Below are 72,089 nucleotides of genomic sequence, written 5' to 3'. Positions count from 1 at the left end.
GAGGTGGGGAGCAGTCTTGGACTGAGGACTTTGCCTGTGAGATCTGATGCTATCTCCACATAGATAGAGTCAGAACTGACTTAAATTGTAAGACACTTATCTGGTGTCACAGAGAATTTGCCTGATATTGGGAAAACCTCCACATATTTAATGACCAGAAGTGTCAGAAGTAAATTGTTCTGTATGAATAATAAAGGAGACTCATAAAAGAGAAGCATATAATAGGGAAGAAATGGGTTTTTCATTACATAGGGGGAAGAAAACCTAAGGTTTTCCCTTTAGAGAGTACATACAAAATTGAGGAGACAGTTTTGTGGCCAACACTGGAAGGGGCAAACATCATCTTCACTCATTGTCCATAAATCGGTCACTTGGCCCCAATTAATGACAAAAGAGGCTGTGAAATGTAAGCTTCCTGTGTGCTTAGTAAAATGAAAAAGTATTGCTTAGCATGTAGTCACACTATGATAAAAAGAAAAAGCCCTGGACTTAGAGCAGTTATATTTGAATCCTGGCTCTTAGTTCTTTCTAAATGTTTCATCTTAGCCAAGTTAATTAATGTCTCTTAATCTTTGTTTCCCAATATGTAAACACTATTCAGGAAACATATCTTTAGGGGTGCTTGGGTGGTTCAGTCAGTTAAATGTCTGACTTCAGCTCAGGTCATGATCTTGAAGTTTGTGGTTTTGAGCCCTGCATTGGGCTCTGTGCTGACAGCTTGGAGCCTGGAGCCTGCTTGGGATTTTCCCTCTCTCTGTCTCTCTCTCTCTGCCCCTCCCCCATTCACACTGTCTCTCTCAGTCTCTCAAAAATAAATAAACGTTAAAAAAATTTAAAAAAGAAAACCTATCTTAATAAGGTCATAAGGATATGTAATTTGATTCTATATTTTATTGGTCAGGGTTATTAATACAAGTAACAGAAACTGACTCTAATTTAGGCAAAAAATAATTTATTGAAAGGATTTTATATAGCTAAGAGAATTGCCAGGAAAACTAGAGCACCACAATCTGAAAGGGGGAGAGTACAAAGGATACTAGGCAACAGACCACAAGTAAGACCAGGGACCTATGGGCCATGAGGATCCTATTCCCACCAGTGGTGAACCACCACCCACACAGCCACCCACCTCTTGGCACTGGATGCCATATGCCACACTGGCTCTACTTCTACCAATGCCATAGAACAGGATGCTGCTGCCAATGTCACAGTAGATTCTTCACCACTCCTGCCCTTTTGTGTCACTAGTTCCTGATGCAAAGTTGAGAGGATACAGCTAATTAGCTGAGCCCACAACATGCTCCTGTGCCATAGCTGAAAAGGAAGGTGGGATATAGAGCACGTGACTTTAGGGCTTCTGTCAAAGATGCATGTGGTGAATAATTCCCCAAGTATAAAAAGGGGATTTGCACTTGGGGCAAAGAGAACAACAAAAGACAAATATTTACTTAAGACACTTACTGAGCTATATCTGACAATTTCTGTGTTCAAGGGATAAAAGCCAATGAAATAGTTTCTGCCTCTAAAAAGCTGTATATGGAAGTATTTTATGAATTTGAAAGCTCTCAGAAATTGAAGATCCTGATGTTATTGTAATAATTTTAATATCAAGATTATACTAATAGATTCTGAAGATATTTTTAAAGATTTATGTTGACGTATCCATCTAATTTCAACATTACTTTATTCAAACATATAAGAGCCTCCAAAATTTGACTTCATATCTACAATACTATTTTTAACTAACAGATTTTTTTTCTTAAATATGGAACCCTTCACGAATTTGAATGTCATCCTTGCACAGGGGCCATGCTAATCTTCTCTGTATCATTTCAATTATAGTATATGTGCTGCTGAAGCGAACACTAATAGATTTTGATGAAGGTTAGCCAATAGCAACTCCAAAGTTACAAAAATACACTATGTGCATGAGTTCTATGACTTATTTCTCTTTAACCAGTGAAACTGTAATTCCTAATGTTATGCCCAGAATTCGTGATCCCCAAAGACCACCAGGGAGCCGAGTCTGATGCAAAAGCAAAGAGCCTTTATTCCAGCTAGCTCAAGCTCAATTCCCTACCTGCACTGAGGCAGTGGTGAGATGCCGGAGAGAGCCAGTGAGTTTCAAAAGCACAAAGGTTTTATAGGAGTCTAGGGGCAGTTGGTGAGGTAATGGCTGTGGCCTCAGCCGATTGGCTGGGGAAGGGTCGTGGCCTCAGGCAATTGGCTGGAGAAGGGTCGGAGTCCCATTACGCAGGTCGCAGGGCGTGTTTTGATCAGGAAGTTTGAACGGGTGAGCGGGAGGTTACTCAAGGGGAGGAGGTGTGGTCTGAGGTTTCTGCGATTTTCCCGGAAAGGGACCATGTCGGGGACATAGTCACTCAAGGTCGAGGACACAGAACAAGATCGAGTCGGCCGGCATAGGTCCGCTCTTTCACTAATGTAGCAAGAGAATTGCCTATATTTATATGGAGTTATATAAGTCATATGACTTACATGAGTCATATAAGTTATAAGTCAAACAACTTAAGGGAGAAAAGGTGAACGAAATAGAAAATAATGTTGCTTGTTTTCTATTGTAAATAGAAACTTTGGAATTCCAGATGTTTCATTAAAGAACATAGTACTTTTCCTACATTATGATATAAAAGAACTGTGGATCTCTGAAGAGTATTTCTTCCTACAGAGAGCAAAGGAAATGTTCCTCTCCCAGAGCAAAATTAGTAATTAACATTCAGTGAGTAGAAGAAGGAGCTTCTGAAAGTACTACCGGTTATTCTCAGTTACCTTGCCTATTATGGCAACGAACTAGGGAGTTTGTGACTTAGCCTGCCCCAGAAAGATGGATCAAAATGGGAGGTAGAACCAAGTCTCACAAATCCTACTTCTTTGGGAAACAAATCATAAGGAACAGCTAACAGCAATCAGCAACCAGAAGGCAAATGCTGAGAAAAATAAGCAGGAGCTTCTAGTTCCAGCATTATCAGATCTGAAAGGGTTAGCTTGTTCATCTGTCTTTGGGTCAAAATAATCATTTTTGCAATCGCAAGATCATTTTGAAATGCAATATGTATAAAAATTCACATGAAATAACCAGAAAAAAAATACACATAATTACAACGACACTAGGAAAGCAGCAGTAGCAGCAGCATTTACAGAGTGACTGCAAATCAATTCACAATACTAATCCGTTTCATTAGGTAATCTTTCTGAATCTATTCCTTCTTGATCCACCTAGTCAAAGAAATAACTAACCTAACCTTGTTCACTAGTTAGAAGGTGAAATAAACAGTTGACAGCTAAATTGTAATGATCATGAAGTGATATAATAAGCTTTTTCTTTCTCAAATGGTAATGTCTATATTTCCTCACCCCCCAAAACAAGCACATTCTTTTCTTTAAACTTTTGAAGCACTTTAATCTGCAGCCGAAGACATTCTTCAGATTCCCTCAGATGCAATTTGGCATTTTTCTCCGTGACAAACATTCACTATCCCATCAATTAAGGAGCAATCAGTGATATTAAAACACATTGAATATAGTTATACATTCTACATGGAAGCACAATATCCTCTTGATTTTTACATCCAACAGTTAAGAAAATGTTATTTCAGCTATTTCCTCTAATAGGCTGTGCTGTATATTCAATTGCCTTCTTTCTTTTATGATTGTTCAAAGGAAACAAGACAGTAAGAATACAGAGCACAGGGTAAGTGCAAGACAAATAATTTTGAGAGGCACTGAGCTCCAAAGAGAATCCTCATCCAAGGTCATTAATGATGATTAAAGAAAAATAAAATGATAGCTTCAACTTAAATAATTCTTAATGACAACACATTAAAGTCTGTTAATGCAGTTTAAGCCTCACTTATACCAATTAACAAGATAATTGCAAAGGAAATTCCTATTTTTTCCTATGGAAAAAAAATCACCATATTTGTCATGGTAAAAGGTAAGGACTTTGATGAATATAGAACATCATTTTCTTTTTTCTACATTTATGTTTACTAATATAGATGCATCAGTTAGGGTTTTATAGCTCGTCCCATTATTATCACTTGCCAAACGAAAACCACAATTAAAATGTAGCTACTGTGATATTTATTACCTTCCTCTAACCCTAGAAAGGATTTAAGAGCAGGGGATCATCAGAAGCTTAAGGATTAAATACGCTCATTTTCAACACTGATTTCCATATTCTCTCTCAAATGACCCTAGTCCTCATACCTCAGGTTCTACTATCAAGTTATTTTAGATTATCAAGTTCACAAAATGCAATTAATCACCCTCTCCATTTCACTGCACATTATCAGTATCTGTGCAATGCCTTTCTCTTCTTACTTGGCTACTTTTATTTTATTATTTTTTCCATTCATCTATCATCTTCATCTCTCTCCCACTCTTGTATATTTAATATGTGCTTACTAGTCTGTCATTTCTGCTTATTTAGATACAAGCATATCCTTAAAAATAAATATAGTATTGTTTTCTAGGTGTGTGCATTTGATCTCCTTGACAGATATTCTCTTATAAATCTCATAGTTTCCTTTTTCCCACTTGTCATGATATTTAAATATCCGCCTAGCTACATATTAATATAGAATACTAATTCTTAGTGCTGCATGTAACTTAATTATATGTCTATCTCTCACTTTACTTCCCATTTACTTCCTGATAGACATTAGACTCCCTCCATTCTTATTACCACAAACACTGCTATAAAAAGTATTCTTAGTGACAGTTGCAAAAGACCTAGCATATAACTACTACATCATAGAGAGTATGTAAGTATGGTTAATTTACCAAGTACTTCCAGGTTGCTCTCTGGAATGATTGCACCAGATAACTCTCCCTTAAGCTGTGTGGGAGGTTTCTTATTTCCCAACATCCTCACCGTGACGTAATATTATTAGACTTTCTAATTACTATTCTAATTTGCATTTTTTGATTAGTAGTATGGGCAAATAACTCTTCAGGTGCTTATTAGCCCTCTGGGTTTCTCTATTTATTTATGTGTTTTCTCTTTTGACAGTAGAATGCAAACTTTATCGGTGCTATTATTGACTTCATCTTCTTTCCTGTTTGGTTTTATTAGAAACTTATCTAATTAATCTTTTTAAAGAAAAACTAGCTCTGGATTTTTACAGCAATGCCTGGCACATGGATGTTCAATACATATTGAATGAATGATGAATAAGTGAACACATGACAAATGAATGTCTTTTGCTGCATAATAAACAGCTGCAGAACTCAATGGCCCAAGAACAAATGTTTATTCCTCTCATGGGTGTGCAGACTGGTCTGCTGTACATTGTGGCTCTGCTGAGATCTACTGGGCTCGGCTCCAGCCTGCAGTTTGGTTGAGGCCGGTGATGAGGAGAAACTCTCCTTTAGATTTTAAAAATAATGGGGGCACCTGGGTGTCTTGGTTGGTTAAGCGTCCGACTTCGGCTCAGGTCATGATCTCACGGTCTGTGAGTTCGAGCCCCGCGTCGGGCTCTGTGCTGACAGCTCAGAGCCTGGAGCCTGTTTCAGATTCTGTGTCTCCCTCTCTCTCTGCCCCTCCTCTGTTCATGCTCTGTCTCTCTCTGTCTCAAAAATAAATAAACGTTAAAAAAAAATTAAAAAAAATATGTTGCTTAATAGGTTCCATGTTTTAAATTGCCTTTCTTTAAAGTATAAGAAATAGTACAGAACATTTACAACCCAGGAAGCCTAACAAAAAACATTGCAGGCTTCCTTGTCAAGAAAATATCTTGAATAAGATCATAATTGATTTTTTTTATTAAAACTTAATATTCCCTACTTACATATTCTGACTTCCAATGTAAAGAAGACTCTCCAGGGGTGCCTGGGTGGTTCAGCCGGTTAAGCATCCAACTTCGGCTCAGGTTGTGATCTCACGGTGCGTGAGTTCGAGCCTCAGTGCTGACAGGTCAGACAGAGCCTGGAGCTTGCTTCAGATTCTGTGTCTCCTCCCTTGCTGCCCCTCCCCCACTCTCTCTCTCTTTCTCTTTCTCTCTCTCTCTCTCTCTCAAAAATAAATAAACATTAAAAAATTTTTTTAAGTAAAGAAGATTCTCCAATATGCCAAATTGTTTTACTACAGACTGTCTTAATCTCTAGGAATATAACATCCACCCAAGGTTTGTTATAAAAAGAGAAAACAAGTAAAGCATGTTTCAGGCATTTGTATGCAAGTCATCAAATGTGAAGGCATATCGCTATTCTGCCAGTATGCACGACCATACCAGTTGTTAACATTTTGACACAACTCCATTGGTAAATTGGCTCCACCCTGAGTCCCTCCCCACTGCCTCTCCACTGCCCCAGGCTGACCCAAATATACTCATAATCCCCAGGTGAAAAAGCACAGCCCCCTCCCAGGACGTGCTGCAGCACTTCGGCTGGTGTCTGCACTGATTGGTCAGTGCACTGTGCTATACTGTCTAAATATTATTTTATTTTTCAAATGTTTATTTATTTATTTTGAGAGAAAGAAAGAGAGAGGGTGGGGGGAGGGGCAAATAGAGAGGGAGAGCTGGAGAAGACTAAGCAGCATAGAGCCCAACATTGGGCTTGATCTCAAAACCCTGGGATCATGACCTGAGCCAAAATCAAGAGTCCAATGCTCAGGGTACCTGGGTGGCTCAGTCAGTAAAGCATCCAACTTCAGCTCAGGTCACGATCTCACAGTTTGTGAGTTGGAGCCCCACATCTGCTGTCAGCACAGAGCCTGCTTTGGATCCTCTATCTCCTCTCTCTGCCCCCCCCCCTCAAAAATAAACATTAAAAACAAAAAAAGTCTAGCTCTTCACCAACTGAGCCACCCAGGTGCCCCTACTTATTATATATTTTAAATATCACCTCTGATTGGTAGGATATAGTGCATATTCACATGTACAACTTGAATTGTAAATAAATTCATGGTAGGTGTTTTTGGCCTTTGTTCCTCCGATAAATACACACATATACATATGACAAGTATGACACGTATGCTTGCTCTCTGGAATCTCTGGGGTAAAGAAAACAGTCCAGTCTTGCTTTTCCCTAAAGTTGTTTGTATTAAAGATGCCTCTGGCAGTTTCTCTTCCAAACACAATGCAAAGCTCTGCTTCTTTCTTCCTTTCCACTCCTAGTTACCATCTGAATTCATTCCTTTTCTTGATCAAACACTTCCTCCTACCGTGTTTTCAAATAGTATCTTTGTGTGTCAGCCTTCTGAGGTCTTGTGTATCTTACAATAACTTATTCAGCCTTACATATAATTAATTGGATAAAAAGTTCTAGCTTCCAAGTTCTCTTATTTCAACACTTTCTCTGTGCTCTTTCTATCTACAAACTGATATTATTCTTTTTTCTTAATGTTTATTCTTTTTTTTTTTTTTTTTGAGAGACTGAGAGACAGAGCACAAGGGAGGGAGGGGCAGAGAGAGAGAGAGAGAGGGAGACACAGAATCCAAAGCAGGCTCCAGGCTCTGATCTCTCAGCACAAAGCCGGATGAGGGCTCCAACTCAGGAACCATGAGATCATGGCCGGAGTCGGAGTCGGACGCTTAACCTACTCAGCCCAAGTGCCCCTATTATTTTTTAATCTCTCAAAATTCTGTCACTATGTCCTTTTTAATTATTATTATTTAGTTTATTTATGTATTTTGAGACAGACAGAGACAGTGTAAATGGGGGGAGGGACAGAGAGAGGGTGAGAGAGGCAATCCCAAGCAGGCTTCGTGCTGCCAGCACAGAGCCCCATGCAAGGCTCAGACTCACAAACTGTGAGATCATGACCTGAGTTGAAACCAAGGAGGACACTTAACTGACTGAGCCAAACAGGCACCCCTGTCACTGTCTTAACTTCTCTTAGTTTTTCAGTACAACTTTGTAACATCCTTTGTAATTTCCTTCTGGAAATTTTCATTGACCTGATCTCACTGCTTACTAATTTGTTTCAAGAACATTCAGTCTGATAAACAGTATCCACAAAACAGTAGCAAGGTATATCTGATAGTGCCTTTTCTGTATTATTTCATCTAGCAGATTTTTCATATTCAATATCTTCAATTGGTCCTTCATAATTGATTTTCCTGATTCATGTTTCTAATTTTTTCCTTTAGTTCTCTATTATTTATTATGCTTTTTAAAAATTCTTATTTGGTCTGATCCATTCATTTGGTTTCCTCTTTTAAAGATTTATCCATTTGCTTACTTTCTTTTCATAGTACTTTCATTCCTTCTACTTTGTTATTTTTTTCCTGTGTCCCTTAGGATCTGGAGTAATACCTAAATGATTTAATAACCAGATATCATGGACACTAATCTTAATAGAATATTGAACTTATTGGAAGAGATAGATGCCCACTGTAACTACCTGGTATAGTCTCAATGCTGAATGTTAGCCCAATGTGGGAATATCAGCTACCTTTGCTAGTTATATGTACCATCGTATGCTGATTAATATCTCCAGATTGCCAAGTTCTTGCATATACTGATTAATAGCTCCAGATTGCAAAGTTCTTGGTACTTAGATAAGTACCAAAACTCTCTGCCCAATGACCTAATTCTGATGTTGATTTGTCCTAAGTTGGTTGGTAGCATATTTTTGAAATCTTCTCCCTGCAATAATTAAAATTCTATTCACATTTTATTATGAAGAAGATTTTTTAAGATCATAAAACATTTAAGATGTTAAAACACTTTCAAGAAAAGCCTGCAGTTATGAATATTCTGTTTATTATCCGGCAAGGGTATTCTTTTTATTTCCAAATTAGATGACCTGACCCAATGTCAAAATTGTAATCATGGATTATTTCACATAGTGTGTTTGTTTGTTTGTTTGTTTTGTTGAGAGAGAGAGAAGGGGGGGAGAGAGGGGGAGAGGGGGAGAAGGGCAGAGGGAGAGAGAGAATCTTAAACCCCATGCAGAGCTTAATCCCATGACCCTGGGGTCATAACCTGAGCCAAAATCGAGTCAGAAGCTCAATGGACTGAGCCACCCAGGAGCCCCTAGAGTTTTTATTTATATCAAAATTTAACAAAACAGTGGTGAGCTTTATTTGACACTTACAACACTTACTGTTCTCTTTTAAAATATTTGGCTCTAACACTCAAGTGTCAGACTATTGCTTCTTAGGAACTTGCTTTCAATTAGCCTATCTTGCCACTAGATGGAGAATGATGACCTGTGTACAGTCTTGTGTAAATAGCCGGCCTTAAAGATAGCTATTTAGGGGTAATGCATATGTATGGGGTCTTGTTTCAATCTAGCAAAAAATTAATATTCTAGTTTCAAGGGTGGATTTAAAACAAGTTCTTTCCCCTCTAAATCACTACATATGAATAAAACAAGGCTTCTTTTTAATTCCTCCTCTAAATCACCCTATATTTATGTGGGAAGAAAAGGGAGAATTGTTAGCCCCAGGAATAGTAAGTAATCAATCAATTGATGGATCGATCAATCAATCTCTTAATATTTCAGTCTGGATGCTGTACATGCTGCCTGCTAGGAGAAAAAGATGTGTGAACGGTTGTCCTGACAGGCCAAGGGGTCCCCAGAATTGATCCAGCCACATTAATCAGGAAAGGATAGTGACTCCATCAGCCGATTCTAGCAGATGGAACGACAGCTGTCTGTTTGGACCTTTCAGACCTTCCTGAATCAAAGAGCTCTTCCTTACAAAACTTCTCTCCTTTCAGAACTCTTACTGTTAGTGGCAAGACATTCAGAGCCTGGACTCATGCACAAGTAAACCACAGACCTCATCAAATTATACTGATAGATATTCAGACACTTACCTTCAAGTCTAGCATTTCCACCCAAATTGAGGTGACTGCATCATAATCAAGTTACATACCCTTACTTTTAAGTTAAAGCCTATAGACTCAACGAAGTTTAATTTTAGAGACAGTAAAAGAAGAAACTTTCCTTAATACTTATTTGAAAGACAGACAAAGGATTGTCTACCTACCAATAACAGGGCTAAAGTAAGAGGTCACTAAATCTTAAAGTTACAATAAACATCCAAAATTTGTTTGGATGAGCAAAACAAATGTTACATTTCTCATTACTTCAGATAATGAATAAATGCATTGTTGAGAAATACTAGAGCAACAAGTGACTGTAATTCACTTATGGTGAGAATTAAAATGTTCAAACTCACTAGCAAAAGAAATTCTTAGTTAAGCTTTTTTTTTGTTTAACTCTATCCCCAATGTGGGACTTGCACATTCGACCCTGAGATTAAGAGTCACATGCTCCATTGAATGAACCAGCCAGGCACTTCTGAAATTCTTAGTTTTTAATTGATGTGTCATTTTTCTTTTTAAAAGTACAAACTCATTAATCATGATTGACAAAGTTGGCTGTAAAGAATATAAACTGATATAAGTTTCCAAGAGGGCAATTTTGCAATAATTATGGAAAACTTCAACAGAATTCACACTGTTTGACTTAGAAATTTCACTTCTAGGAATTTATTTTAATTATCATAAAATGATAAATATGTATCAATATTTAAATTGTATACAAAATTGAAAATATGTATCAATCTAAAATCAAAATTCAAAGAATGGTTGAATAATTTATGATTCAGTGCTCTACTTCATATGAACCTACTTCTAATCTTTCTGTGTCTTTGAGGTTGGAAGGTAAAAACTACACTTCCCAGATGCCTTCACTGTTATGGCTGTGGATGGGTTTGTGTTCCACCAGACAGGGACACTGGATCCACAGACACAGGACTCACAGCAGGGGCTGTTTTTGGTGCTGCAAACATAACAGGAGCCTGCATTATTCTGACTGTTTCTGCCTTTTAGTTTGATGACTTCCCGGTGTCAGTGCTGCCTCAGGAATCAGGAATTAGCGGGCAAGTGGAAGTTCTTATAAGAAGTTCACTTAGTTCCTGCCATTCCAAAGAGTTTAAGCCATCGCACACCCAGTAATAAATTTCTGCTTAACTTAGGTAGAACAGTCTGCAAGTGAACCATATCCAACAACTCATTATACGATGCAATTATGACACATCAATTTAAAAATCTCATTGTTGTGAGATTGTTGAGCACGATGGTCAAGAAAGAAATCTTTGGACATTTTGCAGTGCAACTTAGTAAATTTATTTAGCACGGGGCAGGACTTGTGGGTAGTGATGAAGTTTTGGGGTGGTGGGGGGTCCGGAGCCAAAGGCCAAGAAAGAATTCTTGAAGACATTTTTGGTGCAAAAAGGCGATTTTATTAAAGCACAGGGACAGGATCCATGGGCAGAAAAAGCTGCACTGCAAGTGTTGGGGGGGTAACCGTTTTAGGGAGTCGGGGGAGATAAAGTCTAGAGGGAGTTTCCAAAGAGACTTTCACATGCTAAAGACTTATCAGAGGCCTACCTACTTTCAAGCTAAGGTTGTTTTCCCCTCTAGCAAAGCATTAACATTAAGACAGTAGGGAGTTCCTGGACTTCAGACCACAGATGGGACTGCCTTTTTCTTGTAAACTGGTGGACATTCCTATAGTTTAACCTTTGTTTATTTGTCCTTTCCTGTTTTGGGGTAGCTGGGAGTGTCCAAGGAATATCATACATGTCCCACCTGGGCGGGGGTGCCTTTAGCCTGGACTTTGCCCTCTGCTTGCCTCACACTCCCTCATCAGGTAGAAAGAGCTGCACTTTTGCTGTATGTAGCTAGTGCTTATATGCTTAGTGTTCAAGGGGGAGGGGGGAGGGGATATGCAGGGAGTATTAGATCTTAAATGTCTTCTTCAAATTTCTACTCGTAAAACTACTTTCGGAAGATCTCTCTGGTGCTTATCATTCAGTTCCATATTAACTATCAATGAGATTACGTAAACAGTCATGAGACCCTTTAAGACTGTAGCAACCAGTACCTATTTGATCCTTATCGGATCTATGCAAGCTATAGGTCAGCCTTCTGGGCTAAAGGTGAACATTTTTCTGCTTCTATCCCTCATCAACATTGTCAAAATTAAGATTTAATGAGGTAGGAGTAAATGCCTAGCTTTTTTTTAACGGGCTCAATTTATTTTCCACTGATTTATCTATCATTACTTTCGCCAAAAACTGTTTTCTTAAAGGGCCTCTATGTCTTTAAGAGCAAACATTTAAATTTGTGTATTCAGTTCAACCTGGTTTTAGGGAAAATTACAAATGATTTACTAACTCAGGGCACTAAAAAGATTTCCCTTCTGCTGTTCACCTTAAGCCACTATTGCTATTCTAACCAATTTCCCTCCAAAGCATTTGTTTTTAGGAGTAATGCGGGTAATCATCTGAGGCAGCCTGTCCTTCAATCTTAAGACAGATTTGCTCAAACCCACAAAAACAGTGGAAGACCCGCATATCTCCTGCTTCCAATTGTTCAGTGAATTCTTGGGAAGAAATGGAAGGTGGGAGGGTGGCTTTGTTTTTTTTTTTTTTCATTTTTGTTAATCCTGAACAGTGAATCAAGTGGTCTTCTGCTTATTTCCATTCCTTAGAGGAGGATAAGGGAACAGTACAGAAATGCCTTTCCTTCTAATATAAATTACACTTGCCTGTGTCAAATGAATTAAACAAGAAGGCCATTAGACTGAGGTGGTTCTAAATGCCCTGTGGGCCCAGGTAAGCAAACTTAACCCTAAACTGGTAAATGCCTCAAGGTTACTAGGTCAAAAGCTAAGGACAACCAATCACAAACAGCTCATTAGGCTTGAAGCTACAGACAATCGATAATTTCCTTACATGCTTCCGCTTTTTCCCTATAAAATCTCTCCCCAGCTCCTATGGATGGAGCACCCTACCTACTTTTGGCTTGGCACTACCCAAATTGAATTGATTTTTGCTCAAATAAACTCAAAATGTTTACTCAAATGTATCCGTTCTACAAGATAATTCAGTCATCATATTTTCGTTTGAAAACTTTGTAAACCTGGGACCACACCAGTATGTTCTGAATATATTTGTAGACACCTTTGGGATAAAGACTATGCAATGTAGGGGCACCTGTGTGGCTCAGTCAGTTGAGCGTCTGACTTCTGCCCAGGTCATGATCCTGTGCTTCCTGGGTTCGAGCCAAGCATCCTGCTCTGTGCTGACAGCTCATATCCTAGAACCTGCATCGGATTCTGGGTCTCCCTCTCTCTCTGCCCCTCCCCGACTCACACACTGTCTCTCTCTCTCTCTCTCTCTCTCTCTCTCTCTCTAAAAAATAAATCAACCTTAAAAAAAAAAGACTATGCAATGTAGATCAAAGCCATTCATTCAGAGGATGGACTGCAAGGACTGCAAGGCAGTTTCTAAAAAATGTCACTTATTTTTTTTCTTCAACCTCTAGAAATGACTAGAGGTCATCCTGTAAGCCACTTTGTGGCCCTACCAGGTCTTTCCAGGCTGCCATGACTAGGAGACAGTTTGGTATGCAGGCTAACATGAGATTAAGACTGGTTAGTTCTGGATTCAAGTTTGAGTTCTACATACTTTTGTTTGGCCAAATAAGTTAACCTGTTTCAGTTTCTTCATCTTTAAAAATGAAATTATATGAATATCTTCCTCACATGGTTATTACAAGGATTCGGTGAAAAAATGCATGCAATTACATTTTAGCTTTTAAGAGTATAAGGTCCAGGGCACCTGGATGGCTCAGTCTGTTGAGCATCCAACTCTTGGTTTCGGGTCAGGTCATTCCAGGGTTGTGACATTGTGCTCCGTGTCAGGGTCCACACTGAGCATAGAGGCTACTTAAGATTCTCTCTCTCCCTCTGTCCCTCTCCCCTATTCATGCTCTCTCTCCCTCTCTTAAAAAAAGAAAAAAAAAGGGAATAAGGTCCTAGGTGTATGTAAGTGGTGAAGAATTTGGCCCAAATTGAATTTACATTGCTTACAATCCTGATTCTTCTTTTATAATCATTATCTCTGTTAATGACATCTTTTATTTGCTTGTCAAGAACAGATATTATTTCCTTCTCTGAGCTACATATAATTTTGGTTCTTTTAAAATAAGCAACAAGAGGGATGCCTGGGTGGCTCAGTCCTTAAAGCCTCTAACTTCGGCTCAGATCACGATCTCACAGTTCATGAATTCCAGCCCCGTGTCGGGCTCTGTGCCTGAAACCCACTTCAGGTACTGTGTCTCCCTCTCTGCCCCTCCACTGCTCATGCTCTGTCTCTGTCTCAAAAATAAATAAACACTAAAAAAAATTTTAAATAAACTAAAATAAGCAACAAGAAGAAAATTTCAGAGCAGCAATAATGGTAGGACATGTTACACAGGGATTTAATAAGTAAATACAAGGAAAGTTTAAAATAAAATCACTAGTAATAAAATAAATCTCCACTTTTTTTCTAGATAATAGAAGCAGTGTGAACTCTTTTCTCTTTCCACCCAAGGAAATATCTAGTTAGGCCCAAGAAGCCTGACCACTTATTGTGGGCAAACTTTATGTCCTACTCCTCTTCCCTCTAAAAAAACAAAGCCAGGGTAAAACTACCACCAATAATAACTGCAAGAACAACAACACCGATAATAAGAACAATAATGTCTGGTTTTTGAGCACTTGCTACAGTGTGCCGGATACCACACGTGCTCTACTTGTGACACTTGCACAGTAACTCTCTGAGCTGGGTGTTCTGATTCCCACATACCCTCAGAGATTAAGACACAGAGTGGAAACAGGTTCATTTGGTCAATAGCTCCTAAATGGCAGAGTCTAGATTACAATAGAGAGCCTGATTCCAGAGTCTTAAAGAGGTCAAAATTTGCAGAGTTGGGTTGCCCACAAACCAAATTACCAGATACACAGAAGCCAATAGACTTATTTTAAAATGTAAATCCGAACAATGCTGTTCTTTTGAATCACTTGAGATGCTAGCTAAAATGGCAGATTATCAGGCCTATGTCAAGCCCCTGAACATGATCTCTAAGATTAAGACTAGGAAGCTGCATTTTCAATAAATTTTCCTTATGGATCTTATGCACAGTACAAGATTTGACTTTGGAAACTCCACATCAAGAGGATCAAGTTCAGGGGCGCCTGGGTGGCGCAGTCGGTTAAGCGTCCGACTTCAGCTCAGGTCACGATCTCGCGGTCCGTGAGTTCGAGCCCCGCGTCGGGCTCTGGGCTGATGGCTCAGAGCCTGGAGCCTGCTTCCGATTCTGTGTCTCCTTCTCTCTCTGCCCCTACCCCCTTCATGCTCTGTCTCTCTCTGTCTCAAAAATAAACGTTAAAAAAAAAAAAATTAAAAAAAAAAAAAAAAAAAAAGAGGATCAAGTTCAAACTTTGTATTTTGGCACAAAAGCCAATGTCTTGAGCAGTGCCAGCCACAAAATGAACGTTCAATAAATACTTGTGAAAAAAATAAAAACAAAACAAGGAGGCAGAGAGAGGAGGAAGTGGAGAAGGTAGGACTGGCTGCTTAAACTTTAGATAAAATTAAGGCTAAGACAGAAATAAGGAGAATAGACTAGATACCCTATAGAAATTCTGCCTGCCCGTATTAATTCTAACCTTCATTTTGCCTTCCACCTTGTTTTTCTTTCTCCAAAAGGTAACATAGCCCTGGAAAAACAAATGCAATGATTAACTAAGTATCAATTTGACTATTTAGCTTTTATTTTATTTTACTTATTTTATTTCTTTTGGGAGAATGCAAGTGGGGGAGGGGCAGAGAGAGGGGGACCAAGGATCCTAAACTGGAAGGCTGACAGCAGTGAGCCCAATGTGGGGCTTGAACTCAGGCACCATGAGATCAAGACCTGAGCCGAAACCTGGCGCTCAGCCAACTAGCCACCCAGGCACCCCTAACTACTTAGGTTTTTAATGCTTTTTTTTCTTTCCTTCTCTTTATTATACCTTTCTCTGCCTACATTGGCATAAGAATGCTTGTTCTGGTCAAATCCCTTTAGATGGAAACATTAATTTACAGCTTGTGTTGAGGTCCTTCATAGGCATACACAGCCACACATGCACAAAAGTAGTGGCTGCGCATTCCAGTTAGCCCGCAAATTTTTTAAATGTTCCTGAAAATGTGGCCTGAATGCTACTTCAGAAGCCTGGCACAATTGAAATCCAAACTTACCCAAGTAAAAAGTCTCCTAATGATATTTTTAAGAGCAGTTTTAGACTCACAGTAAAATAGAGAGAAAGGTACAGAGATTTCCCATGTACCCCCTGCCTCCACACATGGGTAGCCTCCCTCATCAACATCCCCCACCAGAGTGGCACATTTGTTACAAGTGATGAATCTACATTGACACATTGTTATCACTCAGAGTCCATTGTTTACATCAGGGTTCACTTTTCACTACATTCTACAGGTTTGGACAAATGTATTTATCATTATAGTATCATGTGGAGTAGTTTCACTGCCTTAGAAATCCTCTGTGCTTCACCTATTCATCCTTCTCCCACCTCTACCCCCCGGCAACCACTGATTTTTTTACCGTCTTAATAGTTTTGCTTTTTACAGGTGTCATATATTTGGAATCATATAGTTTGTAGCCTCTTCAGATTGGATTCTTTCAGTCAGCAATATGCATTCAAGTTTCCTCCGTGTTTTTTCATGGTTTAATAGCTCATGTCTTTGTAGTGTCAACTGATATTCCATTGTTTGGACGTACCACAGTTTATTTATCCATTCAACTACTGAATGACATCTTGGTTGCTTCCAAATTTCGGCAATTATGAATAAAGCTGCTATAAACCTCTATGTGTAGGTTTTTGTCTGGACATAAGTTCTCAGCTCCTTTGGGTAAATACCAAGGAGCATGATTGCTGAATCATACAGTAAAAGTATGTTTTTAGTTTTGTAGGAAATCGCCAAACTACCTTTCAAAGTGGCTATACAACCTTGTGTTGTTACCAGTGTTAAAAAGATAAACTGAGGCATATTAAAAAATGTAAGAGTTTTTTGAGCAAAAATGAATTCAAAGAGGGCAGTGCCAAATCAGAAAGTGACTAAGAGACCTCCGCTGATAGAAGCTAGGGGAAAGACACGTAGAGAAAGTGTGGAAGCAAAGAAAGGAAGTTGTTTGATTGGCTATAGCTTAAAGACTAGTTGGTTGTTTGTGATTGGTTGTCCTAAGGTTTTGATTTGAAAGGCTTGAAGCGTTTACAGGCTTAGGTTTTGATTTGCTTATGAAAGCCACCATGGTGATTGCGGTGCCTCAGTTTAATAGCCTCCCTGTTTGATTAATTTAACAGAAGGTTCTCTATCCACGTCCAAGGGTAAAATGCAGCCAGGCCTCAGGAAGAACTCCAATTGAAAACTAGATTACTATAGGTCTAACAAGATGTGTGTTTTCCCATTTCTGCTTTTCTCTTTGCATTTGTTCTTTTTTTGTTGTTGTTTATTTATTTTGAGAGACAGAGAGGGATGCTGAGTAATATTCTATAATTGTATAATATAAATGTGTATATATAGAGATGGAGAGTAATATTTCATTATATATCTATATCATCTATATCTATATCTACCTATATCTGATATACCACCTCTTTATCCATTGATCGATCAGTGGACATTTGGGCTCTTTCTCTAGTTTGGCTATTGTTGATAACGCTGCTATAAAATTCAGGGTGCATGTATCCCTTCAGATCAGTATTTTTGTATCCTGTGGGTAAATGAGGGTAAATACCTAATAGAACAGTTGCTGGGTTGTAGGATAGTTCCACTTTTAACTTTTTGAGGAACCTCCATACTGCTTGCCAGAGTGGCTGCACCAGTTTGCATTCCCACGAATAGGGTAAGAGGGTTCCCTTTTCTCAGCATCCTCACCAACATCTGTTGTTTCCTGTGTTGTTAATGTTAGCATTCTGACAGGTGTGAGGTGATATCTCATTGTGGTTTTGATTTGCATTTCCCTGATGTTGAGTCATGTTGAGCATCTTTTCACGTGTCTTGGTCATTTGGATTTCTTCTTTGGAAAATGTCTATTCATGTCTTTGCCCATTTTTTAACTGGATTATTTGTTTTTTGGATGTTGAGTTTCCTAAGTTTTTAAGATATATTTTGGATACTAACCCTTTATTAGATATGTCGTTTGTAAATATCTTCTCCCATCTGAAAGATTGCCTTTTAGTTTTGCTCATTGTTTCCTTCACCGTGCAGAAGATTTTTATCTTGACGAAGTCCCAATAGTTCATTTTTGCTTTTGTTTCCTTTGCCTCCAGAGATGTATCTAGTAAGAAGTTGCTATAACCCATGTCAAAGAGGTTAGTGCCTGTGTTCTCCTGTAGGATTTTGATGGTTTCCTGTCTTACATTTAGGTCTTTCACCCATTTTAACTTTATTTTTGTGTATGGTGTAAGAAAGTGGTCCAGTTTCATTCTGTTGCATGTTGCTGTCCAGTTTTCCCAGCACAAGTTGCTGAAGAGATTTTCTTTTTTCCATTGGATATTCTTCTCTGCTTTGTTGAAGATTAGTTGACCATATAGCTGTGGGTCCATTTCTGGGTTTTCTCTTCTGTTCTATTGATCGATGTATCTGCTTTTGTGCCAGTACTATACTGTCTTGATAACTACAGCTTTGTAGTATAACTTGAAGTCCAGAATTGTGATGTGTCCAGCTTTGCTTTGCTTTTTCAAAATTGCTTTGGCTATTCAGTGTCTTTTGCGGTTCCATATAAATTTTAATATCGTTTGTTCCAGTTCTGTGAAAAATGCTGGGATTGCATTAAATGTGTAGAATCCTTTGGGTAGTATAGACATTTTAAGAATATTTGGTTTTCCAATCCATGAGCATGGGAAGTTTTTCTATTTCTTTGTGTCATCTTTCATAGGTTTCTATAAGTTTCTATGTCTTTCATAAGTTTTCTATAGTTTTCAGAGTACAGACCTTTTACCTCTTTGGTTAGGTTTATTCCTAGGTGTCTTATGGTTTCGGTGCAATTGTAAATGGGATCAATTCCTTGATTTCTTTTTCTGCTGCTTCATTATTGGTGTATAGAAATGCACCTGATTTCTGTACATTGATTTTGTATCCTGCAACTTTACTGAATTTGTGTATCAGTTCTAGCAATTTTTTGGTGGAGTCTTTTGGGTTTTCTACGTAGAGTATCATGTAATCTGCACATAGTAAAAGTTTGATCTCTTCCTTGCTGATTTAGATACCTTTTATTTCTTTTTGATGTCTGATTGTTGAGGCTAGGACTTCAAGTACTATGTTAAATAACAGCAGTGAAAGTGAACAACTCTGTCTTGTTCCTGACCATAGAGAAGAAGCTCAGTTTTCCTCCATTGAGGATGATATTAGCTGTGGGTCTTTCGTAAATGGCCTTTATGATGTTGAGCTATGTTCCTTCTATCCCTACTTTGTTGAGGGTTTTAATCAAGAATGGATGCTCTTCTTTGTCTTTGCTTTTTCTGCATCTATTGAGAGGATCATACGACTCTTATCCTTTCTTTTATTGATGTAGTGTATCATGTTGATTGACTTGTGAATATAGAACCACCCTTGTAAGTCAGGAATAAATCCCACATGATTGTGGTGACTAATTCTTTTAATGTACTGTTGGATTTGACTTGCTAGTATTTTGTCAAGAATTTTTGCATCCATGTTCATCAGGGATATTGGCCTGTAATTCTCTTTTTTAGTATGGTCCTTGTCTGGTTTTGGATTGAACGTAATGCTGCCCTTGTAGAATAAGTCTGGAAGTTTTCCTTCCGTTTCTATTTTTTGGAACAGTTTGAGGAAGAATAGGTATTAATTCTTATTTAAATGTTTGGTAGAATTCCCTTGGGAAGCCATCTGGCCTTGGACTTTTGTTTGTTGGGAGATTTTTGATTACTGATTCAATTTTTTTTTTGCTGGTTATTAGTCTATTCAAGTTTTCCATTTCTTCCTGTTTCAATTTTGTTAGTTGATATGCCTCTAGGAATTAATCCATTTCTTCCAGATTGCCCAGTTTGTTGGCATATAATTTTTCATAGTATTCTCTAATAATTGTTTGTATTTCTGTGGTGTTAGTTGTGATCCCTCCTCTTTCATTTGTGATTTCACTTATTTGTGTCCTTTCTCTTTTCTTTTGGATAAGTCTAGCTAGGGGTATATCAGTTTTATTAATTTTTTCAAAGAACCAGATCCTGGTTTCATTGATATGTTCTACTGGATTTTTGTTTGTTTGCTTCTATATCATTTATTTCATTTATTTCTGCTCTAATCTTTATTATTTCTCTTCTGCTGACATTAAGCTTCATTTGTTGCTCTTTTTCTAGCACGTTTAGGTGTAAGGTTAGGTTGTATGTTTGAGATTTTTCTTCCTTCTTGAGGTCAACCTATATTGCTATATACTTCCCTCTTATGATTGCTTTTGCTGTATCACAAAGGTTTTGGGACATAATGTTTTGGTCTTATCTGCTATTCAGTCCACATTATGGTCAAGAAATGTTTAGCTTTAAACATTCATGTTATAGCTTCAGTCACGCAGAGAAAATGATTCCCACTCTGATTCCTGAATTCCAAATCCTGAGAGAAGTGACTTTGGACTTGTTCCTATTCCTACTTCATTTTCCTTAGCTGTGGCCAAGAGGTAACTATAACATACAAAAATGGGTACCGAGAGTTGTTTATCTGAGGGGCAGTTAAGGGCAGTAGGGTGCTGGAGCTGTCTTGTAATTGTTAGATTTTTAGAATTCTCAGAAATTCTGCAAGCTGGTTGCTTAACACAGGGATTATTAAAAGTTAGATTATATAAAGGGATAGTTAAGTATATTATATTAAAAACAAAAGTAACAAATCCCAAAACTCACTATTTCCTAATTTTTCAATTAAAATTTAGTATTACCTATGTTCTTGAGGTTATTTATGCTTACAACCATTGCTTCTGCAGAGTGGAAATAATATATAATGGTATTACTGCATACTTCTCAACTATGTATTCAATGATGTGATGTCTCATTGGTAGCTTGAAATAGGTGATAGTGGAAGTATTTATGCCACAGAAGTTGGTAAACACTAGAAAGAAGGTTTCTGTTCTGGAGAGCCAGTTGTTAAATATTTGCCAGCTCACCTCTGGTTAAAGGAGTCAAGATCCCCCCTTACCTTACTGTCTACTACTTTTACTATACTAGAAGATAAATTCCTTCAAACTGGTATGACAGAATTGATTCCAATACAATAGTTTCTTCTATGAATTGTGATATTCATAGCATGATTAGAATTTTATTGTTGATGAAGCTTCAAAGACACTCACATACAAATATATTACTTATGGTAGAATTCGTTCTTCAAATGATTGACTTCCACCATTTTTCTAATCTTATTATCCGTGGCAATAAGGATAGAGGTGAAGTGCCCAGATCCTAGAATCAAAAGAGGCAGGTTCAGACTCTAGTTCTGGAATTTATTAGCTATGAACTTGTATCTAGTAATCTGTCAAATGAGAGTTAAATGCAAATGCACATAAAGCATTTTTTATAATGCTTTTATCATTACTCAGTAAATATTGAATAGCTACCTTGGGACATTATTGTCCAAGTATCAGTTGCCTTCATCTGTAGTTTCCCTAACTGTCCCAACACACATATATATGTATAAAACTCTCACCCATGTACAGCCTATAGCCTTGATATAACGGGCCTGTCCTCAATTTAGATTTTCAAGTTAGAATCTCAAATATATGCTGAAAAAAATAAGTATTTTTGATTTCATTTTCATGTTTATATTCAATAAATATTGGTTGAATAGCTCCTTGTTTAATACAATGGGAGGATAAAGCTATAGATAGGATAAGGACCAGACATTTCTAATTTTTCAAAAGATTTTAAAAATTGTTTATCATTTGTTTTCATAAACACTTTATAAACAATTGTACCATTTTGTCACTCAAATTGTATGCATTCCAATTGGGTTCAAAAAATTGGATGGCGGTTTTAAAGGTGAGTTACTGTTTACCAAGAGATGGCTATGAGTTTGGACACAAGGAAAACCCAAGTGTCATGGGACAACAGAACAGGCAGTGGTCACATGAGACAAACTGGGTGATATCTCAAAAAAAAATACATAAATAGTTTTCCTTTCTACAAATATACATACTTATAGAACACTGAGTAAAATTGAAGTCAATAAAAGAAAGGTAGAAAGAAGATGTCATGGTTAGGAGGCACGTTGGAATCCTTAGAAGGAGCAATGAGGTGCCCAACACACAGCCTTTTAGGCAAATGCCACAAACACAAAAAATAAACAACTGGAACATAATTTGGATATAAGAAATAGCTCTGATTGCTTCATAAGTGTCACTGACTTAATCAGTAGCAAATCAGTTACTGACTTAATCTCTAGCAAATATCTCTCAGAGGTGGAAATTTCTCGTTTCCTTCTCCTAGAATCAATCCATCATTATGGTGAGTTAGTGTTGATTCATTTTTTTTTTTTTTTTAACTTTGACTACTCTTTATGCCACTGACAGCACCTTTGTCTTCCATTCTTGACCCTGGAGATTTTTTTTTTTTTAATATTTATTTATTTTTGAGAGACAGAGTGAGACATAGTGAGAGGGGGAGAGGGGCAGAGAGAGAGGGAGACACAGGATGCGAAGCGGGCTCCAGGCTCCGAGCTGTCAGCACAGAGCCTGATGCGGGGCTCGAACCCACAGACCGTGAGATCGTGACCTGAGCCGAAGTCGGATGCTCAACCGACTGAGCCACCCAGGTGCCCCCCTGGAGATTTTTTTATTCATGGTCTTTGGCTTATCTATCACTTTTTCTGCGCTTCTGCATACTTTACTGTTTGGTTTTTTTTTTTTTTTTTTTTTTTTTTTGAGAGATAATTGACATATAACACTATATTCATTTTAGGTGTACAATCTAATGATTTGATATATGTATATACTGTGAAATTATAACCAGAATAAATTTAGTTAATGTCTATCACCACCCATAGTTACACACTTTTTTTTATTGTGATGAGAACTTTTAAGCTTTACTCTCTTGGCAATTTTTAAATATGCAATACAGTATTATTACATATAGTCACCATGATGTACATTACATCCTTAAGACTTTTTTGTCTTCCAACTGGACTGGAAGTTTGTACCTTTTGACCACCTGTCCTTATTTTTCCTACCCTCTCATTCCTTGCATCTGGTAACCATTAATCTGTGCTCTGTATTTATAAGTTCAGCTTTTTTTTTTAGATTCCACATATAAATGATATCATACAGTATTTGTCTTTCTTTGCCTGACTTATTTTATTTTATTTATTTTTTATTTTTTTCAATGTATATTTATTATTGAGAGACAGAGACAGAGTACGAGTTGGGGAGGGGCAGAGAAAGAGGGAGACACAGAATCTGAAGTAGGTTCCAGGCTCTGAGCTGTCAGCACAGAGCCTGACATGGTGCTCAAACTCACAAACTGTGAGATCATAACCTGAGCCGAAGTTGGACACTTAACTGACTGAGCCACCCAGTGGCCCGTATTTTATTTATTTTAATAGCATAGTGTCTCAAAGGTCCATCCATGTTGTTGTAAATAGTAGGATTTTCTTCTTTTTTTATATAGCTGAATAATATTCTATTGTGTACACACACATACTTATACCCCATATTTTATTTATCCATTCATTAATCCGTGGACCCTTTGATTGCTTCTCCATCTTGGCTTTTGTAAATAATGCTGCAGTGAACATGGAGGTGCAGATATCTTTTCAAGATAATGTTTTCATTTCCTTCAGTTAAATACCTAGAGGCAGAATTGCTGGATCATATGGTAGTATTATTTTTAATTTTTTGAGGAACCTCCATACTGTTTTCCATGGTAGCTGCACCAATTTACATTCCCACCAACAATGCATAAATGTTCCCTTTTCTCCATATCTACCCAACATTTGTTATTTCTTGTCTTTTTGATAATAACTATTCTAACAGGTGTGAGGGGAAACCTCATAGTGATTTTGATTTGCATTTCCCTAATGATCAGTGATGTCGAGCACTTTTCCATGTACCTGTTGGCTATTTCTTTTGGAGAAATGTTTTTTTCAGTTCCACTGTCCATTTTCAGTTGGACTGGTTTTTTTTTTCTGTTTTCTTCCTTTCTTCTTCTTCTTCTTCTTCTTCTGCTTCTGCTTCTGCTTCTGCTTCTGCTTCTGCTTCTCCTTCTATTGAATTGTATGCATTTTTTAAAATATATTTTTAATGTTAACTCCTTATGAGATATGATTTTCCCATTTCATTGGTTACCTTTTCATTTTGTTGATGATTTCCTTTACTGTACAGAAGATTTTTTAGTTTGGTGTAGTCCCACTCACTTATTTTTGTTTTTGTTGCTAAATCCAAAAAGTTATTGCCAAGACCAATGTCAAGGAGCTCACCCCTATGTTTTCTTCTAGGAGTTTTATGGTTCAGGTCTTACATTCAAGCCTTTAATCCATTCTGAGTTGATGTTTGTGTATGGTATAAGATAGGTGCCCAATTTCATTCTTTGGCAAGTGGACATCTAGCTTTCCTAGCAGCATATGTTAAAGAGACTACCCATTCCCTGCTTTTCTGTTTATCTGTTTTTTATTTTTTTTAATTTTTTTTTTAATGTTTATTTATTTTTGAGACAGAGAGAGACAGAGCATGAACGGGGGAGGGTCAGAGAGAGAGAGGGAGACACAGAATTGGAAACAGGCTCCAGGCTCTGAGCTGTCAGCACAGAGCCTGACACGGGGCTCGAACTCACCTACCGCGAGATCATGACCTGAGCCGAAGTCAGCCGCCGCTTAACCGACTGAACCACCCAGGTGCCCCGTTTATCTGTTTTTTAAAAGTAACAAATGTTTATTTAGAAATGGATAAGTAATACAAAGTCTCCTTCCTTATTGCTTCTTCCTCTCCTTTTGAGCAAAAGAGACACAGATGGGGAATGTAGGAGAGTGGTAGGTGGAGAGGGACATAAGGATTGGCTCCCCACATTCTCTTCCCTATTTCCCATGATGACATCCTGTTGGGCAGAGGAGAAAAAACAGGCTCCAGCCCCAGGTGTATCTTATGGCTATCCAGAGGACAATGTCCACACGGCCAGGCAGCTGCAGCTGGGCTCAATGAAACTCTGTAACGACGAAAGAAGCTGGCAAGGGAATAGGATGGGGCAGGGGAGGCTACATAATTACCATCCCTCCTTAAAACAGAGTCCAAGCAGTGATCCAGCTGTCCCCAGTACCTGAGTGACCAAGCACCACCTGTGGGTGCTGTCTCTGGCCAAGAGGGGGAAAGTGTAGGAGGAATGTCTTTCAGCTAAAGAGACCTAAATCTGTACCCATTCAAAGGGAAAGAAGGGGGGAAAAAGCAGCATTTTTAAAAAAGAACTGAAAAGTAGAACACCATCAGGTACAGTCCTTGAATTTCCCAGACCTGGGCAACCTCAGAGCTGGAGAACTGAGCTGGGCTCAAACCCTGGGTCTTTTCTGCTTCACAGATTTAATTCGGTGGAACCATGGGTTTCTAGGTTTTTCTTTTTCTCTGTGCTAGTCCAAGTGTGTCATGAGAGGCTCTTAGTACCTTAAGTCCCTTTTACTTTTAGTCTTGTGCCTTTCACAGCACTTGCTACTGGTTTTGTAGAACTCCCGAGTTCCAGCTCCCCAACTCGCTCCAGCTCTGTCAGCCTGGATTCCTGTTATAGCCCCCCAAAACAAGCAAAATACTGAGAATGAATGACACTGAAGCAGAGACACTGGTATTCAGGGGCTGTCCCTGGGTTCTATGGGCCCTATGTTCAAGTACACACGTTGGAGCATTTGAGCTTCAACATAGGAGTTTTGGGGAACACAATTCAGTCCATAGCATGACCCTACACTAGAATGAGCAAATTGAGGATGGGGTTACCAGAACCCAGATAGGATAGTATTGACTGCTAGGAATCGGGGCCGTGGATACAGGGACAGAGCTGACCTCTGGTAACCCTACAGGAAGGGAGTCATGAAAATCAACAGTTCATTTCTTACTTTCCTCCTATTTTCAGATCTCATGCTTGTGCCTTCCATTGTTTGAAATCAACCAAAACCAAGGAAGGGAACCAACTGGGCAGTCCATATGGATCAGCTTTCTAAGGTACAAAGTAGGGTGGAGAGTGTGAAAAATGGGTTAGGATAGCCAGAGATATACAGCACATCCCTGTACCAAGATGCTATGAAGAAAAGAGAAGGAAAAAAGGGAAAAAAGCAAAAACCCTAAAGACAAAACATTACTTAAAAGAAACTTACCTTCTCAGTAAAATAAAGAAAACAGTAATGCCTCTGGGGTTAGATGAATTGAGGTAAAATATAGCCAGCATTCAGAACTGACCAGCACAGAGTCAGTACTCAATAATGTGAGCTACCAATATTATTGAGAAGTAAGCAGAACAGTTTAGAAGCCCAGATTTCTTTAAACATCCAAGGAGTAGATAATTTTTTTTTTAAAGCTGTGCAAAACTCTGTTTTTTTTTTTAATACTTATATTTTGAAAATCTGTTTCCTATTGTGAGAATTAAATCGATATAATTTCTGTTAAAGGAGGTAAGGCTGCCTTCTGTGGGATGCATAAAAACTAAAAGAAACTTGATGTTGACATCTGGATGCAGGAAAAAGGGTTCAGGTACCTGTTCAAATCAGAAGATTAATACATTTCAAAATGTAAAATGCCCTCAATATTTAAATAGTATTCTTATTTTTATTGAGTTTTTTCTATTTAAAAATATAATTTTGCTGTTATTAAAAATGTTTATTGAATCTGATTCACAAGCTGGTTGTGAAGTTTAAATGACATAATACATGTGAAAGGTGAGTTCTAAGTAAATGCTAGTCAAGCGTTATTTTAAGATTCTATAATATGCTGGATTGTGCTGGTGAGAACTTAGTGCTACACCAAGAACTCTGCTTCATACATTCAATAGCTCAGCAGCATTTACTGTGGTATAGTTAAGGTGATCCTTTTTCATTCTTTGGCAGTTCCAGAAGAGCCTTCAAGCAATTCTTTACCAGAAAAGACCTAGTCTTACTAGGAACCAGATATGAATTCAGTCAAATTCTAGACGGGGGTGCAGAACACATATTCAAATATATTTAATGATTCCCATCAAGCTATCTTTGATTTTTTATACTACTACTTTGGATGGGTTCAGGACATTCCCTCTCTAAAGTTTTGCTTCTGATTCTCTTTTCTAGCTTTCTGCTCTCCTCCTGAGGATTTTCAAGTCCTTTGGCCTTTCCTTTTTCTGGTCAGGCCAGAGAGACCCATTTTCCCTTGAAAGGCTTTTTTTTTTTTTTTTTTTTTTTTTTAACTTTGTTTTTCCCCAGCTTTGTTGAAGTATAATTGACAAATAAAACTTGTATATACTTAAGGTGTACAATGGGATATACATATATATTATAAATGGTTGTCATAATCAAGTTAATATAGACACATCCATCACCTCACACAGTTATGCTCTGTTTGTTTGGGTGTGGTAAGAAAACTTAAGATCAAGTCTCTTAGCAAATTTCAAGTGTACAATAAAGTACTGTTTTTTAAAATATTTGTTGATTTTGAAAGAGAGTAAGAGAGTGCATGCTTATGAGTGGGGGGAGAGTGCATGCTTATGAGAGGGAGAGAGAGAATCCCAAGCAGGCACAGAGCCTGACTCGGGGCTCAAACTCACAAACCATGAGATCATGGCCTAAGCTGAAATCAAGAGAGTTGCTTAACTGACTGAGCCATCCAGGTGCCCCTGCAATAAAGTACTATTAACTATAATCACCATCCTGTATATTAGATTCCCTGAACTTATTCATCTTGTTACTGAATGTTTTTAGCTCTCCTGCTAATATTGTGTTCTGTTATGCTAAACTTCTTGATTGTGTTATTTTATAAAAAGACAAACTTACAAGGCGTAAGTGAAGATTATTTTCAATTACTATTTAGCTCTGATAGGATAATTATGGATTAGGGAAAATGGCATTTTGATATAACCTCAATTTTTTTGGCTGTTTCTCTTGCTCTTTCTTTAAAATTATTACAGAAAATCTCAAATATATTTTTTAAAAAGTAGAGAGGAGAGTATGTCTGTCCATCACCCATCTTCAGCCCATGAGCAGACTTGTTTTATATATGACCCCCATCTATAACCCCTGCTCTTATATAGTGTATTTTGTAGCAAATTCTAGATACCGTATCATTTCATCTGCAAATATTTTAGTATGTGTCATGAAATTGAAAGAAGTGTTTTTTCAACATAACTTATTATAGCTAAAAAAATTAACAGCAAGTTTTTAAAATTATAATTCAAAGTTTTCAAAGCTTGTTGATAGGTACATGTGAGTATATGTATGTGTGTGTACTCATGTATTCAAATTAGTCCCTAAATAAGGTCCAAGGTATTAGTTTCATAGAGCTGCTGTAATAAAGTATGAGAAACTGGGTGGCTTAAGACAATAGAAATTTATTCTCACAGATCTGGAGGCTAGAAGTCTGAATCCAGGAGTGGACAGGGTTATTTATGCTCCTTCTGAAACCTGTAGGGGAGAATCATTCTTTGGCTCATAGCTTCTGGTTTTTGCCTGTTACCCTTGAAGTTCCTTGGCTGCATCACCCAATCTCTGTCTCTGTTGTCACATGTTTCCTTGTGTGTCTCTATTACAGTGTCTCTTTTCCTTTTATATGAACACCAGTCATATTGGGTTAAGGGCACATTCCACTTTACTATTACCTTATTTTAATGAATTACATATGAAACAACCCTATATCAAAATAAGTTTGCATTCTGAGGTACTTCAGGTTAGATCTTCAAAATATTATTTTGGGGGACACAATTCAACCTATAACATTCATGAATTATAATTGTTTTATATTTTTAACATTTCTTATAATACTCCTGTAGAGTTTCTTTTTTTTTTTTTTAATTTTTTTTTTAACGCTTATTTATTTTTGATACAGAGAATGAACGGGGGAGGGTCAGAGAGAGGGAGACACAGAATCCGAAACAGGCTTCAGGCTCTGAGCTGTCAGCACAGAGCCGGACGCGGGGCTCAAACTCATGGATCCTGAGATCATGACCTGAGCCGAAGTCGGTCGCTCAACCAACTGAGCCACCCAGGCGCTCCACTCCTGTAGAGTTTCTTATTGCTAATGGTATTTGCATGGGATGGCTTAAAATATTCACCTGTGCTTTGCCTATTCTCTGGAGCATGATTTTTCAGCATGAGCACTATTGGCATTTGGGTAAGATAGTTCTTTGTTAGTGGGTAGGGGTGTGTGTGGGAGTTTTATAGGTTTGTGAGCCTTATAGGATGTTTAACAGCATCCTCGGCCTCTACCCATTACACACTAATAGCGTGTCACACCTCTGTTGTGACAACCATAATTTTTTCAAAAATTGCCAAATATCCCATGGGGGCAGAATCATCCCTGGTTGAAAAATGCTGACGGACATTCTCCTGGGTTTCGTTTTTTGGCAAGATTATTTCATAGATAATGTGTTTCCATCAAGAGGCACATAAGATCCGATTGTCTTTGTTACGTAAATTAGTATCCTTTAATAATCATTGCCTTGATCTGTACTTCATTAATGGTTGTAAAATTCTAACGTCCTAGTTCTGTGATTTTTCACTCTGGCCATGTATTAGCTGTAATTCTTCCACAGAGAAACTTTCCTTCGTCAATTATTTGATTGGTAACCCCAAGATACAGTTCTAATTGGAAACAAGATCTATGAAGATTTCTCTTTGTTTACCAGTTTTCAAAATAATGAACTTGTTCCCTAGCATTATCTGAAGAGGACTGAGGGGTTTTTTGGAACTATTAGGGAATTTATGGATTGAAACATATTTCAATGCAGTTTTATCTTTACCTATGCTCAAAATGGCTCATACTTGGCCATTGGCCTATTGGCCAGTGGGAGCCACTTTAGTTAGCAACTCTTCTGAGTCATTTTGACAGGATCCTAGAATTCTTTGATTACTGCTTTCTGGTATAGCAAGATGTCGCAGGTTCATATTGTACATTTGCCGTCTCTAGATCCATATTCTTTAAGACTTGGGACTGAGTCTCCATTACTCCTCACTCTATATAACCTACCCAGAGCAAAAGAATCAAACTGCCTCCATCCCCCTCCACCCCGCCCCTGAGTCCACACACTTGATACATAGACACTTCAATCAGTAATATTGGACAGGGGTAAGGCAACTGAGAGTGGTGGTGGAGGTCATGTCTAATTGAAAAGTGTCTGATTGAAAGCATTACACTTCAACAAAACCATACAAACACTGTGTTGGTTCAAGGAAAGTCTTAGATCAGCAAGCACCAATTTGTAACCTGCGTTATAGGACCTAGACTTGGCCTGATTTAATGTTGAATATTGTGAAAAATATGTCTCAGAGACCCTAGATTTTATGGTCTTCCTCTGAAAGTGTTGATCACTTTGAAATTGTGTATGTGTGGTTTTACATTTTGCAGGTGTGAATTTTTAGAAAGCCTGAGGTGTTTTCATTCCCACCCTCTCGTGGGCTCAACCTCGAAATTCTCTCTTCTCAAATCTTGTACTGCTTTTGTTTTAGGCTAGGTCCTGATTAGGCTTTTACTCCTAAGATGTGGCCTGTCCCTCAAACAATATCTCAGTCACTTGTCTTCTCGTTATCCATTATCTGGACTCCAGCTCATTGGTGTTTTCTTTGGATCCTTGACCATAACATGGCTTCTTTCTCCCTCAGAGCCTTTGTATGTGCTGTTCTCTGCCTGGAAGACCTCTTACCTCCACCTCTTACTAGGTATCAGTTTCAACTTCAACTCCTCACAATGGCCTTTCTAGTTTTTCTCATAGAAAGCTCTCCTCCCCAAGCTGGCTTCACCATAATAGCCTCTTACTTGTTTCTTGCATAGAATTCATCACGTTTTTTAATTTGTTTACTTATGCTTTGTCTCCCTAACTAGAATGTAGAGTTCAACTTCTTGAAGAGAGAAACAAGATTTTATACTAAATATATTTCTTAATCCCAGAGCCTGTAACAATATTTGGGACTGAGTAGCATTTTAATGAATACTAGTTGACTGAATTAATAATTGAGTAGGACATTATATTATTTATTTATTTATTTATTTATTTATTTATAAAGAGAGAGCACATGAGAATGGGGGAGGGACGGAGAGAGAGAGAGAGAGAGAGAGAGAGACAGACAGACAGACAGACAGAGAGAGACAGAAAGAGAGAGAGAGAGATTGGAGAGAAGAGAGAATCCCAAGCAGGCTCCGCACTGTCAGTGCAGAGCCTGATGCAGGGCTTGAATTCACAAACCACAAGATTATGACCTGAGCTGAAATCAAGAGTCCGATGCTTAACTGATGGAATCACACAGGCACCCCTATAACACTTTTCTTGATTCAGCCTTTTCTTACCTATTTAATATCAACCTGAACCAAACCATTGGTAGCTCTGTTACGCAGGACCTTTTTTTCCTGAAAAACATCCTTTTATCACCTTTGCCCTTTCTCTCCTCACCTAGACTATTAATAGTCTTTTAGTTTTCAAGTAGGCTTAATTCCTTCTCCAGGAAGCTTTCCTTGACTCTATTCTGCACCCCCACCAGTCTGAGTAACATGCCCCTGAAGGTTACAGTAACATTCTGAGTTTACTTGAGGGAGTATTATCAATTGGAGGGCTGGAGGTAAATCTCCTGAACTTGAGCCATATTAATTACTACTACTGGTGACCTTGGACACTTCAATTTCTTACTTCACTTTCCCTGTATGTAAAATAAGGTAATATAATCTAATTGGGGTTTTGGAAGATGAAATCAGATTGTGTAGGTCAAATTCTCAGAACAATACCTGGCGCACAGTAGGAACACACAGTTTTCAGCAATTATCGTTAGAGTGTAATTTCTTGCTAACTTATTTCTTCCATATATTATACTGAAAATTCCTTAAAGGCAGAAATACTGTCCTGTTTACCCTTGATTCCTATGCATCTGATGATACAGAGCTGAGTTTTATATTTACTGTTTTTCTTTCGTTTTTTTTCTACAAGCCCTCTTTAAATTCTTCCCATTGACTTTTCTCAATTTGTTACAATGGCCATCAAGAGCCAAGACTCTAGATTATTTGTCTTTGAACATTCTATTTGTTTTTATATAACAATGTCACTTTCTTTTCCCTGCCAAATTTCCTTCCCGCGTAAACTCAGTTACCGAGCAGTAAAGCAAAATGACATTTTCAGTCCTTTGGACCATGAACTTTATGCAAGTTTCCTTGCAGATTTTACCACATTATGTAGTTGAGTAATTTTTGGTCACTTCAGTAGTTTCAATTTCTCAATACTCTGTTTAAATCAACTGTGTACCCCAGCGCCTCAATAAATACCTAAATCAAATGTTATTACATGAATTACAAAGCTATACTAAAGTACAATAGAATTAATTTCCCCAATTAACAGCAACACTAGTAGGCTTTTGTGACAAGTGAGCGGGTTGCATCCTGCGCTGCCTTTGGCTAACCCTAGGGCACCAACTATGAAAGCCTATTTGGCACTAAGAGTACAAAGTGGCGGCGGCAAAGGGACCCGCCCAGATTTATCCTAAATCTCCGATTTCCAGAATTAGGAGATCCGCGTAACAATCAGAAGCATCTTTTGTCCTCGGGAAGGTCCGTCAGTAGGCTTTTCAGGTGAGAAAACAGCGCCACCAGGGTGTACGCATCGCTACGGGCTGCTCAATAAACCATAATTTCGGCGATCTAATCGCTGAAAAGACTCAATCCGTGGACATCCGGGCTGTGGGAGACGAAGCGACGTGCTTACGTTATCACGTTTCCCTTGCCCACCCCGCGTTTCTCCCGCCCCTCTCCGCACTGTGACGGTCCCAGGGAGGAACGAAGCGTAAACAGCGCAGGGCATTTCGGGAGCGGGATTGTTTCAAGCAGGAAGCAGGCTCCATTTTAGCGCCGCCCGCCGTCGCCATCTGTTTCCCTTCCCTCCCCCTACCCCCTCCCGTACCCAAGCCCCAACGGGAAGGCCGGGCCTAGGGCGCCAGAGGCTGGAGTGAAAGGAGAAAAGGGAGAAAGGGAAGAAGCGAGGAGAAAAAGGGTGAGTTGAGAAAGGTGAGCGGTAGAGGCCAAGGTGCGAAGCGCGCAGCCCAGCGGACGGACTGACGGACGTGCCCGTGCTACGGCTGCCGCGGCTGCGGCGCCCGCGCGGGTCGCGTCGAAGCGGCGGCGGCGGCGGCAGCAGCAGCAGCGGAAACAGGAGGGGAGCAATGGCGGCCGACAGCCGGGAGGAGAAAGGTTAGTGCGGAGAAAGGTGATGGGCGGAGGCGACACTCGGGAGTCGGTCGATGGAGCCGTGGTTGTCGTTGCGGGGTGGGGGTTGGGGAGGTTAGCCTGCCCCGCGCGGAGCCGATCCGTCCCAACCGAGACACTTGGACCCGCTGGAAGAGACTAGGCCTGCTCTTGCGTCCTCGATCTCCGAACCACCTAGCACTTCATCTCTCCTGGGTTTTTTTGTTTTGTTTTGTTTTGTGTTTTGATCCTAATTCTCTTCTTTTTCCGTTCTGCAGTCCTGGGCGCGGCTGAGAGGGCCTGTTCTTAGTGGCAGGCCCTTGGGTTTATTTCCTGGTAGGATTATGCGGGTGTAATGCGTATTTTCAGAACGACCCTTTCTTTTAGGCAAAATTTCGAAAATCCTTAATGCCACGGCCAAAGCTGGTAGTCTAGTAAGTGAGCATTTTTAAGAAGTGGTACAGGTGGATTAGTTATCTCGAGAAATATCTACAAGTAATTTGTGGCTCTTCCTGTTAAATAGGCAAAGTGGCAAGAATTGCCCCTCTGGTTCCTCGAACACTTATTTTGGAAAACATGATGTTTGAAGCAATAATTATATGACTTAGACATGGCAAAAAAAAAAAAAAAAAAAATCCTAGCCACTATTTTGATAGAAACACGTTGTGTTAGCTCCCAGAAGGTACAACCAGGAACAAATGGGTGTAATTTACAGTTACCGTAAGATTATCATGATAGTTTTGGGAAGGTTATAGTTAACAAAAATATGGTGCTGCTGCTGCCCTGTATATACCTCACAGATCTCCTCTTCAGGGTGGCCAACCAACTTGGGGTGGGGATTTGTTGAATGGATTCTAGAGTCAAGTTGCGTTAGGCCCACGATCTCTTTAGTTTTTCTCCTTAAGAGAAAGAGGAGTCTTCATGCTTCATTAAACTGCTCTAGGATAGGGACAAGCTTGGAGCCTGGAGTGTGTGGAAGTATGTTTAAGGAGTTGGGGCTATCTTAAACCAATTCAGTGATTAGGTTGTCTTAGTTTGACCTAAGTCTTAAAAAATGCACCCCTTTGAGAAGCACGAAAAGAATGTGAAGGTCGGGTTGCAAGGTGTTAGTGACAAAAAAGGGACTGCTTTTAATTAGTAGTAAATTTAGTTATTACAATAGATCATTTCAATCAGTAAGAATTCATTCAGTTGACATTTGATTGCATCAGAATGTAATTTGTGAGCTCTGTGTTGGAGTGAGTGCTGGTTGTGATGGGTAAGGTAAACCAAATACAAAATGAGTAAAAGTCCGTACTTCTCAAGAATTCATTGTTAAAATGAACACAGTTAAATTAGTAATAGAGTAGATACAGTAAAGTGCATTTTGGAAGAAGAGTAATTTTCAAGTTTATTTATTTTGAGAGAGAAAGAGAGAGAGAGAGAGAATCCCAAACAGGCTTTGCGCTGTCATTCAACGCAGAGCCCAAAGTGCCCATGTATCTCACGAACTCATGACCTGAGCCAAAATCAAGAGTTGGACACTTAACCAACTGAGCCACCCAGGAGCCCTGAAAGTAGGTGATGTTTTAAAAATTGTTTTAGAGATGGATTTAGTGATGAAAGTTCTTAAGAACATGTAATGCCACCTATTAGCAATACTTAGGGTAGTCATCCAACTTTTGAAAGAACTCACATTTTTGTAGTTTTTTAAAAAAGTTAATTCCCATAGTGGAGTTTATATCTCTTAAATCTTTGATATTAGTGCTTGTCTTTATAGATTAGCTCAAAGATGGTCTCTAGTGGGAAAGCTAGCAAATATAAAACCTATTGGAATTGCTTATTTAATTTTGTAATGGGAAGATTTCCAGAATAATTCATTTTGCAAATAAAGAAACTGAGTTCCAGGGTGTCTCACTTAACTTTATTTATCATTGTTACACAGCCAGAAAAATAGCCAGAATTAGAATACCTAATTCACTCTTCCTTATACTTCTGCAAGAAAAAGTGGGAAATGAAGTATTTGTCAGTAGTTACCTTATGCAAAACATTATGAAATTATAAACTTAAGCCCTCTAAGAATCTTAGACTCCTCACAGGCCTTAAATGATTTCATGAATGATGTAAAATCTTGATGAGAAATGAATTTAAATTGCAGACGTTTGCTGTTGGTCACAGAACAGTTAAAAGACTTGGTTATAGAGTCGTTGGGATTATTGGGCTTTCTACATTGGCTATGTAACAAATAGACATTAACTTCTATTATACTTCTATAATACCCATATTTAGAACCTGAAGCCTATATAACTGGACAAATTGCCAACTCCCGCTGATTCCTGTGGTGATTATTTGTCCAAAAAATAGATTTGAATGATACTAATACTTTATGAGGAATACAGATCTTTTCTATTTTAAATACCTTGTATGCATTTTATTTCTTAAGGTCTTACGAAGTTCTCTCCGAAAAACAGTGTAAAAGTTTATCCAAAATGTGGAAAGTGATTTACCACTTTCATAAGTAACATGTTTTTCTACATTACTGAATGGAAAGCTCCATGAGGGCTAAGAGTATGTCTGTCTTACTCACCAGGTTCCTGACGTACAGTAATCATGACTCAGTGCCTTGAAGAAATGACTTGCAAGGTTGGACTTGGTTCATAACTGACCATGAGACATTTGCCTCTGCTATCCAAAGCTAAGGATTTTGTCAGTTTAAATTGTGTATGTATACACACAGTCACACAGGCAAGAGCACATAAATATGTACACACAGTTATATATACATACACATATTTTATGAACATACTTCAGCCCTCTCTATAGTGAGTCCTTAGAAAAAGATTGACTTTCTTGGTTCACTTTAGTTAGGGCTTTAGAAAGCATAGAGTATGTATTTGATAACCCAGTGTATTTGTTTTACCCAAATAGAAATAGGATAAAAAATTTTAAAATACTCTCCTTAAACTTCAGATTGTATGCTTATTATGCTTAGAGCAGAAAATTTGGATGTGATGGGAAATGCAAGTCTCTCCACTTCATTTAGAGGAATGACAGTTTTGAATGACAAAGTAACTGAGACTGGTCTAATGTAAAATGTAACAGAAAGGTAGGTTCCAGGAAATTTTGCTTCATTGTCAAAGCCGACTAAAACTATATTAAAAAGATATAATGTACTTCGGTGTTCTGTGACGTAAAACAAAAAGTGCACTGGCCAGTTTTCTTTAAATACTCTAGGTCTTTGTTCCCGACCCTCAAATAAATAGCACTTTGTATCTCCTGACCCAGAAGTTTCCAGGTCCAAAACAATGGGCTGCTTTCTCAGATAAAGGTTAATTTTCTACACTGATATCCCTGGAGTTAAGGCTTGCGGCCTTCCTGGGCCAGGAATTGCAAGATTAAAGTGTAATTCTGGTATAATGGAAAGAGCACTACATTTGTATGCATAGTTGTGAGATTTTTGTTATGTCACTTCAATTCTGTGGGCTGCATTCTGGAATTCTTGTTATATACCTAACCTTCTGGTGGTTAAAGTACTTTGAAAGCCAGTTAGATTTCCATTTTCCCATGATTATGTAAAACAAACTGGGGTGCCTGGGTGGCTTTGTCGGTTGGGTTTCTGGTTCTTGATTTCGGCTTGGGTCCCGATCTCTTTCAGTGGGCTCTGTGTGACAACGTGGAGCTTGCTTGGGATTCTCCGTCTCCCTCTCTCTATCCCTAACCCATGCACGCCTGCGTGGACTCACTCATGCGCATCCTCACTCACGCACTCTCAAAATAAATAAACTTAAAAAAAAATCCCCCAATAAAACAATAAAAAAGAAGTTTTGTTAGTCCTAACATCTTGAAAATTTTTGAACAGGCTTTAAAACAATGATTGTTTTTATTTTCTTTTGCCTCCTATATCCCTGGAAAACTCAGTTTGGTAATAGTTTGTGACGGTAACTAAGATTGTGCTAGCTTGCACCAGTGATGATAATGAGGTTCATATACATCATATATTGTGAATGCAAAACATTCACAGATGATTGCACTTCCACAGAGGAGTCAAGCTAGCAGCAAGCCGCTTTGTGTTGTTTTTGAGACAATGTTTAAGTCCATCATTTAAGTCCACATGAAAATCTGAGTTTGGGAATCCTTGAAAATTTGGAAGATCTGACAACATGGTGCTTGAATTTTGTCAAGGCAGTTAATCAACTAGAGTTGAGTAGGATTGTCCTCCTTACTGTTTCTACTCTTTCACAAAGTATCATGCATATTAAGTTTATTTGCAGTTATTTGACATTGTTACTCATGAGTTGCAGGCTTTTATGCATACTAAGGTCCAGCAGATAAAGTACTTCTTTAATAGTTAATGGTAGGTATTAGGTTAAACAAAAGGAAAAGAGCAAGCACGGTCTGTGTGCAAGCAGTATTTGTAAATGCACGTATTCATCCGGCATAAACCCAGATTGTCTCTTGCAAAGCCTTGACATGTTACTGCCTCTCTGTCTTAACAGAAGACTATCAGGACTGCTCCAGCTGGTTGCTTTCAGGTGAGAATCTGGATCCCTAATGACCAAATAGTCCGTTCAAAAAATGCAAGGTCTGGATTTTTATATTAAATCCTTAAAGTTTTCAAAACAGTGTCCAAGAGCTAGATTCATGCAAGTTGTTAGGGTATAACTTTGGATGGATTTGAGTTTTAGCTGTAAATAGAAATACTGTTTAATGAGTCATTTTGTTTCATTTGAGCTAATTCATTGTGACAAAATTCATTCTGTTGAGAAACCTTGAACAGTTTTTGAGTTTTTAAAATAGCTTTAAAAAAATACCGTATTCTTTATGTAGATTTTTCCAAAAACAATGTGAAGTGCTTTATCTCATAGAAGTATATACTAGGGTTATTTTTGTAGTATATGAATTGTATGTTCATGGAACTCTTAATGACATTTACTAACCTTTGTTCATTTTAGTATTAATATTCTTAGGTTGGGTGCTGTCAAGCTACTATGATGGAATTGAATGTATATGAATATTTATACAGTATATTAGTGTATAATTTTAGGGCAAAGAGTGATTTAAAACTCTTTATTAAAGGTTTATTTAAAAAATTAAAATAAAAATTAAATTTGTTAAGGTAGTTTAAAGGTCATGCTAGAGAACTAGTGGGTGTTATTTTATGTTAGAACTATTTTTTTTTCCAAAAAGGATATGCCAGTGATGATTAGTATTCAGCAGTAGTAGTTTGAGAATATTTAAATAATCTTCATTTTCTTTATAATTAGTTCATTTTAGGGACGCCTGTGTGGCTCAGTCAGTTAAGCGTCTGACTCTTGGTTTTGGCTTAGGTCATGAACTCATGGTTTGAGAGCTCAAACCCTGTGTTGGGCTCTGTGCTGACAGCATGGGGTCTGCTTGGGATTCTCTCTCCCCCTTTTCCTCTGCCCTTCCTCGTGTGCGTGTGCGCTCACGCGTGCTCTCTCTCTCTCTCTCTCTCAAAAAAACATAAAAAAAATGTCATTTATATTAGGGGTTGGCAAACATTTTGTAAAGGGTCATATAGTAAATGACATTTTAGGCTTTGTGGGCCACAGAAGGGTTTGTCACATTTTTTTGTGTGTGTGTCTGTCCCCCCCCCCCCCCCCTTTTTAAAACACAACCTTTAAGATGCAGAAACCATTCTTATTTTTACCTTACTCGTTAAAAAAAGCAAGCCATAGGCTGAATTTGTTCTGCAGGCCTTAGTTTGCCAATACTGTGATAAAACCACAGATTATTGATGTCACGGAGTATAATACATAAAAATTTGTAGACCATCAAGTGAGAATGTAGTGTTTGATCCTAAAGTAAATTTCAAGATGTTACAGTGTCACTCATACAGGGCTTTCTGGTGCATTAATTGAAATTAATCTAGTGCACATTACTTTTTAATAATATTTTGCATTTTTTTGTGCCCTTATACTTTGTTTAAAGATTTTACTACTACTTCCCTTCTAATTTAATTATAGATTTTAGAAAACCTGAACTGTAGGCTTGTACCCCCAACTGTTTCTAGACAAGTGAATTTGGTCACCTGGCACTTTTGAGCTTCCTTTTCTTTATCTGTGAAGTAATGGACGATAAAACATACCTTAGGTGATTCATTTATGTATATAGGATATATGTGAAAGTGGTAAAATGTTAAAAGGAAAAAAAAGGAAGCATTGGTTAATATTTGTTGTGTTAAAAATTTGTAGCTACTTTTTAAAAAAAATTTTTTTTAATGTTTTTATTTATTTTTTGAGACAGAGACAGCATGAGCAGGGGAGGGGCAGAGAGAGAGGGAGACACAGAATCAGAGGCAGGCTCCAGGCTCTGAGCTGTCAGCACAGAGCCCAATGCGGGGCTTGAACTCACAGTCTGTGAGTTCGTGATCTGAGCCGAGGCGGGATGCTCAACTGACTGAGCCACACAGGTGCCCCTGTAGCTGCTTTTTAAAACTGCAACCAGTCTCTACATTTGATTAATACACTTATTTGTTAAGGCTTTTTAAAACAATAATGACCTTTTTTTTAATAGGGAAACCATGATCTAATTTCATGCCTGAAATTTATATTGATTTAAATTAACCTGTACAGTTCATTCTGTGTTAGGTTTAGCACATGTAAAGTATATAATTTAAGGTGAATGTTCAGGCTTTTGGGTTGTTCTTTCTACTAATGGAATTAGTGATTTCATGAAAAGATGTGTAGCACTATGTTTACTTAATTGCTTATTTCGTTGTGATAATTGTTGTTGTTCAGAAATATAGTTAATTCTGTGAACATCTGTTGGATCCAGTGTTTTACTGATCAGAGAGCTAGAAGTAAATAAAAATTCATATAATGTATATATTTTAGAAAAACAGTAAAGAATACTCTTAACCACCCAAAGAAAGGAATTGCTATGCCATTCCAGGCAGTGTCACTTTTGATGTTCTTACACAGAAACTGTGTTTGACTCCAAATACTGAGATGTTACTTTTTCCTGTATCCTATGTAAGTAACCTTGCTTACTTTCCTATCATGCCTACATTGTGTTTTAGTACTCTTCAGTCACTGATTTCTGTCTCCCTTTGGAGATATTTTAGTCTGATTTAATTGTTTATAGACCTCATGTCAGGTTAATAACCCTTGCTATATATATAAAAAAGTAACCCTAGCTATACTTTTTTTTTTTTAATTAAAAAAAAATGTTTATTTTAGAGAGAGTGTGTGTGCACACACATGTGTGCTGGGGAGGAACAGAGAGAGAAGGGGACAGAGGATCCAAAGGGCGGGATCTGTGCTGACAGAGAGCCCGATGTGGGGCTCGAGCTGTGAGATTATGACCTGAGAGGAAGTTGGACGCTTAACCAATTGAGCCATCCAGGTGGCTCCATGCTTGCTATACTTTTGAATGGGCTTTGCTTTTTGGCTTGAACCATAAATGTAATTGTCCTAACCCATCAACGTTTATGAGTTCACATTTCTCTTTACCACACCTTGAATTTGGAAAGATATTTTTGACACCAGAATACTTAAGGGTTCAAAGCATTTACCATTAATTTTAGTGTATTATTTAAAAAAATCAATTTAAGGTAGTAAATATTTACATGTATTTCTTAGAACTTACTTTGTCCTGTTGTATACGTGGGGATGCAGTGACAAAACTGAGTTGTAGGTTTTCATGATCATTCAGTATGTTAATTGTAGTCAGTAGTTCTCTTGACTGAACAAGTTACACTTTTCAGAGTTGATATCAGCAGTTTCAAACGTTTTTGATTGTGTAGCACATCAATACTTTTTTTTACTTTTAATGTTATTTTGACATATTTTGGACAGAATAGATAAATGAATAGTACAAAAATTTTCTTTATCTTTCAATTATATTCCACAAATGTTAACTTTTTACCACATTGTTTTTCTTGAATTCATTCTCTCTTCTTTCTGTGTATATATGTGGATATATGCATATGCAGACACACTTTTTTCCTGAACTGTTTGCCAGTTTTAGACATGGTGCTTCTTCGTCCCTAATACTTGAGTGTGTATTTCCTAAGAAATAGGATTTTCTTTAATTTAACTATAGTAGTATCAAAATCAGGAAATTAACAGAGTGGTACCATACTCTACAGACCTTATTTAAATTTCACTAGTTTCCCAGTCGTGTGCCTTGTTCAGTTATTGTGTCTCCTAAGTCTTTTAATCTGGAGTAGTTTCTTAGTGGATTGGTATTAGCGGATTGGTATTATTTCATGACCCTTTGTTTCAGTTTGATGTTTCCTTAAGTATAGGTTCAGAGTTTGCATTTTTTTTGCATTTTTTTAATTTAATTTTTTTTTTTTGAGAGAGAAAGAGCGTGAGGGGGGAGGGGCAGAAAGAGAGGGAGATGCAGGATCTAGGCTCTGAGCTGTCTGCACAGAGCCCGATGCGCGGCTCAAAACCCATGGACCTCAAGATTGTGACCTGAGTCGAAGTCGGATACTTAACCGACTGAGCCACCCAGACACCCCCAGAGTTTGCATTTTGGATGGGAATATCACAGAATTGTTTTATTCTTAGTGCATCATGCCAAGTCTGTAATACTGATTTGACATACTGCTGGTGATGTTAATTTTGATTACTTGGTTAAGTTAGAATCTGCCAGGTTTCTCCACTGTAAAATTATTTTTTTCTTGGTAATCAATAAGTAGGTTGTGAGGAGTACTCACCATCCTTGGTAGGTGCGTGTTTATGTTACACACAAGTATTTCTGTTCTAATTTTTTATGCACATTTTAAAGCAGTTACAAAAATGAGAAATTAGAGGTTGAAGTACAGATATAGAAGTTTTTAACGTTTTCTCTTATACTCCACTATGTCCTTTCATACCCTATGGAGTGGGTGTACACTACTCCTGGCTTTGTAGTCCAGAGTTCTGTATCATGTCCTTTATCTTGTATGGTTTTATAGAATTACTGTCGTGTCTTGATCCTGAAATAAAAGATCTTTGACGGTTATGTTTCCATATTTACGTAGACCCAACATAGTCAAAGATAAATGCTTAATGGTAATGATTTTTCCCTATTTTTAATTTCCTGCTTTCAGATGGAGAACTTAATGTTCTAGATGACATTTTGACTGAAGTACCAGAACAGGATGATGAACTGTATAATCCAGAGAGTGAACAAGATAAAAACGAGAAAAAGGGTATGTAATATTTTAAATTTTTTTGTTAAAATAAGGTTATTTTTTTATTAAAATTTTTAAAAAATGTTTTATTTATTTTGAGAGAGAGGGAGGGAGTGAGCTGGGGAGGTGCAGAGAGAGAGAGAGAGGAAGAGAGAAGGATCCAAGCAGGCTCAGTGTTGTCTGCTCAGAGCCCGACATGGTCTCAGACTCATGAATTGTGAGATTGTGCCCTGAGCCAAAATCAAGAGTCAGATGCTTACCCAACTGAGCTGCCCCGGTGTCCCTAAAAAGTTTAAATAGAGATTTAATTTATTAAGAAAGTGACTTTGCTTTTGCTCTTGTTCCTGGGGTCAGTTAACACCAAAAGTGTCCAAGCATAACAAACTGTGGTACCGAATTCAATATGAATAAAAGTAATCTATTTCTTTTCAAATGTGTGAAATTTCTCAAATACATGAATTTATTCCAGTATTTGCAAACTATGGTTTCTTTATGATTAACTTTGCAGTAAAAATATTTCAGAAGACGTTTTAAAGATAAGAGCTCTTTTTCTCTCTGATACATATTCTCTGTTAATCTTTGGTGAAATAAGTAGAAGACATAAAACACTTACATGTGTTCTTTAAATTGTATTTTTAAGGATCAAAAAGAAAAAGTGACCGAATGGAATCTACTGACATCAAGCGGCAAAAGCCTTCTCTTCATTCAAGACAGCTGATTTCTAAGCCACTGAGCTCATCTGTCAGCAATAACAAAAGAATAGTTAGTACCAAGGGAAAGTCAGTTGCAGAGTATAAAAATGAGGAATATCAAAGATCTGAAAGAAGCAAGCGTCTAGAAGCTGATCGGAAGATTCGTTTGTCAAGCAGTGCTTCTAGAGAACCTTATAAGAGTCAGCCTGAAAAAACTTGTCTCCGGAAAAGGGATCCCGAAAGGAGGACCAAATCCCCTACACCAGATGGTTCTGAGGTAGTAAATGTTATTGCAGATATAAAACAGAAAACAATTCTTTTTGAGGCATTAGAACTATTTATTCAGTCTGACTTTATCTGTTATATGACTGCTGATTCCCTTTTTCTTTAAACATCAGAGAATTGGGCTTGAAGTGGATAGACGTGCAAGCAGATCCAGCCAATCTTCTAAGGAAGAAGTTAACTCTGAAGAATATGGCTCTGACCATGAGACTGGCAGCAGTGGTTCTTCTGATGAGCAAGGCAACAACACTGAGAATGAGGAGGAAGGGGTGGAAGATGTGGAAGAAGATGAAGAGGTAGAAGAAGATGCGGAGGAAGATGAAGAAGTGGACGAAGATGGAGAAGAGGAGGAGGAGGAGGAGGAGGAAGAGGAGGAGGAAGAAGAGGAGGAGGAGGAGGAAGAAGAAGAATATGAACAGGATGAGAGAGACCAGAAGGAAGAGGGAAATGATTATGACACTCGAAGTGAAGCTAGCGACTCTGATTCTGAATCCGTTTCCTTCACAGATGGATCTGTCAGATCTGGTTCAGGCACAGATGGATCAGGTACTACTCTTTGTATGTATAAGTTTCTCTTAAGAAAAAAAATTGACCTGATTTTATTTTTGAACATACTTAAATTGAATTATAAAATATTTTGAGATGTGGGATGTTAATAAGACTGTCTCATGATTTTTTTACAATTATATGCCTTTGAGTATTAGAAATACATTTGAGTAAGGTTTACATATCTTAGTAAATGTGTTTCCCAACTTCATATTGTATTCTAAATGAATGCAAGTCTGATTGTTTCTCAATGGAAATGTATTTCAGGTTTTAAGGTTATAAATTCTTAGGTTTTCATACTGGTCAGCAGTTTGTTTAAACACTGATACCTGATCTACTTGATACTGACATGGAACCTGTCTGGTTGGCATTACAGTATTTCTATGTCTGATGCCTGTAGATTTCTATCATTTGGCAATAGAAATCAAAACAACTTTCTTTTTCTCTTGGGAACACACACTGTTTTTCCAATTCTGTACCTGTGGATTGACAGACTTGCAGGATCTCCCAAAGGCTGGTGTAAAAGTACAAGAGGTGGAAAATAAGAGTGTAAGATTCTTGTGGGGAGATTGGTTAAGAGTTGTCTTGGGTTATTCCTTCAATACTACATGTCCTACCACTTTATCCCTGTCTGATCAATGAGATGTAAATATAGGAATGGTAGGTAGTTGCAGTCATGAGGCTAAGAGGGGACCATCTTTTGGGGGAAAATTCAGAGTACAACAAGGAGAGGTCAGGGTACTTCAAAGAACCCTTGCCATTATATGATGGTTACACATACTGTCATGACTGTCTTATGTCAAAATGCAGCCAGATCTGCTATATATACTAAATGAACTAAACTTTGGAATATAAGAACAATTCTATTCTTTTGTTATTACACAATAGTTACAATTTCATTAAATAGAGTTTTATCATTTTGATAGTACATTGTTAGTAAGTCACATTCTTAAAATTGTATAGGTGATAGAGCAAATGGCCAGCTATTTTCTTTTTTTTTTTTTTTTCAACGTTTTTTTAATTTATTTTTGGGACAGAGAGAGACATAGCATGAACGGGGGAGGGTCAGAGAGAGAGGGAGACACAGAATCGGAAACAGGCTCCAGGCTCTGAGCCATCAGCCCAGAGCCTGACGCGGGGCTCGAACTCACGGACCGCGAGATCGTGACCTGGCTGAAGTCGGACGCTTAACCGACTGCGCCACCCAGGCGCCCCGAGGCCAGCTATTTTCTAGTGATTGGCAACTGAAGTGCTTTCAACCTTTTGCTCACTGGAGTTCTAGGTTTCAGAGTTTAGACAGGATTTTAAGAGATTTAAAGAGTTAAACTGAATTGATGGGTAGTTAAGTTTGATATAAAAATTTGCAGAATCTTTTTTTTTTTTTTGTTTGTTTTTTAAGGCTTATTTATTTTTTGGAGACTTAGAGTGTGAGTGGGGGAGGAACAGAGAGAGGGAGGTACAGAATCTGAAGCAGGCTCTCCAGGCTCTAAGCTGTTAGCACAGAGCCCAACTCTGGGCTCAAACTCACGAACTGTGAGGTCATGACCTGAGCTGAAGTCAAACACTTAACCCACTGAGCCACCCAGGGGCCCCATAATTTGTAGAATCTTTAATTCTATTCTCCCGTTATACTTTTTGCAAACTGATGAGATGATGTATTTTTTGTAATTTATAATAATGGATGGAAAACAAAAAGTGCATTGACAATACGAATGAATGTTTGTTCATTTATTGTGACGACTGTAAGAAACATCTGGGGGGTAGAGGATATTTTATTATAGCCATCTTTGGTATCCATGTTATGAACAATATTTCTTGTATGTCTTATTTAAGTCAAACAAAGGTGACTTATTTAAATTGGGTAGGACTTGAAACAGTCTGCAGTTTTAATAAGCTCTTAGATGCTGCTGATACTGTATCAAGGTGCTTAATAATACTTCATATTTTTGTGGATAAGACATTTCAAATTCAGTGGTAACCAATAGTTTCATGAACCTTGATATCAAAACTATTTATAGAAGAGATTTATTATTATAAAAGAGATACCTGGAATTCTTACTTTCCTTATTAAAGGAAACTATTGTCTTTGGAAGATCCCTTATGTGGGACATGTTTCAGAGACTGTATTGTGGGCAGGAAGTTATTCTTTATCATGGAGTACTTTCTCATCATAATGTGTGAAAGAAAAATGGGGGTGGATTTGGAACTCCGTAATTAGGAGATGTCTATTTTTAAACATGGGGGATCACAGTTTAGTTTCTGTGTCATGAATTTTCTAGATTCTAGTTTATTTTACCTTATTTTTTTCTCAGAATCTTTGGTAACTTCTTTATAAAAGTGACATTTGGTGGTCATTAAAGGTTTATTAGATGACTTTCATTGTTCTTTTGATCTGAAAATAATAGTTGGAAGAGGCGATCATAAACTCTTAAGAGCAGTGGGAGTTATTTCTAATGGTATTTATTTTAAAAGTTTAGAAGCTTTCTCTTAAAAAAAAGTAACAGTTGGGCAGGGTCTTAACTCTGCTTCTCTTTTTTCTTTTTTCCTGTATCATGTTAGTGAGATTGAACCATAAAGTATTGTTTTTTAAGCAGCAGCAAAAGGTGTATTATCATTAGTGATCAGTTCATAATGCTCATTAGACTCCTACATACTCAAAGAGAAAAAAATGATAAAACATGCTAGAATTTTTAAATAAAAATTTAACAAGGTTTTACTTTTAATCTCTGTGAATTTCCTATTTATTGAGTCACCGAATTGGGTTTCTGCTGAGTGCCAGGCACTATGCAGGAATGTGTAGTCAGTGAACAAAACAGACATGTATGAGAGAGATTTAGGATTTGAACCTCCTGGCTCTCATCTATTTGGGTGAGATTTTCAGCCATTTTATACTAAAAAGCTTCAGTCTGTTCAGTTGCAGTCTTCTAGTTTGCCCTGAGGGAAAGGATTCTTAAAACTTTTGAAAGTTGGGTATCATTTAAAGCAGGCAAGCCTGGAAACAAATGCTTTTATCTATAGCTGGTTATTTGAGATACCATTATGCCCCTGAGGGATGCTAGCTTTAAATGGGCTTGGCTTTGTAATTGTGCTTATATGTGCTGCTTTGCTCTTCTCTTTCAGCCCTCCAGTAGGAAAACCAGCCTCACTCACAAGCTTATTGTTATGTCTATTTGGAGAGGCCGCAGAACATAAAAAAAGGGAAAGATGCTTAAACTAAAAGAAAAGGAATTTAGAATGGCTTTGGGATTTTCCATCTCCAGACTAGTTAGATCTGGAAGCCCCATTCAGTAGTAAAATACTTTTTCTGTTTGCTCCTAAGAAGAGAGCTCAGGGCTTCAAGAGGACTTGCATTTGAACTAGGTTCTGTACCCAGAAACTGGGACCCTGGCCATGAACCACTCCTCTTTTCTGTTTCCTTTTCAATAAATGAGAATAATGGCTTTAAGTATTGCATGAGTTTGTTATGAGGATTAAGGAGATAATTTAGCTAAATCTTTTTAAGTAGGTAACTCTTTATAGTCATTCTATAATATAAAATTTTATGCGGGATCATTGATCATTTTTCTGCTGTTTTTATACAAATAAATTTGTGCATTTTCTCTTCATATTTATTCCTTCTTATTTCCTAGCTGGAAATTAAAAGAGCTTATAATGGTATAATTAAAATACCAATAAACAGAGACAGGAGAGCCTAATCCATTTTAGGTCTTTGTTTTTAAGCTTAATGAAGTTCCAAATTAAACTTAAAATGGTTCTTAACTGACCGGTAATGTAAACTTTTTGGATCCACTGAAGATTCCTAGCTTTTTAGTAGAAATACATAGGCTATCAGTAAGATTTTTGGAATAAACTTTAAATTGAATTTGAAGAAAAGACCAGTAATCCAAGAAGGAAGTGGACAAGAAGAATGAACTCGAAGACACATGAGCAGGCAGTGGCAACCAGAAAAGCAATCACCAACTTACTCTAGTGTATTATTATTAATTTTTTTTACATTGAAAAGCTTTGGGTTCTAGGGCTCATCAGACACCTAAGAATCAGAGTTGGAATTGTAATGAAGAATGATAGTATACTTTTTAGAGAGACTTGGAACAGTGGTACCTCATATGTAGAAAGAAACAGTATATTTTACTGAAACAAAAGTTGTATTTGCAGATTTCCTCCCCCTCTTGGAAAACTTTATTCAAAGGACTACCTTTATATATAGGATAAGTCATTCTCAGTTATGGCCATGTGTTTTTAATTTAAGTTGGTGGGAGAAACATGTTTCTGTGTTTGAACAAACCTTTGAAATGGAACACCTTCTGAGGAAATTGAGGGATCAGGGGAGAGATTAGCAATGACTATTAGAGATTGTGCAGAAACCAGGCACGTGATACGTTCTTGTTTGAGTACCTGTCTTGTAATGTTTTTAAAAATCTCATTTGAATTCTTTTTAGATGAGAAAAAGAAGGAAAGGAAGAGAGCTAGAGGCATCTCTCCAATTGTTTTTGATAGAAGTGGAAGCTCTGCATCAGAGTCCTATGCAGGTATCCTCATTTTACTTTCATTTGTGGTCATATCTGACTGATTCTGATGTAATTTGCTGTAGAAAGTGTGGAGGCTGTAGTTTAGTGTGAACTTGTTGATGTTCATTAGTATTGATTTTTGGCATGTTCAGTGTAATAATTCTAGAGAAAACTAAGCTTTTTCTTATTATTTTAATCCTGTTCTGTTACTGCTTAAGTGGAATTTCACTTTTTTTTTTTCTTGGAAGATGATGATTCAGTGACTAGTTTTCTGAGTGGGAAACTGTTCAAATATATTTTTAAAAAATCCAAACAACCCAAAAAACAAAACACTCGTACACATTGAGAAGTATTTTTTTGTGTGTGTGGGTGCGCCAGGAAGAATAATTTGTCTTGAATGAGAACTTTATGTGACAAGACTGTAGAAATTTTGTCTTATCTCTATTAAAGCTCAATCTGAACAAATGTACTTTGGCTAAATACAGGTTCAGAAAAGAAGCATGAGAAATTATCATCTTCCGTTCGTGCTGTCCGAAAAGGTATCATTTAAATTTGAAATTGTTTTCATTGCATGCTGCATAAAGTCATTATTTTGCCTTATTAGTTCTCCATTAATAGTTGGTTTTAATGTAGTAATGTTCTGATATATTGCATTAAAGAAAAAATGAATGATGTAGTTTTACATAGAGACAGCTCCACATTTACTTCTTACTGCATACCTTTTAGAACAGTAACAAAAATCTCAGGATATTTTATAGTTTTGGACACCGTGGATAGTATATATGTTTTTAATAGCATAATTGTCTTTAAATGAGTGATTTTGGAAAAGAAATCTATAAAATTTGTAACCATTTTCATGCTTAAATATGAATCTGATATATCGGAACATCACTAGATTAGGTTTAACTTCTTGCAGAATGCTGGTGTCTTTTCTTAGCTTTGCTCTATTATGTGTTGTGGCTTAGCTTTCCAGGTTGAATGGGTGATTATGAATTTTAAAAGTTTAGCTGGGTTGTAGAGGGCTAATTTCAGTTAGTACAGCTTACACGTTTGTGATAATGGCTTCTGGTTAATCAGTTTGGGTTTCTTTTTTTCAGATCAAACCAGTAAACTCAAATATGTACTACAGGATGCAAGATTTTTTCTCATAAAGAGTAACAACCATGAGAATGTGTCTCTTGCCAAAGCTAAGGTATTAGCATCAGTTCTGTTGAAACTATCCCAGTTTTGAAAATTTTAAGTGTGAAGGTAGACTTGAGTATCTTGAGTGGTATACTGTGATTTTCATTAGAGCTTTAAAGATCCACAGCCCACTTGCCACTTAAGGTCTGCTTTGTGGCCATGTAAGCGACCTAATAGTAATTTGAGTTTTCTTTTCAGTCTGAAGGTGATTTTAGAAGTCAGAATATTTGATATTGAAGAATTATGTATGTTTTATACTTTGTACTGTAAAAGTACTTTTTTGGATTTTTGTGTTTCTGTATTCAAATGCTAACTTACTGAAGTAACGTTTTAAAAGTTTCTACAACCATTTTTTGTTTTATATTGATGCTGGTTTTACACCTTGATGTTGTTGAAAAGAAATCATTCTTTTATGGGGAGTTTCTTTTATTTTTAGAAGTGACATCACTTGGACTTATTTTATTTATTTATTTTGTATCACTTGGATTTAGAAGAAAAGAGAAAGAGTTAGCTAAAAGGCCCATCCAAGCAAGGCTTTACAAAAAGGATATGTCTAGTTGCTGTTAGGATGTTGTAAGATATGAATTTTCTTTTAAAATACCTATATTTGTTACACCGTTACAAAATTTTCCTTTTCTTGATTTAAAATGAATCATTATAGCCTCTACTGATTTTTAGAAAATTAATAATTTTTCAAACCATATTTTGTCAGTATTACTGTCTTATATTTGTCATTATCCATCAAACTAGGTGGAATAATATACCAAATAGCTATCCCGTGGAAGTTTATTCTGTTTCTCTGCTAGAGTGAATTTAGACAGAAGTAATTAAGCACTTAGTGTGAATGAGATCTAGTTTGTAAGACTAGACTGACTGAATTAGAGCTTCTGCCTTACCTTACCATGCTATTTCTTTTGATCTTTTCACGAACAAGTAATAGATTAAAATGCTTTAGAAATTAGTAGCTTTGTTCTTGCTCTGTGTACAACGGAGGCTTTTTTTAGTCAAACTATTAATTAATGCCTAAAAATTTGAACTTAAATAGGAAAAATGAGAAATGCTAGAAACCAGACAGAAATTTTCCAGTTATAATTTACCAATATAGTATTTTTAATTATTTTGATTAAGTAGTTTAAGGAGAAAAATGTACATGCTGTGATTCACCTTCAGACATGTTTTTACCCACAGTAAATCATTGTGATAATTAAAATAATTCTAGGTGATTGTTTCTATTATGTAGAATTCTATATCATAAGATTTGACATCCTTCCCCCAAAATCTTTAATGATTTTGTTAGGGTTGGGAATTTTCTCCATATTTTTCTTGAGTTTTTAATAAATTAGCACATTATTTTGACAGCTGATAAGTAAGACCTTTCTTAATTATAGCTGACTTAAATTTAAAATACAGCAGTATCAGTAGCCTTGGTCTTTTGCAGATATAATTGCAGTGGTGAAAGATTTGCATTAATTTCAGTCTGTGATCTTTATGTTATTTGTGTAGGGTGTTTGGTCCACGCTGCCAGTAAATGAGAAGAAATTAAATGCTGCATTCAGATCTGCAAGGAGTGTTATCTTAATATTTTCTGTCAGAGAGAGTGGAAAATTTCAAGGTAAGGATAAAAATAATTTGGATATATAAAAACATCATTTATATTAGGCACCTATTTATTGTGATTTGATCCCCTTAGGATTTGCAAGACTTTCTTCAGAGTCACATCATGGAGGATCTCCTATACATTGGGTGCTTCCAGCAGGAATGAATGCTAAAATGTTGGGAGGAGTTTTTAAAATTGACTGGATTTGCAGGTAAATTATACATTCTAGTGTAGATAATTAAATCTGCACTAAATGGCTGCCAATTGGGAGTAATGTTAAAACTCCACAGTTTTTTAGCTTTAATTTATTCTCTCTGATGATTATACTCTCTTTTCGGACTCATTCCTAGGCTGATTTGGATCCAAAAAAATTAACAGTGTTAAAGTAAAGTTAAACATTAATACGTTTTGCTTATCTTGTTCACTGTCTTTATATTTCCTATAGGATGTAAAGGCAAAGGTTTATGTAGTCAGGAGTTTTATGTAGTTCATTTGTACTCTATATTAGTAACATAGCAGTAAGTTTGTCATGAATTAGACAATTGCTTGGAATGTTACCTGGATAGATCTATGTGATTTTAGTGATTTTAACGTGTCATTTAGTAACTGGTATAGGAAAATAGCCACTGTTTAACTTGGCTCATATTTTGGAGGTAACTAATTTAGTTGTGAACAAGTACTTTTTCTTAAGGAAATAGCAAAACATGTTTAGTTGGTATTATATTTTGAAAATGGTAATTAAGATTTAAATATGTTTATTAGAAATAACTGAGTTATTACAACTATTGTTATGTTCTTACTGAATATGCATTGTTAGAAAATGATAAAAGAGGGGCGCCTGGGTGGCTCAGTCAGTTAAGCGGCCGACTTCGGCTCAGGTCATGATCTCGCGGTCTGTGAGTTTGAGCCCCGCATCAGGCTCTGTGCTGACAGCTCAGAGCCTGGAGCCTGTTTCAGATTCTGTGTCTCCCTCTCTCTGACCCTCCCCGTTCATGCTTTGTCTCTCTCTGTCTCAAAAATAAATAAACGTTAAAAAAAATTAAAAAAAAAAAAAAAGAAAATGATAAAAGAAGTAAATTTAGGTGATACAAACTTTAACACTTCATGAAATGGACACTCTCCTGTGGAGAGCTGCAAAATGGGGCAGAAGGCAGAAAGCTTTTAATTTTTTTTATGTTTATTTTTGAGAGAGAGGCAGAGTGCAAGCAGAGGAGGGGCAGAGAGAGGGAGAGAGATAGAATCTGAAGCAGGCTCCAGGCTCTGAGCTGTCAGCAGAGAGCCCCATGCAGAGCTCAAACTGAAGAATCTTGAGATCATGCATGACTTGAGCCAAAGTTGGACACTTAACTGAGCCACCCAGGCATCCCAGAAAGCTTTTATAGGATAAATAACAAGAGAGAGACAAATAGAAAATGTCTTATTGCCTAGGGCTACGTTGTCAACCTCATTTGGGGTGAGAAAGCCCAGACTAAAGGTGGCTTGGTGTTTGGGGATTGGCTGATTGGATATACTGCATTTCTGGTCAAGCTGAGCACATACAGGGACACAAAAGTTAGATCTAAGCTTCTGTTTGCTGACATGACACATCCAGCAGGAGCGGCTACATCTTGAGCCTAGAAAGTTATTTTAACATAAAAAACTAAGTATTTGAGTGAACTTTATATGGCATGTACACATCTATCGCCTATAAAATTAATTTCAGTAAAAAAATATTACTTGAAACAGACCATATGTATTTTTTATAAGTTGAAATTAGCTTAGGTGTTGGATTTTGATGAGGATGGAAGAATTGGATAAGAATGAAAAATGCTATTCATATCTGGTCTGGAAGGCAGACTAGGAAGAGCATGGAAACACAAGCAGAAGCCATGGGGCTTAGGAGATGGGAAAGCGGTGGGGGGGAGGGGAAGGTATGTGAGTGGGATAGGGAGTCCTTTTTTTTTTTTTTTTTTAATGAAACAGATGATAAAAGATAGAGATGAACAGTAATGTGGGCCAGCCAAAGGAGTTAAACTTTTATGTATGGGAAAGTGAAGAACTGTGAACTTACGTAAGCAATAATATAGTGAAAATAGTATATTAGGTTGATTGTTGATAGAGTAGCAAAACTGCATAAAAATATATCATCACTTCTCATCCCATCATTACTTTCTATAGGGAAAAATTGGAAGCAATCTAAATTCTTCCATATAGGAAACTGGTTAAGTGAATTATGGTTTGTCACTTAAATGTAATACACAGAAGTAATTATCCATGTGACAACATGGAAAAAACAAATGAAAAATTGCATAATTATAATGTTGGAATGCAGTGCTATGTTGGTGAGGGTGTCGGTGATAATTCCCCTACTCCGTTATACCCAGGATTTTTAAATAAAAATTTATGGCTCTTCAGAAATTAAGGTTATAATTAAGTTATACTTCTATTATAATCAAATTAAAATTATAAAATTTAAAGATCTGGTGGCAGTTTTTAGGGAAAACAAGGTGCTTGCTATTTCTTAGCAGAGATAGACTTACTTATTTGGATGTCTATAACTGTGTAAAAACCAAAGAAGTTTGTTAGTCTGTGGTTTTATGACTAGAAACATTATTGGTGTTATTGGAAAGTATTTGGAGATAATGTTGTCTTAGGATTAGAAGACAAAATGATTACCCATTTTAAATTGGTTGCAGCTAATTTTGTTTTGAATGTTACTTGTTCTATTAACCTTCATTTCCCAATTCGTGATAAGGAAATTTGTTTTTTAATTTCAGAAGGTGAGCTTAATTTATTCATGTATTGTCTTTCTCACTGACTTATTGGCTATTTTACCAACTTGTTTGATATGTGTTCACTAACAAGAGGTACAAACCCAAAATACTAACGTTTTGTACGGAACTTTGGGTAGTAGAGTTTCTTTATTGTACTTAAGTTTTATGTTGACCTGGAAAAAATTTTTTTTCTTTTGTTTTTTTCTTTTTTCTTTTTCCTTTTCTCTTTTTCTCTTTCTTTCTCTTTTTCTTTTTGAGAGCATGTGTGCAGGAGGGGCAGAGGGAGAGTGAGAGAGAGAATCTTAAGCAGACACCATGCCCAGCACACAGTCCCATGTGGGGCTTGATCTCATGACAGTGAGATTATGACCTGAGCCAAAATCAAGAGTTGCATACTTAACCGCCTGAGCCACCCAGGCGCCCCAAGAATTTTTTTTTTTTTTATGTTTATTTATTGAGAGGGAGGGAGAAAGTAAGCGAGTGTGCACCAGCCGGGGGAGGGGCAAAGGGAAAGGGAGAGAGAGACTCTTAAGCAGGCTCCATGCCAACGCAGATGCTGTCAGGGCTTGTTCCCACAAACCATGAGATCATGCATGACCTGAGCTGGATTCAAGAGTCAGACACTTAACTGACTAAGCCACCCACATACCTCAAGAATATTCTTTTTTTTTTTTCCTCTTTATTGAGGTTTTATTTATTTATTTATTTATTTATCTATTTATTTAAATATATGAAATTTATTGTCAAATTGGTTTCCATACAACACCCAGTGCTCATCCCAAAAGATGCCCTCTTCAATACCCATCATTCACCCATTCACCCCCCCCCCCCCCCAATCAGCCCTCAGTTTGTTCTCATTTTTTAAGAGTCTCTTATGCTTTGGCTCTCTCCCACTCTAACCTCTCTTTTTTTTTTTTTCCCCTTCCCCTCCCCCATGGGTTTCTGTTAAGTTTCTCAGGATCCACATAAGAGTGAAAACATATGGTATCTGTCTTTCTCTGTATGGCTTATTTTACTTAGCATAACCTTCTCCAGTTCCGTCCACGTTGCTACAAAGGGCCATATTTCATTCTTTCTCATTGCCACATAGTAATCCATTGTGTATATAAACCACAATTTCTTTATCCATTCATCAGTTGATGGACATTTAGGCTCTTTCCATAATTTGGCTATTGTTGAGAGTGCTGCTATAAACATTGGGGTACAAGTGCCCCTATGCATCAGTACTCCTGTATCCTCAAGAATATTCTTAAAGAAAAACTACAACTTTAATTTTTACAATACTCATCACTTAGTTCAAGAGTAGTTTTATAATGAAGAATTCTGAGGGGCATGTAATATTACATTGGTATTTCCTTGGGTAAGTCTATTGTATTCTTAAGTTTTGTGTATAAAATGAGAATTGCATTTGGTTCAGTTAAGAGGATCAAACTTTAAATATAAATGCTGAAGGCTTTCTATCAGTAATAGTAATTGTTACCGATATTTTTTCTTTTTATGATAGTTTTGATAGACTTATTTAAGCACCCTTTGGATTTAATAATAACTAGACTTAAGTTTATTTAAGTGTGGTCTCTCGACCACTTGTGTCAGTAGTATCTGATCGTTAAAATGCAGAATCTTAAGACACACCTCAAACCTCTTGAATTTCTGATGGCTCATGTATTTTGTAGGCACACTAAAGTTTAAGATCACATGGTGCGTGTTAGCAGATAGGAGAGGAGCCATAAAAAGTGACTTAAGTTATCACTGGGAATTAGCTCTAAATAAGGCTATACTCTATAAAATGTCATTTGTCCAGAATTAAATTAGCATCTACTGATGCTATTTTATACTCACCCCTTCCATGTTCATTCCAATTAGCCCATTTTCTCTTTTCTTTTAGAATTTCTCCATTATTTCTTTTAACGTTAGTAGCAAAACCTCTATATAGTACATAAGAGCCTTTGTACAGTTGTATGTTCTTTTGTTAAATTTGTCCCACTTAACCAAACCCCTTAAATCAGCGAGTTACTTCCATGTTCATTGGATTACTCACAATAAAGCTGGTCATCTGTAGTTGTCTTCATTACACATGTCAGTTTAAAAGGTAACTTTAGGATGTTTATTCTATAACTACGATGACTGTGGTCCTGTAGTTTCTCTAAATACATTCTGAGTCCTATTTTGCTTAGGGCCTCACAGTTCTTGGTGATACTCTGATAGGTATTAATTTGTCAACACACACAAAAAAGATCTGTAGAATCTAGTTAGAACCAATGCCATCGAGAAGCTTAACCACAAGTGACTCAACCCAACTCAATGTGTGGTTTTATGTTGGTCCTTCAGTATTTCATTGCTAATATTTAAATAACAGTGATAACTTTCTGCAGGAACAATTTGTAACTTCCTGTATTTTGGTGGCTTGTAGGTTATTTATTCCTCTCCTGTAACTGTTTTTTAACTGGCAATTTAGAGGGAAAATCTAAGAAAGTATTAAAGTACAAAGAATTGTTACTAGAGATTTCCCTCTGGATACCCTAGGCTTTGGTATAGACTTGTTTCTTTTAACTTCTGAGAGCTGAAAAGTTAAAAAAAAAAAAAATGTGTGTATATATTTTGTATACATATTAGGTATACGTTCTTGAGCCACTTTTGGTGTGTGAAGTAAGATGTATATTATTACACTAAGAATTCAAGCTTTTTAGTAATACCTAGTGGGTATTTCCGTAATTCATAGCCCACTTCCCCCATATATTCACATGATCACCACCACAGAGCATGCCACTGTGTTAACTTTAGATACACTTTACTCTTCCCCAAAGTTTAAAGAAGTTATAAAATTTCAGCATTCTATATTCATCTTTAAGAAAATTGGTGTAAGAGTAGAACAAATGACTATATAGCTTATCCACTAGATCAGGTTGTGTTTTTTCTTCTCCATTATACCTTTGCTCAAGCTCTCTCATTGCTTCAAACGTAACCCTTCCTTAGCTCTTTACATTTGGCTTTTCCTGGGTCACTTTTCTTTCAGGCATATTCCATATGCTACTTCTTCCAGGAAGCATTTTTTGATTATTTTCTTTCTCTCCAAAATAGATGTGACCAGCAAAACTTTTATGTGCTCGTTTATTCTTCTTTGATAGCTGTGGAAGAAATTTACGAATGCAAGCAGCTCTTTATCTTACTCATCTTTGTATGTCTTTGGGCTGAGCAGTTTCATGTGCATTGTAGATACAATAAATAATTCTTTAACGCATTTATTTAATTTGGCATTACTCTGCACACACATAGATAAAGCCTTATTAAGTCCTGTTAACTTGATTATTCCTTGAAAATTAATAAGAATGATTGCATTTAGCATTATGCTAGGTTGATAAAGAATATAAAAATACAGGCTGTCTCTTTTAAGTTGGTGAGACCATTTTGCCCTGTGGCTCAGAGTTTAGAGCATGAGTTTCTTTAAGTTATATAAGTACTGCACCTAAGTGGAGGGCATAATTCATATGTGCAGACATATGAATTTGTACGTATAAACATTTGTATTGTCAAGAGTCATTCCATGGGTGATAGGGAAATATTGTCTTCCTGAAAAGGAGAGGACATTGGAATCTGGGAGAGCAGTTCTGAATGAAGCATAGGGAACACTTACTTTCATTTGGTGTTAACTATCTGATGAAGGTTCAGCTCTTTGTTGATTAGTTAATAAAAAATGCGGTTTGTTTACACAGAAACGAGCTAACTAAACATGTTATATGTCGTTCCATTTGCACACTATTAAAAACAGGTATGAAGTGTAGGTGGTGATACCATTGTTTATAAGCTGAAGAATTCAGCGCAGCTCAGAGGAGGGAGAGAGAGAGCATGTGAGAGCGAGCCAGCACGCGCTGGGGTTTAAACCCAAACTGTCTTGGTTTCCAAGCTCATGTTCTTACACACTGTATTATTTAGCTTATTTTTGAGAACACTGGAGAATGTGGAAAGAACCCTTCTCTTAAAGGTGCTCCCTCTCTGGGGAATGAATGCTTCTAGCCTAAGTAATTCTTTAAATTTTAGTCACGTTTAAATCAGGATTAACTGCTGAAGTAATATAAGGTCTCTAAAGGATTCTGCAAAAGAATATAATTGGTATTACTTTGTATTTAGGCGTGAATTACCCTTCACTAAGTCAGCTCATCTCACCAATCCTTGGAATGAACATAAGCCAGTAAAGATTGGACGTGATGGACAGGTTTGTTGTCTTACTTGATTATTTAAAACACATACATTTAATCATTCCTTTTAGAGAATTTTATTGAAGGACATTTTTAAGCCATTTTTGAAAGAATTCGTATGAAAGATTAAGGGAAAATATTCTTATTTGGAACTCACAGTCACTGTGGTTTTGACCAATTAGTAAGACCTCCATAAATGTTGAAAGATAGGTAGCTGTATATGGTACTTAATACAATTGAAAGAAAAGTTTTTGATGAGAAATTCTGGTCCTGATTTTAAATTGTTTTTCATTATGTTATTTACTGCACTTTGTATAATTTTAGAAATGCCATTTAACATCTTTGCTGAAGTTTTCTAATTAGAAGGAAGCTATATGAAAAGTATATATACCCAGGTTTTCAAGTCTGCAAATGAAATTATAAGTGTAGTGATTTAAACCTGAATCTTCTACATGTAACTTTGAACCAGAAGCGGTGTGCTTTCATTACTCATAAATGAAATTGCTGGTGGTTGAAAATAAATCTTCATTTTAAAAAGCCATACATTAGTCTCCCTTTGTAGTTTTTGTAATGTATTTTTTGTAATGTAGTTTTGTAATGTATTTTGGCACACACTAACAATGTTTTTCCTCCGCTGAGTTAAGGTAGAGAACTTTGTCCTGATGTTTTTGTATTTTGCACAAAGAAACATTCCTTTGTTTGCAGAGGATGATTGTCATAGAGTTTTAAGCAACTGCATTTGTGTATTTAACTTTGCAGATTATATAACTTTTAGTTTTTACCCGTATATAAATATATGAAACACTTCTGAAAGGTTTTTTAAAACCTTTCAAGGAAGTTTATTGGAATCCTGTATGATCATCAGCTTTAAGAAGGAAGTCTTCAAGTCAGTCTGTTTTTGTTCTTGTACTTCAGGAAAATACAACAAGTCTATTGAAAATTTCTCCTGTTTTCGTCTTGTAAATTACTACTTTCCTGTTCTAGGAAATTGAACTTGAATGTGGAACCCAGCTTTGTCTTCTATTTCCCCCCGATGAAAGTATTGACTTGTATCAGGTCATTCATAAAATGCGTCACAAGAGAAGAATGCATTCTCAGCCCCGATCAAGAGGACGTCCATCCCGTCGAGAACCAGTCCGGGATGTGGGAAGGTTAGAAACGTTCTTTGGACTGATAATAGGCACATGTATCAGAATAACATGATGGAGGAATGTGATTCGTCAAAAGTTTGTCCTGCGGTAAAGAAGAAAGAGAAAATCCTCAAATCAAGCTGCATGGACTAGTTTGTGGCTTCATTGAGGATTTCACATGGTCACCTTGGTCTCAGTCATTTTTCAAGAGGAAAATGGGGATCTTTCCTTATGCAGAAAAAAATTATTTGCTAAAGAGTGATAACCAGTTTAAATTAGATAGTTTCTGATAATACAATGTATGCAATTGCAATGAGGTAGGCCTTTGTTGCTCAGAACAGGCTAGAAAGGAGGAAGAGAGAAGGAAGTCTTTATTTGCAAAAATTGTTAATATTTTGTAAAAAGCCTTTTCTTTCAGGTGTGTCTCTGGATAAGCCTTATCAGATATGGGACTTTTATAAAGGATCACTAATGTTTTTTCAGAAGATGACGCCTCATTTAGAGGATAAAATATTTTAAGTTATTTTGATATTCAAGAGGAGCATTATTGGGACTGTTTCAAATTTTATCACCGTGATGTGTTAACCCCATTGCCAGATATTCTCTAACATGTACCCAGTGAATTCACACATCTTGCTGAGCTTCTGAAAACAATAGGTTCTTTCCAAAGGGGATCAAGTGGCCCTGGGAGACCCGGCAACAAACCGAAAAGAAGGGCTGTTGCTGTGTCTGTTTACAACTTTTCCAGATGCTGGCAGTACCTGTGGACTTAAAATGTTTTTTAGAGGATCGTCATGGTTATTGATCACTACTTTATGAACTAAGCAGCATTTTCCAGGAAAAGGGGGTTTAACTTGTTACAGAATTGGAGAAGTCTTTGCAAAGGACTGATTTAAGCCCTTCCACCCAACACCTTCCCCTGTGTAGATTTGCATACAGCTAAATCTAAAATATTCTGCTAAAGACTGTTGGATGTATGGTTGATGGGATGAAACCTTTGGTTAAGTTTCCTTTTGGTGGAAACATCCTGTGGTAGGTACAGATAATCCAACAAGAGTCCCCATTTCTTTGAGCTTAAAAAGGACACTGTCAAGTAGGTAGGAGGACACCTGGCAGAGCCCCCTTACTTTTGGCCTTAAAGGACTGAACACCAAGATGTCTTTTGAAGTTTAAGCTAAGAGGTTTCCAGTGCAATACAATATATACAAGTGAAGTTTTTACCTCAGTTTTGCAATGGACTGCAAACTATACTTATTACACCACTACACCTTCTCTCAAGCCTGCCAGGGCCTCCATATATGTATGGCTTACAGCTTAAAGTCAGTAGTTGGACTACTATATGAACTGTTTCTATCATGTTTTATACCGGTCGTAAATGCACTCCCCAAACTACAAGAAAGCGGTATGTTTATTTTTTAAACCAGCTTTTAATTTTCTTAGTCTTATTTATTGTAGATGCAACTGTTTTTATTTTGTTGGGGAGGGCGGGGGCTTGGGGTAATTGCACTTTGCAGTTTGAGTGAACTTGTCTTGGAAAAGTTAATGAAAGCAGTTGATAACTCAAACAGCTGGAAAACTAGTGATGCTAGGTTATTATATAGACTTTATTTGAAAGTAAGGGTAAAAAGATACATTTATTGCCAAAAAAACTTGGAATTCTTGTTTTTATTTTGTGTAGCTCTTTATTAAATGCTAAATAAAGTGAAGTGTACTTAATGATGTATTACATTAGCCATTGAGATTTATGGGAGACCATAAAGAGCAGCCCTCTGCAGACAGTAAAATTTCACTTTCTAAAGAATATATACTTTGAACTCGTTTTATGAACTCTGTTAAATTGCTCCATTACTTTCCAGTTTTATTTTAAGACATTGTCTCTGGGAAAAATTCCCTTAGTTTTTAAATGTTATTAATTATAGAAAATTAGTTTTTCCAAGTATTAAGATTATCAAAACTTTCCTGTAAAGTCACTTGGAATAAGTATCAAATTTTCTGTATGATCATGTGAAAAGCATAATTTTGTGCAAAGCAAAAGCAAGAAATAATTAATTCTGTGTAGACTTCTTCTAAGATGGTATTAATAAGTTTGAATATATAGATTTTAGAGTTACCTATTGTGTAATGGTGATAGTTTGTTTTTTTTTTTTCTTTGTTTTTTCACGTGAATGGAGACTTTATTTGGGAAAGTGTTTTGTTAAACTGGATGTTTACGTTAGTTTGAGAGCAGCTCATTTACTTCTGTTTAGAATACTAAAATGTGATTTACATATTTTGAGCAGACTGCTCTTTCCAAGTTTTTCATGATAGCATGAGATTATAGAGCATATCTACTTCCAGCAATACATTCAAGGATTGATTTATATAGTAATTAGAGGAATTAAAATTTAGAAATTTTAAGATTTGCTCACCAGAAATTAGGATGTTATTTTAAAGGAAATAATGGGCTATTCTTTGTACTTATTTCTGTCAGAAACTCTTGCATTGCTGTTTGTTCTCCCAGCAGTTTTTGGTTTAATTTCTAATGTGTCTAATTTGTGTAGGCGTCGACCAGAAGATTATGATATTCATAACAGCAGAAAGAAACCAAGGATTGACTATGCCCCTGAGTTTCACCAGAGACCAGGTTAATATTTTATAATCCTGCAGATATTTGACTTAAAATTATGAACCAACAACAAAAACAACAACGACACAAAAACATTTATTGTAATCTTGTAGTTCTAAAAGTGAGAAAACTTTAGGACATGACTGCTTAAATCATAGGAAATTATCAATAGTTGTCACTTAAATTCTACTTCGTGAAGGTTATCTATTTTAGTGTGACTCATCATCATCTGTTAATTACCTGATGTTGCTAATTTACAATTATTTCACAAATGGAAACTGCACATGTGTTTTAAGATTAAAGATGATTAGGGAAAGCAGCCATCTTACACTTTATTATGTTTTTCATTTTCTATGATACTTAGTATTTCATGTGGTATATAGCTTTATTTGGAAACTGAAGTTATGCTGTGTTTTTTTTTAAAAAAAATCTTTCACTTGTTTTTAGAGAGGAATGAGAAATATTTGGTTTATAATCTAGAAAGCAGCTTTCAGCTAGTCTTATCAGAATTTAAAAAGGCAGAGTTTAAGAGACGGTGCTTATAATACACTTACAAAAATTAGGCAATTTGGAAGTTGGTATTAGTGAACATTACAGCATTTTTTGGCTTGATAAACCTTATTCTTCTCCAAAATGGATATTCCTGAGAGTGAAATTAGTTTTTCCTCAGAAACATGAGCACTCAAATGTTTTTACATTTTAATTTGCTGAGTCCTTCCATCTTTTAAGATGGGGAGAAAGAATATTTCTTTTTTTGTCATGGTTCTTTCACTTAAAATGTATACATCTTCATTTTTGGGACTTGTTTTTCTCCCCCTTAAGTTTGCATTTTTAAAAACTGTCTGTGGTTGACTTAGCAGAGCTTGTGAATACCTAAGGTGGAAAGTAAACGTTTGTTTTTAAGGAAGTCCTATTACAGTGTCCTCAAGATAATTCCTCTGCCCTTACTTTTCTTATGGAGCAGAATGAAGAAATTTTCTATCTAGCGAGAATTGGGGTATGGATTTAGAAGATTCATATGAAAACCTCTCTAGCAGTTTATAATTCTGTGGTATCAGTAAGTTATTAGTTACTTTCTAGATTATCATGTAATCTAAGAAGAAAATCTGAAAATGGAATAATACAATAATAGCATCACTTAATAGCATCACTATATTTCTTGGAAAGAATTGAAATGAGTGGTAAGGAAGGTTTAATTATAATGCCATAATAAAAAATATAAATTTGATTTACTAAAATGCTTGATGTTTGAACAGGGTATTTAAAGGATCCACGATACCAGGAAGTAGACAGGTAAGTTGGGTTCACTCTTGCTTAGTTTCAAATTACATTCTTAGAACTAGTTTATGAATTACCTGAATTTAGTTTCACAAATCTTATTCCCAACAGACGATTTTCAGGAGTTCGCCGAGATGTGTTTTTAAATGGGGTAAGCATTTCATTTTATACATTTAATGTTCGTAAAACCAGGATCTGATTTATTTGATAGTTCTGGGTTTGATTTTTATTATTATTGACATTGTTATTTTTCATTTTAGTCCTACAATGATTATGTGAGGGAATTTCATAACATGGGACCACCACCACCTTGGCAAGGAATGGTTTGTATTTTTTTTTTTTTTTTTTTTTTTTCAAATTATTTCACTTCATTTGCAGTTTCATATATTTTGAATGCTTATTTGGAAGATGACTGTTACAGTTATCCATTAAATAAATTGTTGGAATCTATTTTTACAACTAAAAACTAGTGAATAATTTGATTTGTGTTAATAGTACAAGATTAATTAGTAAGTGTTATAGTTTATTTTTGTAGTAGCTAGTACTGCAAACTGCCTGGGTTCAGATACCTTCCCTTCTTAACTCTGTGATCTTAGGCAAATTTCATAATAGGTTTCTTTCTTAGTTTTCTTTATTGGTAAAACTCAGAGGGTATTTGTCCATTCTTTGGCTCATCAAATTAATGTACTCGTTCTGTGCAAGGCACTCTGCTTTAGGCTTGGTTGGTGAATGAAATCGACATTGTGCCTGTCCTTTTGTGGCTTGAAATTTAATGAATACCAGTGTTTACTCTATGGGATTGTCAAAATGATTCATAAAATACATGTGAAGTTTAGTAAAGTGCTTGATCCCAACACTCATTAATTTTTTTTCTATAAAATAAGGTTAATTAAATGCTGTTCATAACTATTAAATTTTTTTTCCTGTAAGAAAGCTGAATATTCTTCTAAGAGTATCTTTTAAGGTATTGAGGATAGCTGAAGAATTAATTCCCAAGAAATAAAAAACTTCGAAGTTTAAATAGTTCTTATCTTTTTTTTTTTTTAATGCTGCCTGTAATGTGGCCTCTTCATCTGACTTGTTTCACTTAAGGTACTGTGTACAAGATAGATGGATTAATAAGATTGCTTTCCTTAGATTCTGTGAAAATTTTTAAATGTCAAAATACTATCTTGGCACTAACTAGGAAAGTAACCTTTGATTTGCTCTTACACATTTTATAATGGCATTTAAAAGTTCCTTAGGTTCTGGAGATTTTGTTTTTTTTGTTTTTTTTTTTTTAAGGGTAGATGTTAAGATTAAGATGATTGATTCTAGATCCAGGATGCCTGATTATGGTGTCCAGCTCCACCTTTTTACTAGCAGTGTGATCTTAAGTTACTTAACCAGTTGTTGGTGCCTCCCTCAGTGCTTATTAGGACAGTGTCTGGCTCATTGTAAGCACTGATTAAGGGTTTACTGTGTTCTATTAGTATTTAAATGACACAACATGAAAGTGTAAACATATTAAATCTTCTTTTTTTAAGTTGGTGTATTTATTTTGAGAGAGAGGGGGAGAAGAGTGCACGGTGGGTGCATGGTGTGTGCACCAGCAGGGGAGGGGGAGAGAGAATCCCAAGCAGGCTCCACACTGTGAGCATGGAACCCTGAGGCAGGGCTCGCACTCACGAACCGGGAGATCATGACCTGAGTGGAAATGAAGAGTCAGATGATTAACTGACTGAGCCATCCAGGAGCCCCAAACGTGTTAAATCTTCAAGGATGTGTAATTAGTTTGTTATGCACATATTTCCAACAAGCACAACAAGAGGGTATTCTGACAAACCCTAATTCTGTGGAAGTAAATGGGTAGGACAGATTATTAAGTTATTTGTTTGGATAGTGGAATTCTAAAAATGGTTTATTTACACGGATATTTGGTAGATGCTTATGGAAGTGGTTTCTTTTCTTAGGCCCCTTATCCTGGAATGGAACAACCTCCACACCATCCTTACTATCAGCACCATGCTCCACCTCCTCAAGCTCATCCCCCTTACTCAGGACATCACCCAGTACCACATGAAGCAAGATACAGAGATAAACGAGTAGTAAGTGCACAAGAAGGCAAAAGTGTGAAGGAACTACCTTGAATTCTGTAGATAATTTAAATGTGGGGATATTCTTACTCCATACTGTTTTGGAGTAATTCACAACTTGTTTTTATTAAGAATGGCTAATTCCTTTGGATTATTTAAATAGACTTATTTCTTTCACCGATCAAACAAACTGCTCAAGTGGAGGCAACTTCTACGTATAACTCTTAGGTAATACTGTTCTAGGGATATGGTGAATTAGATTTTCTTTCTGTACTGGGGTCTTCAGTTATAAATAATTGTGTAATTTTTATTGTAAATAGGTATTTTTAAGCTTTCTGTATATTCTGACTCAATTTTCATAGATTGGATGGTATGTATTAAGTTAGTTAACCGATCGTCTCTGGTCTTATTTAGTTACTTGTTTCTGTGACAAATTTTGTCAATTCACCTCCTCTATCTGACTCTTAAGAGAATGCTAACAAATAAACAGATGTTAAGAAAGGCAGATGGATAATTTTCCTTTAGTAATTACTGGTTCTAATAATTTGATATGGTTGATATGAAAAGCATTTTTTGATCTCTTCAAAACAGAGTGAATGAAAGACAGTCTCTAGTTTGAGATTTATGGGTGTTTTTTTTCCATTATACTAGTTGGGTTGAGTTTGTTTATTAAATGGTTGATATTCCTTTTTTTTTTTTTTTTTTCCCTTTCCCTAATAATACTTTCATTTTTTAAACTGAAATTGTCTCCTGGCACTTGTTAGCATAATTCCTTTGTATATAAGTTTGGTAGTCTTACGTAGTTAGGTTGTTAAAGTAGGATGTACAGTTTGGACACCTTCTTCAACCCTCTGTCGCCCCCCCCCCCCCCCAACCAAATTGAGGTGATGAGTCTTTTGGCTGAGCCAAATAAACATTATCTTCCCACTTAGATGAAGAGCATGCATATTTGAGAGGGCCAGTCAGAGCAGTAGTGGCCTAGCCCGTTTTTGAGATAACTTTTTGTCTGTTATTTATTTTCTTATTCTCATAAAGACAGTAACTTTTCAAAATCAAATCCTATTAGGATCTTTAATATTCAGTGAAACAATCTGAGAATCCTAACTGACTAATAGATGTTAATAGTTTTTTTTTTTTCAGTCATACAGGAAGAAATGTACGGCTTATGTATGATGAAAACTTAGTTGGCTAGATGGGTTGTGGTACTTTTTATAAATGATTAGATAATTTTCAAACTAGGAGTTCTTTCTAAGATTCTTTTACTAAAAGGTATTATTGTCCTTTTAAGTTTTAAGCATCTGTATGTAATTTTTTGGTTAGTGTATATATTTTATGCTAGTATAATATTCATGTATTCAAGGTATGTGAGGGTGGAATTGTTTTTGAACACAATAATCTGAATATTTAAGCTGACTTTTGGAAAAAGACCAAGTTCAGTAAGGAAAGGTGAGTTGAGAACTAAGAGTAGAAAGCTAGAGCAGGGATTAAGCTTAGAAGTAGTCACAGTGACACCTTGCACCTCACTTAGACAGTTGCTCATCTTACCCTCTCTTGTTCTCCCCAGCCTTTCATGTATATTTAGATCTATGTGGAGTAGACCTCACAATCTTACTAAAGTACATATTTTCTTAAAATTCTAATTTTTTTAAATAAAAATTTTTTTGTATTTTTTGAGAGAGAGCGAGCCGGGGAGAGGCAGAGGACTCCATACCCAGCATGGAGCCCGATGTGGGACTCGATCCCACAACAGTGAGATCATGACCTGAGCTGAAATCAGGAGTCGGATGCTTAGCCAACTGAGCCACCCAGATGTCCCTCTTTTCTTAAAAGTCTATCAAATTTCGAAACTTGCTTGTCATTAACAATGGTTTAGTTTGAAAGAAAATCTGGAATGTAACAACTCCTAGTTTTACCTTAAGAGGGCAGACTTGGTTCAGGTTGTAGAGTCAAAGGAGGAAAAAAAGTAGGGTTCACCTGTTGGAGAAAAACATGGATGATATTTAGCATAGTTGGCATCAGGCTTGCATCCATGATAGTTGATCGTCATCACTAGGTGATTATTTTGGCTTAAATCTTAGTAAAAAGAATTGGCTAGAAAAGTCATTAGAGTTGTATAAGAAACTTCCTGAAGTGAGTTGTTGCAACGAGGTTTGAATAATCAACTGTTGTGGGTGACTAGTTAGGTGTCACAATCTTTTTCTAAGCAGTGTCAAAATTACATTCTGTGAATTAATGCATTAGTACATTTCTGTAGATTGTTTCTCCATACTATACAGTAATTACAGTATGGGGACTCATAAGTTCCATTTGATTTTTGACATACCTAATCCATTTCTTATTTTCTAGCATGATTATGACATGAGAGTGGATGATTTCCTTCGTCGCACACAAGCTGTTGTCAGTGGTCGGAGAAGTAGACCCCGTGAAAGAGATCGGGAGCGGGAGCGAGACCGCCCTAGAGATAACAGAAGAGACAGAGAACGAGATAGAGGACGTGATAGAGAGAGAGAAAGAGAGCGATTGTGTGACCGGGACAGAGACCGAGGGGAGAGAGGTCGATATAGAAGATAATGCGCTTTTGGAAGCACTGATTGTTTAAAGATAAAGAAAATCTTGTATTTTTTTTTTTTTTTTTTTTTGTGTGTGTTTACAAGTAGTAAATTTATTTTCAGCGGTCTACTTAAAGTTCATTGTGTAGAAGGGTTTATTATATCCCTTTATGTTCCAAGCATGCAGTATAATACGAACTGGAAAAACTCAAATCCTCCAAAAATGCACAGTTGACAATTTGAGTTGACACTTTTATTAAAGGAGCAGAATGGAACAGTCCAAGAATGTAGATATTGATTCATTCTCCATAAATGTTCATCTACTTATAGTGTGTTCATCCTAGAGTTATTTTTTGTTTGTTTTCTTTTGGATCTTGATTGATGACTGCCATGATATTTTGCTTTGATGTGTTTCTAAATGTAGTTGCACACGGTTCAGTAAAAATAATGCTGCTATCAAGTATGCAAATATTGAAGTATGATGGTTTGACAGTATGGCAGTGTTGTAGCAGCCTCTTTGTTTCTCCCTTTCCCTCTTTTTTTAATCTTAAAAAGTCACTTTTTATTTTTCTTCGGTCTTCAATGATGAGAGCAATATTAAGAAGACATTGCTATCTAATTTTTAATCTTTTTAAATAAAAAAATTCCTATGTTCAGTAGCATGGTTGATGCTATCGTTAGCCTTCCCCTCCAACTGTATACATTGGCTTGGAATGTTCACAACTTATGTGTGTGGCAGCGGAAGATATTCCATATTCTACATTGCTACTGTTTTGTATAAAATAAATTGGTAAAGATTGACACTTACCTGTTGTACTTCATTTTTGTCTGGATGCCAGTTTGTGTTCTTATGAATTAGTGGACATAAAATGATGCTTTATGTTTGGGTACTATAAGAACCCTGATTGCCACCCTCCCATTTTTTGCATATTTTAGCAGAAATGATTGATCTGGGCCAATTAATCTTAAAAGCCTACTTCTGTTTCTAATATAAGAACTGATGGTATGTGATTGAGTTAGTATTTGATTAAGTATTCATCTGATAACATTTTTGGATCTAGTCTGGTCGTAGGATTGTTTTCTTATTTCAGGTTTTTCTGTTTTCATCTTTGATGAATAAATTATTTTACAGATGTTTTTCTGTTTGACTTTTAAAATACACTTTTGTAATTTAACTTCTTACAGTTACATACTTTAAATTAACCATCAATCCTTCCTAGTGGTAACAAGCTATATAAAACAGAGGGCCACACAAAACAGTGTATAAAAGCCTTTTTTGTATTTCAGCTTCTTGAGTTTAACTTGAAATTTTGACTTTTATTAAGTTGAATGTTCAGGCATTGGGATATTTAAATATTTGGCCACTTTTTTTTCTTTTTTTACATAGTGTTGCATTTACTGTTGCACTGTGTACCAAATCATGATCACAGTTTTACAGAAACGTAATCTGTATTGGTCTAAAAAGGGGAATGCAGGAATTTCAGTCTTGAAAGATGTTAAAGCTACCAGGATACTGCTTTTATGTTCACTGTATTATGTTCTGCCTGGCATTTAGAATGTTTTTTCCATGCATTCATAATTAGTAGTTTTATTTACCTGTTTCAGAAATAAAGCCTAAGGATTTATTTTAATTATGTGCAGTGTAGTAGAGAAGAAAGAACATTTAGCTGGGGTGGGGTGGGGGGAGGTTAGGAAACCTGGGTTCTAGTTGCAGCATTGCCTTTAATTGGACTTAAAACAGTCGATAATATAACTGACATTTGTTGGTATTCATCAATAAGGTACAGAAGTTAATAGCTAATGGTTTTCTTCAAGTTTTAAACTGAAAATTTCTAAGATTTAGAGGAATCACCAAAAATGTTATTTTAAGAAATAACCAGTTACGCAAAATTAGGTAATACTAAAGTCATTTTCCTGAAATAATAGTAATAAATTGTAAATCATCGAGTGCTTAGTATAAAAAGGCACTTTGTGCTTCCATTACTCATTTCATCCTTCTGTAACATCTCACTTACTGTTTTTATAGATGGGGAGACAGGCCCAGAGAGATTAAACTCGCCCAAGAGTACAAAGGTAGCAGTTGATGGAGCAAGTGTCCATCCATATTGTATCTAATTTGGTCTTTCCAAAGAAGTCACCTCATCTGTTTTGGAAAGAAAGAGAACATAAATTAATACATGTTTAAAACCAGGGTGCTAGGTTCTCCTAAGGATATTAAACATTTTCTTAAAGCTTTCTTACTAAGGAGAAGTTATTCCTGGAGTGTGTAGTCACTTAGATGTTAACCTATGCTTTATAAGCTTGCTATCCAGTTAATTTATTCTAAAAAATTAACATTTATTGAGTTCTTACTAATTATTAAGCATTCTGTATACTTGCATTAGCTCATTTAATCTTCACAAGAATTGATTTCTCTTCTAATTTTTGTTTGGACGAAAAAACTGACAGGAACATAGTGTGAAAGATTGCTTTATAATTTTTCCCCTCTGCAAAGGAGTCATAATAGTAAATAGTTGAAGACATGATCGTTTTTCTTACTGGGAGAGGCATGGTTTCTTCTGTGTACTCTATGATGTTAATTCTAAAAATCTCTAATCAGTAACATATAACATAGGTTCAAGTAAAAGAAATTTCAGTTATTCAAAGTTTAAAAATCAGTCTGGGATTTTATTGGCAAGAGCAAAAGTTCAAGAGTGTGAATCCAGGTGTATCACTTCTCTTGGTTTGGCTTTCCCTCTATGCTTTATTCTTAGTCATAGTCTTTTTTTAAAAAGTTTTTTTAGTTTATTTTGGAAGAGAGTACAAGTGGAGGAGGGGCAGAGAGAGAGAGAGAGGGAGAGAGAGAATCCTATGCAGGCTCTGCCCTGTCAGCACAGAGCCCGACACAGCCCGACACAGGGCTTGAATTCATGAACTGTGAGATCATGACCTGAGCAGAAATCAAGAGTTGGGTGCTTAACTGACTGAGCCACCTAAGTGCCCCAGTCATAGTCTTAAGTGTTCTATAAATGTCCATCACCATCTCCAGGCTTCCATTATCCATATACTTCTCAATGTCAGAAAGAGAGAGACCAGTTTTCCACTATGTTTCTATAGCACTTCCTCAGAAGGACTCTGAATAGCCATGCTAGTTTCATGGAGCCAGCTCTGACCTAATGTGTGTCCAGGGAAGTGGGGTTCTTTGACCAACCAGTGTGGGAGGCAAAAGAGGCAGGAGATGATAATGGTCAGCTCCAGAGGAATTCTGTCAGGAAGGATGGCTTCCAAATGGTGGACAGAGTAACATATCTGATAAAAATGTGTGATCTCATACAGAACTAACATCTGAATGTCTTCACTTTTCACTCACTGAGAATATTTTGTCATAGGCATAGCTTCCTTTTCCTGGATATCTCTTTTCCTGCTGTAGAATGCATTGGTCACTCTTCTGAAGGACATAGATTCTGCTTTGCCATACTATTGTAAATGATCCCAAGGGATGTCGGATGTATGGAATACAAAGAAGGAAATGAGAATTGTTGCCAGCATTTCACTGACTTTGCTAGAGTTCCCCGACCTCAAGGTAAGGGTGCCATGTAAGTCATTTTGTTCTGAATTTTAGAATTGTTTGGTTTGGATAGAAAATGCCTAACGCAATTTGATACACAAATTAAAAATGAGACATATGACACTATGGGGGCAAAATTTTATTTTTTTGAGGGGAGGGGCAAACTTTCAGACCTCAAGTTCATTGTAGTGGGGATAGGAATCTTATGAATTTAATTTATAGTAATACAGGTCATCTAATATTTTTGCCTCTTTCCGTGACCCTAAATCTTACATTTTGTGTTTCCCTTTCAGTTTTTTCTGTCTCTTGTGTGGCATCTGAAAGACTGTTCAGTCCTACTAACGGTACTCAGGGTGTAACAGGTCAGTAAATTATTGTTCTAGATTTGACTTCCACTGATGCCACTGAAAGGAACTTTATTTTTTAAATTATATGGCCAGAACACAGGAGGCTACAGTTAGCCTCTCAAAGTTTCCAGGGGACTCTGATTTGAAATGTAAGCTTAGTTTTTGGCTGGAAATATTGGATCACTTGGCACATAACTGGCTTATAGAATGCAAACATGCCTACTTCCCAGTTCATTTGTGGTGGTATTTCGGAAGTGTATGAGAATCGTGGTACAAATTAAGACTTAAGTGGTTTTTATGGGAACATTCTCTAGATGAAGTATTTTTTGTCTATTTAACTTGAGAGAGTTTTTAACTGAGATCTGTGGAGATAGAATGTTACTGGGATTAATTTTCAGCTCACAATACTTAATGTGTGTTTTTTTTTTTATTTTTGTGTTTTCAAACTTTAAACGCATATAAAATATGTACTGTATACAGACTTTCTTTGGGGGATTTTGGGTA

The 72,089-nt window shown here is 36.7% G+C and overlaps 1 protein-coding gene and 1 non-coding gene across 8 annotated transcripts; one reads left to right on the top strand and one right to left on the bottom strand.

Annotated features, from left to right (window-relative positions):
- Positions 1–1,759: 1,759 nt before the first annotated feature.
- LOC128776731 (U6 spliceosomal RNA) lies at positions 1,760–1,866 on the bottom strand. The gene has a single exon (XR_008421909.1). It is a non-coding gene; the product is annotated as a U6 spliceosomal RNA (small nuclear RNA).
- A 30,927-nt stretch (positions 1,867–32,793) lies between these two features.
- Positions 32,794–68,498, top strand: YTHDC1 (YTH N6-methyladenosine RNA binding protein C1). 7 transcript variants are annotated; one of them, XM_053901498.1, is made up of 18 exons: positions 32,794–33,180; positions 37,650–37,685; positions 42,218–42,319; positions 42,942–43,270; positions 43,392–43,821; positions 48,261–48,350; positions 48,815–48,868; positions 49,427–49,521; positions 51,015–51,123; positions 51,202–51,319; positions 57,987–58,071; positions 59,039–59,205; positions 61,725–61,807; positions 63,046–63,082; positions 63,179–63,218; positions 63,328–63,390; positions 65,020–65,154; positions 67,489–68,498. In XM_053901498.1, the coding sequence occupies exons 1-18, from the start codon at positions 33,153–33,155 to the stop codon at positions 67,711–67,713; spliced, it is 2,226 nt and encodes a 741-aa protein (XP_053757473.1). In that variant the 5' UTR covers positions 32,794–33,152; the 3' UTR covers positions 67,714–68,498. The 7 variants fall into 7 exon arrangements, with proteins under 7 accessions (XP_053757473.1, XP_053757472.1, XP_053757475.1 ...); XM_053901497.1 differs by having other exon boundaries at positions 63,155–63,218; XM_053901500.1 differs by lacking the exon at positions 48,815–48,868 and having other exon boundaries at positions 63,155–63,218.
- The last annotated feature ends 3,591 nt before the right edge of the window (positions 68,499–72,089 follow it).

The sequence above is a fragment of the Panthera pardus genome, unplaced genomic scaffold (genome assembly GCF_024362965.1).
Source record: "Panthera pardus isolate Hobbes unplaced genomic scaffold, ASM2436296v1 HiC_scaffold_13, whole genome shotgun sequence".
Classification (NCBI taxonomy): Eukaryota; Metazoa; Chordata; class Mammalia; order Carnivora; family Felidae; genus Panthera; species Panthera pardus.
This window is presented reverse-complemented; position numbering and strand designations above follow the sequence as displayed.

Bases quoted from the DNA above. Each gene is read 5' to 3' on its own strand.
- YTHDC1 (XM_053901497.1), top strand. From the start codon at position 33,153: ATGGCGGCCGACAGCCGGGAGGAGAAAG. The intron at 43,271-43,391 runs GTAGTAAATGTT...TTTAAACATCAG, and splicing joins CTACACCAGATGGTTCTGAG to AGAATTGGGCTTGAAGTGGA. The intron at 63,391-65,019 runs GTTTGTATTTTT...TTCTTTTCTTAG, and splicing joins CACCACCTTGGCAAGGAATG to GCCCCTTATCCTGGAATGGA.